We start from the raw sequence: 53,479 nt of genomic DNA, 5'->3' as shown, positions 1-53,479 counted from the left end.
CTATTGATTTTGTTTACCTTAAAGACCATATTATCACTGAGTATGTTGTATTACAGCCGAATCTGATATCACTTATTTAAAGGAGTAATTTCATTGAGCATTTTACTTCGTTGTTTGCAGTCCAGTATAACTGATCATGGTTTTTAGAATGATCTTCATAATGAAACTTAATCAAAATATAATCTAGTTCGATATTGCTGTTATAAGTTATATGAACATATGAATACATATGAATAACATACTAATTTACCAATATATTATAAAGAGAATGAAAAGGTTTCATATTTTCAAAATGACTAACTACAAATGTCAAACTAACTGACAGCTCTTATGAATTTAAAAATGTTGGATTAAATTCCAATGGAGAAATCTGCTATTGATAAATTGTTTATTTAGCTGGCGTACAGAATAAATAAACTTTCTATTGTGTTTCATTTTTTATACCAATTGCAACTTGTACTTAGTAAACCGTCGAAATATTTGTTCGATTTATGTTGGCTTGTGTTAATAGAGTTTGACGAGCCTGAGCCACCATGACAGCTGTCAAATGTTCAGCAGTTCGTTTATTTACATTCTCCCTTCCATTTTCCCGACCATTCTCGCGCAGAACAGAAGTTTCAGTGCGGTTGATTCAAACAGAAAGGGATTCAGTTATATGTTATCCTCTCCTTTACGCTAAATCGTCCTAAATAATCTCAGTTTCGTGACACGTGTCACGCCACCCCGACACCTTTTAGTAGTGCTCTTCGAGTAAATGGCGTTCTAAGTGGAAGACCATTAGCGCCGTGGCCGTGTTTTGGTTGTAATTTCGTCCCTGCAGTGGTTACTCTCGCGCAACAATCATTGGCGCATAAAAGCACCCTCGGAGGTATGGTGCAATTCCTACCGTCACTAATCTCGTGACTAACGTTTTGTGTACGTTGTAAAATTCCTCTGCCCGCCATGATGCGATAAAGTCCTATGTCGTCCGTTTAAAGTTCAAGTTTACCACAGTGTCCTAGTTCCCAAGAACCCGTATAAGTTTTTCATGGCGCTATCGTCAAATACGGAGCATGTTCTGCCCTAAAATGAGCGGTTGTGTTCTTGGCCGCGCATCTGGCGTGTAAATAGTGAGCATATTAAAAATAGATTCGTTTCCTCATCCCGTCTGCTACCAACGGCTATCATCACGTTATGAGCATTAATTGGCAGGAGATGTGTTCTCATCAAAAATGTGTGTTCGAAGCAACCGGAAATAACCAGAACATCACGTGTATGTGATACAACACTAAAAATACAGTTTGTGATCAATCTTACATTCAATGGAAGAGAAAAATCCTCCAAGCAATTGTGTTATTATGTTGCCATAGGGTATAAACTACCCCACTTAGGCACATCAACCCCATTGCCAAAGTGTCGAGTGTGTGCTCGTGCTTCTGAACATAGCTAATCATAGTATGGTGATAGGAAAAAAAAGCAACATCATCGGACGATAGCGACAAATCCGTTCAACGAAACCTGTATCAAGTATATAAAGCGCAAACACGCTCGTAAACCCCGCAGGAGCTTGTCTGTTGCTCTTTTTTCTTCTCCCACTCCTTTCATTCGCGTGTGATAAACCTTGGGACAGAGGGCGTAGTACTACGCTGAAGTTTTACTACGCTACCATCAAGTAACTGAGTAAAAGAAAAAAGGGCTCGATAAGAACAAAAAAAAATCCACCTAGTTAAATAAGCTCCAGGTTTGCACCGTGAGGCCATGTGGCTGCGGGTGCACCCAAGGTTACTTGCAGCAGCAAGAAACAGCAAACAGCCATTGATGTAATTAGTAGGCGCTGCTTTGTCAAACACGGCCCGCCGAATGCTATTAGGCAAAAACAACTCAATTTGAAAATGACGCAAATGCTCCCTAAATATGGCTCATTTAGCGTTTAGCAGCGTTAGCCTGGCCAAATGCAAAGGTCACTATCTTCCACACTTTATACTAATGAAAAATTTTGCCACCTTCCTGATGGTAGAGCATGGGATTGGAATTCAAAAAACGTCGGTAACGCAAAGTCCATCATGTTCGCCTTGAGTAGCAGGACACACAAGTTTCAGGCACCAGCGGCTTCTGTGGCCATCGTGGAGTTGCGTTCCGTAACAACGCCAAGTGACTCACCTTGACTGAGTTCACCCGCGGACGTCTAGCCGGGAGTTTTGAAAGCAAAACCCACCCCTTGTCTTGGGTGCAGAGAGACACGACCAGTTCGGATGTCCCCGTCGTACGAAAGGCCACGTGCGTGATGTGTTTTTCATCGTTTGGCCAGCGGACACGCAGCTGTTGAACCTGGCCGTGAGGGGAACCATAAATCCGATCGCAAGGGGTTTTAGGTTGTAGGTTCAATTTTACAAACGATCACGCGGGATAGGTATCGAGTGAGGTGGTTTAATTCGTCCCGTCCAGTGCCGCTATCAGGTTGATAACGAACGTACTTCCTGAGTGTGGTTCGGTCTCTCGATGTAGATAAGATAAGGCAGCTGAGGTTTATCCATCTATTGGCAAAAAGAGGCCACATCTTCGACAACTCAAACGTGAGCCGGCGTTGAGACAAATTTTACCACCGATCAGACATTTCCTTCGAAACGTTGATTACATTTGTGGTTTGTGGTTTTTTTCATGGTTTTCAGATAGTAAGAATCCGTTCTCGATCGAATGGTGCATACGACAGTTATCGTGTTCTCTGATTGTTCTCGCGTAGTGTTCGCATTGCGGTGGTGAAGTAAACGTGTCCGCTTCATGTAGGGGTCGTGCCAGGATCCAGCCACGTCGGAACTAACGGAATATCAGAGCCCAGAAAGTGGTTCCTCGTCGGCCTGCAGCAGCCAACGGCTTGCAACACAACGTTCGCAGGAACGGAAGGATACGACCAGGGCCACAATGAGCCACTGCGATAACGGCTGGAACGTAAAGTAAGTACCACAACTCCGGATTGCGATGCGTTTCAACTAACGAAAAATAAAACGGAAGGACGAACACCGATTCGACCTCTAGCTGTTCGAGCTCTCGAGCACGTGTCGCCATGGTTACCATGAATTCGAAGGCGTAACCCATCCGTCCGTCGACGGCAGTTCCTTCCCGTCCGGTTGGTCAATAATCGAAAACGAACATAAACATTGATCGGGTTTTATTTTTGGGGTCTCAGGTCGTTCGGTCGCCCGCTTTCGCGAGGTTCGACCTCCTGGACGACCTTTTTACCTCGCTGGCCAGGTCGCGAAGGCCCCCTTGCGATCGTAAAGTATGTGATATAACACTCCGGCGCTGGTCGTATGCTGCAAAGGTGCACGGACGGAGACGTTCGTCTTCAGTTCAAACAATAGAAATCATATTTATGAATTCCCTTCCCGGAGAGATCTGGACAGCGATTTCGCGTGACGGTTACATCGGCTTCGTGCCCTATCGATCGGCGCCATTGTATCATATCGGAAGGTCCATGGAACGATAACACCTCTTCACGATAAGCGTTGCTGTCTTATCTCGCGAAAACGGCGCAAAATTGATTCCGTCTAACATTTTTTCTCCATACCTCGAACGCTGACTTATCGCTTCATTCCGGGCTACATTCGCGATGGTGCAACATAAGCTTTGGAATAACAAAAAAAAAACACCTCAAATGCCTCCGGAGGGGATTCTTATCACAGCCCTCTAGCTCGCCGCTAATTAGTGGCTACCTGCATGATTAGACTCCATGTGTTCTAGCGCTTTGATCCTGCTGGAAGACTATTCCTTCGTGCATCGCTCTACAATCACGCTCCATCGTCGCCGTTTCGTTATCGGCCTTTTCCGTAGCGAGTTACATAAGCATGCCGCAGAGAATGCGCCTGCTTTCGGTCCGGTTCTAGACAACCCGCTGACGTCAATCGTGTTTCGCGCGCTTTAAGGCCTCAGATGCTGCTTCGTACCATGGCAACGTGTGATGCGAATCTACTGCATCGTGGGAAGCCTTGAGCTATCTGTTCTCTGAGCTCTTGTGAGTATTCCCTAGCCAGTCACGTGCCTTTGGGGATGCGATTGGTGTTTTTTTAATGTCGAGCGTCAATCAGAATGGATTAAAACGTACAAGGGACACGCTGTTGGGGATGTTTTACAACAACAAACTACCCACGATTGGACACGTTGGAAAGAGGTGTTTTACAACCTCAACCACTCACACTTACAAAATGATTTCTCGAGTTTAGGCGTAACGAATGCTTTGGAATCTGAAGCCGATTTCGTTCAGGTTATTGAGCGGTATCGATCTTGACCTCAACCGTGCCCGGGGTTGCCCCGTTGCTGTTAGCCCGCGATAAGCGTTCGGCTCACGCAATCCATCCGTAGCTGAATGAAAACCCGTAAAAAGGCACATAAACTAAAAACGACAAGAGCTGTCGATGCAGCACCGAGCAATCGGACCGAGTTTTCACGAAGTATGGCGCACTGCGAGGGTTTATGCACCCATTGCTGGTTTAGCTTTCGGGGAAGGGCGATATTGATTTTGCGAACCACAAACGAGGTGCCGATGCGCTTTAGCATATTTATCACCCATTTTTCACGTTGCGTTTATTGTTATGTGTAGACGTCCCGCACGAGTGCGGAGTCGGTCGCTCGCGAAAGCGTGCTGGCGGTAATGTAGAATTAATTCACCTGAGCAACAGGCCTCCTTAGTGGGACCGAGTCAACTGTTGGCGTCGACGTTGCTACTCTTCCCTGGACCTAATGGTGCCTATTTATACACCCTTACCGGCGACTGCACCGCATTAGGGACAGCTGGAACGGTCCGTGCGTGCTGGTGCTGGCGATGCCCTCGTTAGACGCGAGCGGTTTATGAGATTTTATTTATAAGTATATATGAATGCTTCATACCATACACAAACCCCTCCTCCCTCACTGCCTCACTGGGTGGATTTTTGCCGCCCGCTATGCGTTTTGTCGCGATGAAATTTGACGTCATGCTGCAGCACCTCGATGAACGGTTCTCACCCCAACATGCACCGTGCAGGGTGACATCATTCATCGCGTTATCATTGCATTTGATGGGGGAGATACTAGATTGGAATCTCCACCGTGCAGGCGGACAAAGATCATCGAGCCAGTAGGTCAAAGGGTTCGAATTCCAATTCTGCCATCTTCGGGTGTATATTTGTTGCGTCGCTGTGAACGCGCCTCCGTTTCCCATTGCCAATTAAATCGTGTGTTTTTTGCACACTTTAATTGCACGTTAAATAACAAACCGGCAACAGCAGCAGCCGCTTAATTTCCTTAATTGTGCTTGTGCAAGCGTTTTCGTGCCCGAAAATCAATTGCATTTAAATGACGCGTAAAGGCGCATAATGTTTTTGGGGTGGCGCTTAGGCTGATGTTTTTCTTTTCTGAATGGTGAAAACAAAAGCGCGATCGGGAAGAGCCCAAATGATCCGAAACACCATTCCTGCAACATAAAGAGAAGTGGTAATTTCAGCATGTAATACAAACCCGCCCGAATTACACTTCATCCAACGATGGTTTTGTATGCCGTCCTCCACGTGCCATTGTCCTTAGTGGGCGCGTTTCCAACTGGACTGCCGATGACGAAGTTTCCATCGCCGTCACGGGGCAGAGAGTTGACCTGACGACTTCCTCAACCGGAGCATCGGACCGGGGCGGATACAATGAGCTCACCGTGTCACGGACGCGTGTGGTAAAACATTTACCAATCCCTTCACGGGCTGTTAATCGAATATTTATACCGCAGAGACGATTGGTTCGATGATCTTGCGAAGTAAGCAGCTATAAATGGTTAACAATTTCTTCGTTTTTTGCTTGATGGGGAATTTTTTTGTTTTGATTCATTTTATGCTGATAATTTAAATCCATCTAGTGCTTTATTTATGTCTCGAATGGGGAAACGAGTTGCGTCCTGTTTAATGGCATGCTACTTCCTAAAACTAACGAAACACATACACATTCCTTGTGCTCTTTACAATGCATTTCCATTGGTTACATCAATTGCTCTTGCATTTGTGACTGTAACAGTGGCGCCGAAAGTGTAATGATAGTGTTCGGCGGCTTTCCACACCCATTTTCAGCCGGCTTAAACACGATGGAGCCTTTTGTCTTCGTTTCACCGCGCCGTGGGCAGGCGCCACGAAAAAGCATTGTAAAAAACACGAACCTCTCCAGTGGAGGCACATGCATCACTTACATGCCACACCACTTACCGGTCAGATCCGTTCGTGAGGCGCACAGAAAATAAAACCACACGCATAACCACCAAAGAAGGGCAATTTTTCCTCGGCCACACTCTTTCGCGCGCTCTCTCTCTCTCTTATTTTCTCTTTCTTTCTCCTGTGAATAAGGGTGGTTCCCCAATGGTGTGCCTGATAGCAGCTGACCGATCGTCTCCGAGGAGGCCACCGAGGCCACGGGCACCGTTAGGATCGGGTTTTCGACGCGAAACCACGGGAAAAGGTGGTGGAAAATCAGGCACGAGCGCGATCAGTCCGAGATCGGTATCGAGCGCGAGCAGACCACGGCGTTATCCATCGCGAAGAGCCGGCACCCGCGAGGGAAAGCATAGGAAAACTAGGCTTTCGCGGAAAATTTGCTCTCATTTGCGTTTCAAAATTTCAAACGATTAGCTATCCGTGTGATGAGACTTTGTGGACGTTAATGTCGGTGGAATCAATCCGTCCGCAAGTTTCTGTCTGTTCTTGTGCGGAAATCGTTCCCTCGAGGTGCTCAAGATGTTTGGACGGAAGTCTTCCAAAAGGCGCCGTAAGACGCACGCCGTGCGTCAGGATCAACGGCTGCAACACGTTTACAGGTAGTAGAAAAAGTTTCTTGAAAGTGAAACAAAAGTGGACAGCAATACCAAAGGGCCATAAGCCTATCTGAAAAGCTCGATTATGTGCGCTTCGGAAGCGTTGTATTGTGGCTTATTACTCAAAACGGCACCGAGGTATGATCGTTTGTGCAAAAGAGAACCATTGGTGTGATGTCGGAAGAGTTGCTACCAGTGAGGTATTTCTTTCATTGCTGCACGCAAGCACTCGGTGCAGTTGCCCGTGGCACGCCTTTATGCAATAGAATGCCGTATCGTCGAGTTCAAGTGGAAAGCGAATAGGATAATGATGACATATACTATTATGCATGGGGTAGTAAGCGAATCACGATTGCTGGACGATTGAAAATAACTGCCACAGTTCCTTTCCGCTGAATATATCCACCAAACTCAACTAACCAAAATTAGGCTAATTCTGTTCCGTTGACCTAAGCTACATCTTCATCCACCGCTAACCGTAGTGTCGTCCGTTTTCTTCCCCTCGTGCTCAGGTTCTACATCGTGACGTGGAACGTCAGCACCAAGTTCCCGGAAAACATCTCCCTCAATCGGTTGTTAGGACTTGAGAATCGTCCCGAGCAGGACACGCATTTGCCGGACTTTTTCGTGGTCGGGTACGTAACTTCCGCGGCATTCACGTGGTGAATCGTGTCACGAAAACTTACCGTCCGATTCTTTCTGCAGTCTCCAGGAGGTGAACGCGCAACCACAGAACACACTGTACAACCTATTCAAGGATGACCTGTGGACGCAAAAGTTCAAGGAGGTGCTTAAAGAACGGGACTATGTAGTAATCAAAACGGAGCAAATGCAGGGTCTGCTTTTGTCGGTGTTTGCGCGCCGGAAACACCTGCTGCATCTGCGACAAGTGGAGACGGAGTACACCAGAACAGGTCTCGGTGGAATTTGGGTAAGTCTGACAAGTACCTAGGCGTACGTAGTGACGCTAATCGTATTTTCATCTCAACTACAGGGCAACAAGGGCGCCGTTAGCATACGTTTGAACGTGTACGGCAGCTCAATATGCCTGGTGAATGCACATCTGGCCGCACACGATCACATGCTGGAGGAGCGTATCAACGATTACGAGCGGATTGTGCAGGAGCAAAAATTCCATGTGAAGACCAAGGAAACTATCTTCGAACACGAGTGAGTCATTCGGAAGCTAGTAGATATGGGAAAATTCTAGCCTTTTTGTTCATACCCTCCCCTAGCTACGTGTTCTGGTTCGGGGATCTGAACTTCCGGCTCACGGGAGAGGCGACAACGTCCGCCGATGAGATCCGCGCCATGGTGGCACGCGACGAGCTGAAGCAGCTGATCGAGAAGGATCAGCTGCTGCTAGTGCGTCGCGAAGGCCGTGCATTCAAGGAGCTGCAAGAACGGTTGCCCCAGTTCCCGCCAACGTTCAAATTTGAGCACGGTAGCAACGACTACGACATGAAGTAAGCCACTGAATATACCACTTCTGAATGGCCCAGTCAAATCTATCTTGCTCTCGTAGGCGACGACCTGCCTGGACCGATCGGATATTGTATGCGGTGAATGAAAGCAAGTATCGCAACGTCCACCTCACGGTGGAGCAAACGTCCTACAAGAGTCATCCGAGCTACAGTATTAGCGATCACAAGCCAGTGTCCAGTGAGTTCACGCTCAAGGTACGTGTGTTGATGAGGAAGAGCGCCATATGTGATCAGATATCGTTCCTTCAAAAACTTTCTTCCGGGCGTGATGTTCATTGTACATGGTTGCTTGCTTGGGACGATCGATTTTTCTGCGTCTTTTCATGTATTTGTACATATGTATACCATCCTTTTACGCCTGATGTACACATCCCCAAAGTCGTTCACCGGATGGTGCCAGTGGGTGGCAAACCATCAGAAAAATTCATTTTACTGAACGGCGGGAGTCTGCGTTTGAATGTTAACATGAAAATCTAATCAAAGCTCACTTTGCACGCCATGCGGTGTTTTTTATTGTTGTGCTTCTTCGTTTTTGTGTGTACGGTCGGCTTCTTTAACATCCTTTCCTGTTTCATCTGTACAATCTCCTCACGCACACTCACGTTACATTGAATAACCGGCAGTGTACGCTGGGGCTTAATCGAGATGAGAACGGCAATCTGTTCCCTGCGACTAACAAGAAGCACAAGGTGGTGCGCCGCAAAAAACGACGTCCCGTGGCGGTGCATAGCAGAGTTGGTGCACTGGCGGACGCTCCTAGGGAAGCTAGGGTGAGTTCAGTGCATCGCAGCGCAGAAATGATGGTCTCTGTTACGTACTATTGAGTAGCTAGCAACACTCCCACTCGCCTCTCTATCATTAACCAATTCGCAGCTAACATTTTTAGAGATCGGAACTTGATTGTGTAAAATTTTACTTGATACTTGAACAATTCAAAAACCTTAACTCTACATCTATTAACCAATGTTATGTATTGATTCTAATTGTTAAGTTTGATTGTCCTTTTTGTTAATTGTTTTTGTTGCTATTTTTTATTATTAATTCTAATATTTCCCTCTCAAATGTAGTTTAACTAGCACTGCTGCCCGTTATTTGCTTTGAGCTTTTTCGTTTGGTAAATGTTTCATTTTTTCTTTTCTTCTTTTATGCTTTCATCGCACTTCTAACCACCGTTGTGTTAATTACATAACCGCGCATGTGTACCTGAACACACTCTACATTAATTGCACCACTGCACTACCCGCTAAAAAACTAACGTCCTGCTCTATCATTGGTATCGGATTTGTTCCCTGTTATGGTCTGCCCGCGTGCAAATCATATCGTTTCTGTCATTTTGTATACGCTAATGCGGCTGATTCGCGGTTTTGGAAAATGTGTACCGCTTCTTATCATGCGGGTCGAGGATTCGCTCACGTGTGCAGGTCAATCGCAAGCCTCAGTACAATGATGAACACTTCCGGAAAGAATATAACAACCGTCTCAGCTACAAACGCGCAATAGCGAATAATCACGATGTGCATTCTTTCGACGATATCGCTGCGGATCTAATTGATGATGGACAGGTGTACGAGGATACGACCGAACGTACGATCAGCTTCAAGCCAATTGACCTCTGGTTGGTCGGGGAACCGAACACGATTGAGTACGTCATTCCGACCGGGTTTGAAGAAAGCAATGCCGACTGGATCGGAATCTACCGGGTAAGGCGAGTTTTATGAACCGTAAATGAGCAGCAATTAACAGTCAAACCTTTCCAGGAGAACTTTACTAGTCTAAGCGAGTACCTGGCCTACGAGTACACCGAAACGTACAAGGACAAGCAGCACCAGCTGAATGAGCAGCAGCTGCAGCATCTACAGAACACCCACACGGTTCAGTTGACGTTCTCCGAGAATGTTAGTCTGCCGCTCGGGTCGCGCTATCAACTGCTGTACTTCCAGAGCACGGGAACGCGAGGTGTTACGGGTCTAGTCGGCATCAGCAGCCCATTCGCAGTGGAGAAACGGTGTCCTTCTCCTACCTTCGACGATATCGATTGATCGCGGCCCAAACGGTACTAGGTGCTGAATCGTATATTTCGGCCCCAATACCCAGAACACATAATTCCTGCTCATTTTTCTCTCAACAACGAGCGAGCCAGAGGAGTATAACGCGGATGAAACTATCGGTTTCATCTTTGGTTCATTTTCGTCCGATTTTACCAATGGTTGGAAGAAACATGGTTAAATTCGTTTAACATTGAGAAGCTACTACACGTATGTCTTTTTGAAATGCAAAACATCCAACTGAAAACTCTCTTCCAACCATCAATCCAATTCAAAGTGTGATAAATCCTTAGTCACAAGCTAGAGATACACGGTGCATGTTATTCACTTATATAACAAACTCGTACGCAAGCCCTGTTCAACCTGCTTGCACCGTAATTTGTTCGCAAGCGAAGAGTGAGTAGATGATACCGCGTGCACTATTTTAGAAGAGGCCTTACTGCATTAGCTTAGCTAGAATAATACAACAAACACCGTCACGGACTATCGCAGGCTGCAGAAGGCAGTTAACTTGACCTTGGTCGTGAGAGCGGGTGCGTTGACAATGCTTCCAATCGCTGCTTCACACAAGTGATACCTCTTGAAGGTATCGATTTTTAGTCGTACGAATAAGTTCATCTAAGTCTATGCTACCAACGCAGATTTTCCGTTGATCAATTAATGGGAAATTTTATTTTAAATTTCGTGCAAACCCGTTGGTTTATGTGGAGTTGCTTTGTTGTTTATTTCATGGGAAAAATTCCCGTTTCATCTAGGAATTGTACAGAGGAATGACTAATTTCATACGTTTGGATTTTATTATCGTTATTTTAATACGTTACAAACTGGTTTTACACCCTTCTATGCACATATGAACGTTAGACATGAATCACGGGTACCGTTTGCCTTCGCAAGGATACATAATACATAATCTTAATATGGCGCCGTTGGCGTTTTCGGCAATATTTAGCAACCATCGCACCGGGTACTAGAGCCATGTATGCCAATTATGAAGATTACTAGACAAATAGGCCTTTACAGTCTACGTGTTGTTTTCTCGTTTGTGTTCTTGTTAAGCAGAAATCCGCCAACCTTAGCCTGGCCATAAGACCAATAAATGGAAATTGTAGAAAAAATATCGATTTTGTATTTCTCCTTATGTGTAGCTAGTAAACTGCAACGTTATATATTGTAAGTGTCAAGTTTAAAATTCTTATTGAGTCGTTACACATCGATATCATTATAAGCAATAAAGCATGTTAACATGTTTATCTCGCTGGCAGTGACCGCCGTACGTACGCTGGGTCTACTGAATGTCATGATATACAATACTTGAAACGCCTTGGCTTACTTTGTTTCATACTGGACCATTTTTTCTCGACAGTGTAGTGCAATAGAATATTCATAAGAACCAAAAGCAATTACCTTGGACGTGGGGCAATTACAAGGGAGCGTTAAGGGTGTTGAGCCTAAATTAGCTGTCGAAAATGAATCACTATGCCGCTTAATATAAATTTTGAATAGATTTCTTTATATTCGCAAAAATTAACTCTGTTAACACTCGACTGTGACGTTTTTCTTGGATTGCATGGCACGGCAAACAGTACTTTTTAAATGTTTATATTGCGGAATTAACTCGAGCATATTTCCCTGCCATTTGCAAACACCTCGTATAGACCCGTATTCACCAGTTTCAAGAGATGTTCTACTCCGGCAAATACTTAAATGGATTTGACAAAAATTTAGTTGGCTCTTTCGCTGGTGTCTCTGTCATTTGCGAAATACTACGGAATGTATGACGCGAAACAGGGTCGGGAGTAGTCGGTGGCATGTTGCAGAATTTGATACAGTGGTTGTTTTCAATGAACCAATTCTTGATTTTTACCATCGGTTTGGGCATACAGACAAAGATGATGAACATAAATATGCCCTGTACTCCGAACAAGATGTCGTAGTATATAGGAAGCTCGCGCTGCTTGTAGTACGTCACAGTCATCACTGTCCAAATGATCCCCATAACCAATAACAGCGTTCCTGTGTACCTCGTCCTAGAATCGAGAAATCGGTTTTAAATACAACCCGATGCCGAAAAATAACGTGTTAGCTTACATGTAGATGAGTTTATTAACTGTTGACCCCGAAATCCTGTAGCTTTCTATGTCGGACTCCTTGCCAACGTCCATTAAGCGCTGCCGTACTTCCGTGTAGTAGTAATACATCCGTGTCAACTTTCTGATGCCAATCAGAGTAATTACGTACAAAATCACCCCCAATGTGGCGCTCGTGATGATCGAAATGAACAAGTAATGCTTCTTAGCCGGATTTCCTGGTGCGCAAAATGAAGAACGAATCATGCACATCAATCAGACTCATCGCGAAAGCTTTCGGTCTTAACCCACCTTTTTTAGTTTTGGAGCAAAGCAAAATAATGAACAGCGGGATGATTTGTGCGATAATCATCCACACCACGAACAGGAAGTTTTCCCTGCGACTGCTCCGGTCCTTCTGCTTTGGTTCGTAGTACCTATAATAAAGAACATGCACTTGAAAGCCGTCCAAGCTGAGTGGGTTGGAGAGGTAAAAGTGCGCGGTGCTTACCAAATGAGAATACAATTGTTGGCGCAATTTGCCAATAGCCAGAAAAACGTGGCCAATAGGAAGTATTCGGCGTAATTTGCCAACAACATGTCATCTGTCAGCACTCGATTTTTCTGGTTGCGATACTGGAAGAAGCACTGTAAAAGCAGTGCTAAGGCGAAGTTGATGCAATTCATCGCGATCGCTTTGCCATGCAAATCGTGCAGCTCCGGGATGATGATATACAGGAGTGCCGTGGTGAGCAGTAGCGGTATGGCAACGATGAGACATAGTGTGAGCAACATCAGCTGCGCTTCGATGACGTCCGGAACTAGATTTAATTGCTGGGGGCAGACATACCCGATCAGTGTACCGTCGTTCCTATCGTAATCTAAGCAGTAAGCATCGTATATGTTGTAGAACACGTCCTGGCCGTAGATAACTAGCAGGGATCCGTTTTGGATGACGTATAGCGAATCATTGGTACGCGCACTAAAGCTAACCATTTCAGCACCTTCACTGCACGGGTTGCCGTAACGCACGCCTAGGATAACTGGTTCCTCGAGGTCTTCGATGCAGCCGTTATAGAACTTTGCCATGATAGCCTCAGGCAAGTTCTTGTTTGAATCACCTCCTCCCCATATATCATTCGGAAAACAAGAGACGTAGATGTAGTGTTCTTCCATGAGGCTTTCTCCTTGCGGGCAGCACATTTTGATAACATTCTTTAAGGTATTCTCGTACACTGGTTGGGTGGATAGGATCTGAAAACGAACATTATATCATTATTCCCTAACGGCAAACGACTAAATAAATACTATACTATACACGTAATGCCAGCTTGTAGATAACGAAACCTTTTTGGGATTTCTCGAAATCAATCAAATCAAATTATCAAATTGTAGCAACAGTGTTGACCATTGTTTATTGTTTTTGTTATTTATTTAAGAATGGCCTGACCATATTTAGAATTGCCCATTGATTCTTATCATTAAAATAAAATCAACGCAGCTGTTATCTAAATATCTTTACAGCATTTCACAATATTTTGACAGCATAATCAAGTTAAATCAATTATAGAAGATAATTAAGGAGAAGGAGTGACGTTACATTTAAGCATAAATCCTCGTGTGGTTATGTCACATCCTATGTTTGCGCCACATCGGCTATCGAACATTCCAATATACCATACTTTCCTAATCATCACCATCAACGATATTGTAATCTTGGTATAATATACTTCAACCTAGCCAAGATCAAACGAAGCGAATGGTTTTGTTCAATCACTATTTGCAATTTTATACTATTATTTTTGTTACATCAGAACTAGCATGAATGCTCTCAAAAAAACGGTAGAGGACATGTGTGCTTTCAGCATTCACTCTCTTCATACTTGATTTGCATAAACGCCAAACAGTAGAGAGTAGAGCCGGTCATGGTGACGTAACGCAAGCAAGTTGTAATATTTGTCACCTACCTCACGGTTGCTACAAGTCCTCTCTTCCTCCTGCGACGGCATTTCGACATCTGTCGAATAAGGCTTGATCGTTGTATGATCACCAATGGACGACGCACTATGCGTTTCATTTAACGACGTTTTTTCAACGTCAATTGCACTGCGCGTATCATTGTCGAGTGTGGTTTTAAGCACGGCACTGACGTACGTTGCATTTTCGTCCGCCCGTTCCAACTGTTCATCGTATTCGTATCCTGAATAAGAAATGTCATCGTCAGTGATCGGATCCAGCACTTCAAAGTGGTCGGCAAAGTCCTCCAGGACATCATCCGCTTCCGGATCGTACTTGCCCTGGTACGGACTATCGTCGTCGTACTCCTCGTACTCGAACTCACCTTGTCCACTAGAATCGAACGAGCCCACTACAACGGACGCCAAGGCACCACACAGAGCCAGGGCCAGCCACTGCCTCGCGGATGCACTAGCTATAGGTTTCATCATGTCGCCCGGAATGCACTGCACTGATTGTCGCTAATCCCGATCGACTGGATCAGATCCACGTGGACACTATCACTACAATCAACTGACGGCAAATATCTTCCAGTGAAAACGACCGGCCTGATGCGATGTTTGTGTATCAATGACTTGCCGAGGGATTTGCAAGGGATTCAAAACCAACTCCGATAGCCCTGCGTTCCTAAAGAAACACACTGCGATAAGAAACACCTAGTAAGCCACGGAAGATGTCGAACTCTGCCGTGGGCATGGTATTATTACATTCGTACTTTTCCTGCAACCGTAGTACAAGCGATGTACAAAGTTAAGGTCATGTAGTAATCTCGCGTAAGTAGCCATTAATCACCACTAACAATTGATCAAGCAAAACTCCTTCTACCTGATCACGGGCAGCTTTGCCGAAACGTCCATAACTGAACACCATCACATGCGAACTGATAAATGTACATCACGCTCTCCAAACGGCTTGCATTCGCTTACAAACTCGCACGCGAACAGACCGGACTCTGGCCCTACGTTGAGAAGGGCCTACACAGGCGGGCTTACTTGTACTATCCTTGCCAGTATAAGCACCGTGTACTTTATCACCTTATCTCCGGTCTCCAGATAGATAACGCTTATTGAGCAAACATTGGTGGGGCTTTCTTCACGTCCTATGTGCCCGGAAGAAGCCCCGAAAAGAACTGCGCTGTGAGTGGCAATGATGTTCGAGCACATTTGATGACTGTCCGAAGTGTTTTACGCAATGGTGCCGATAAAATTCCATTTACCAACCACGGTATGTTAAAAATGGTTGTTAAACGCGTTCTTGAACCACCCAGATACCGGCAAAGGCATGCTAAGCCGACACAGATTTATCGACATTACTGGATTAGAGCAAAGATCACCGGTGTGTCATCACTTTCATCGAAATCGTCTTTACGTGTTATTTTTGTTCTACTTGTCTCTAATCTGTATTTCAGGAATCTCGATCTTCGTAAACTTACCTTCTACCTTACATACAACGGACGCGTAAAGCTAATACTAGAAATACTGCTTCCCTAGCGATGCTCCGCCTAATTATCCATTACCCTGCATTTTGGATTGGCACACGCGCATACACGACCATGCGGAATACTCGTTTGGTTGCTTCTAAAACCAGCGATTTGGTAACTCTTCTCCTCGGACGTGACACGTTCAATTCATATTCGACATTTCCGCCCCACAACGCTTTGCTCGGAAGTGACGGCACGAGGGAGACAACGATCACAGATTATAGCATATGGCTTCGCTTGCTTTCGTTTGGTGCATGCTGGCGTTGCGTGTTGCAATCTCACCGTTTTCTACGTTCCCAGTGCATCTTCGTCTTTGCCTGGCGACGTCTTTGCCGGTCGTTGGAACGGTTTCATTTCGATACCGTTCTCGACCGCACGCAGATCAACGGAACCGGAGTTGTTCCAGCACTCCCGCATGATGATCCAGAGGTTCTGCCCTTTCACGAAGACTACGCTGATGAACAGCCCGTGCGCTACGATGCAATAGACGGCTAGGATACGGGCAATATCGACCGTGTTGAGCTGCAGGACCAACACCGTGAATAAGATCCACATGACGCATGCGAACACGGTTTCCAACAGGCAGTCAAATCTCCTAGGGAGCGGTCAAAATATGCAGAAACGTTATCGCCAGATAATGACAAACCATAAAAACCACACCTTTTGGGTGCAAGTGGGATATCTATCTACTTACTGCTTTATGATGTCATGCAATCGAGCCTGATTAATCTTCGTTTGGTCGCTGGACGACGCACTGATGTGCAAATAGATGCCAGAAGCGAGTCTCCTCTCGTAGTACCACGATAACCCTTGGACGATGACGATCGCACCAAAATACACAAATACGATGCTAATGAGTCCACCTAGTCCGAGATAACGAGATAACAAGTTGTTTAGGGGTTTTCCGGAAGAGATAGGACAAGCATTTCACAAATTACCCTTGGGAAACAGAAAGAGCGGTATCAGTGTGATGCTGTACATAACCGCCAAGAAGGCGTACATATCACGTTTGTTTTTGTTGTCGTACTCGAGCCCATTCGGTATGTAGTATGCCACGTACACCGCATTGTAGACGTTCATGAGAAAGAAGACGAATATCGAGCTTCCCAGCAGCGCGTTCGAGAACACTTCGGTGATGCCTGCGAAGATCGCGATCTCGTGAGCATTAGGTGAAACTTTCGGACGATGGTTATACCAACGGAAGGCTACATACCTACACTGGATGGGGCTATGCAGCGATCACCACACCGAGCTAGTCCGAGAAAAATCGTTCCGATGGCGAACGTGCCAGTATGTGCCGCAATAAGATACCCAAACATGTCGTTCAGCTTCGGTACAAACGAGTAACACAAGGCAGTGAGTAGCAGCGCCATCGCTGACAACACCACACCCAGCAGGATGAGAGGCTTCGTTGCGACCAGGTGTTGCTGTACGTGCTCGCATACTTTCGCCAGAAGCTGGGTGTCATTCGTCATCTCCACGCAGTAGCTATCGAACACCGACACAAGCGATCCGAGCTCCAGCACCAGCAGCGAACCATTCTGCAGGACGAACAGCTCGTCGCCTTGGTCCGCACTGTACATTAGCGCGTCCTCTACACCCTTGCACATGTCGTGTGATTCCACTGGCAGCGTAATCAGATCGTCACCCACCTCGATACATTCGTTATTACCGTAGAAATGCGCTTCAATCGTTTCGATCTGCAACTCCCTATTACCAGGCACGCACTCAAACTGAAAGTCATTGCGAGGTCGTATCATCTGGCCCGGTGGACAACACTTGTGAATGCGCGCCTTTTCGCTGTACTTGAGCTGAACGGGTGATGCCTGAAAATGTCCGATGAACTATTAGCACCCTTCGATACATATACCCTTCAGCAGCATTATCTTCTAGGCCTATCAATCGGGGAACTAACAAACAATGGTTTGGTGTTCAAGCCTCCTCTGTACGCTGTACTGACTATCAAGCTAATAAAACCCAACCAAGACTGCATCCCCAAAAACCTAAGAGCCCAAAAAAACTCCTACAACCGCGCGATGAAGCAAAAGAAAGGGTACTTCATAGAAACCCGTTGACGTTAATAGCTCGACGTAAAGGAATGACGACTTTAATCAAAACTTCGTTCACTCAGTCAGCTCGTCTCACCCGCGTGAGCAATACACTATCGTCTAGACGAGAAAATGGTCTTTTCGTCGTTAACTGGCGTCTATTCCCGAGTCCCGTGCGTAGGTTGTCTGTATCCAGATTTTCGCGCCTCATTTACTCCGGAAGCGCAACGGCGCAGAATGTAGCCCTCTAACATTTTACTATGCGCTTTGCATGTCGAATTATTTGCACGTCGGTACTACCGACCACCGGAACCTAAGCACGACGCCAAGCTACGGCTTTCGCGCTGGAAGGGAACATTCACATAGTATGGTGCGTGTACATCGATGTTCCGATCCATTGATATGTCGTGTGTCGCTCGTTAAATGGCAATTAGAGACGGGTCGAAAATCAGGCCCGCTTTTAGCGATGGGGTGACCCAAAGAGCTCGAGCCGTGCAATCTTCATTATCAACGCGTGCGTCGCTTATCATACTGCCGATTACGGTGAACGTGTGCGATTCCCATGGAGCGTGAACTGCACCAACGCCATGTTGGCGACGTACTTACGCTGAATTCAGAGCAGTTTGTTGGGAATTCGTCGCTAGTGGGTTCCAGCTGCTGATGAATCGGCTCAATCGAGCTGACCTCCACTGAGGATGTCGATGTTGTCGCGACCTCATTGCCAGTCGATATCGATGACGATGGCACGGTGGAGCTAGTTGTCGTCGTGCTGACGGCGCCAACCATGGTGGTTGTGGCGCCTGATGCAATCGAAATAGGCGACAGTGACGTCGCTGCAGGTGCTACGCTGTTCGATTGGTTAACATCGTTGGCAATCACCACCACCGGAGGTATTTCACTGAGAGGTAGCGAGTTATCGCGAACCGACCCCGTGGCGTTATCAATCGTGGCATGGCTTCCGCTTAATGCCAGCAGCGACAGCACTAGTAAAACGTGACACCCGATTGAAGTCCGCATGGCGCAATGGTGCCTGGTGTCTGTTTTTGCAACCCTCTTCTCACTAAACACTGCATACGATAGATAACCGGTGGCGAGCTATTGAACCCGATCAACGGAGCGTGTCACTGCACAACAATCAACCCACTGTACAGGGTTGCACTGAACCTAATGGTACGGCACCCTCCACTTCCCACTCAGCTGGTGCACCTCTGGTACCTGACTGCGCCAGCTCGTGGCCACTTCCACCCAATCAGCACCAACACTAAACCGACCGGCACTGCGAATTCACCGGTTCCGTTCCGCAGAACTCGATCATCGCTCTAAAACGTGCGATCGGACTTTGACTGGTTCGCTCTCCCACCCTCAAGGACGTCTGCCCACGAATAGGGGTTGTGTGGCTCCACCTCGAATCACCTATGGGTGACTCAAAAGCAATGCCACCAGGTAACAAAAGGTGTCGAAAAGGGGATGGCAACCCTTACGTAATACACGCACTTTCCTTTTTATGCACTTTGCAGAACACACACGCGCAATCACGGATCACGGACGTACAGGCATATCTGTGCCACGGGCGAAATTGCGAACTCGGGGCCACACCTTTCTGCGATCGAAGTTCAACGCAATGGCGGCGCGATTAACCCCAGGCAAGGCCTACCGCGATCGTCATGGAAGCACGCGATCGCCAGCTGTCAACAGTGGGAAGCTTGTGGGTGTCTCCATCGTCGCACACCGGACCGACACGCACACTGGAACCGCGCGAACTACTTAGCCACTAAGAAGAATCCACCCCTGCGAGCACGCGAAAAAAAGGGTTCGCTCCTCTCTCGCTCTCGCGATCTCTCGTTCTCTCGATGTTGTACCGGTATCGTCACCTTGCAGCCTTGCTGGAAAACCCTTGCCACACTGTCGACTTAAGGTTCCAGCTTCAACCACCCAAGGGCACGGACGTTTGGGCGTATGTGTGCCCCTCCGAATCGGTTTGGAATAAGGTACTCTCCCTTCTTCTCTCTGTTTCACTCGCAATCCTCACTCTCGGGTGCTCTTTTCCAGCTCGCACTACACGATCATGTTGAAACTCCCACTGCGCGCGATTCGGATTGTGACCGCAGGAATTCGATATATGTTGTCTCTGCACGGCTCACGATCGATCTGTTGTGAAGCGGAGGAATAACTGCCAGAACCGGTTGGCGCAAACGAGTCATTTGCGAAAGATCCCGCGGCGCGACCTACCTGAGCAGGGGTTCAGTTAACGCACGAGTGCTTTGGATGAATCGCCAAACGAAGGGGTTTCTCCGTGCTCCTGATAAGATTTATCTAATCTAGAGACGCTGAACGCGAACGGGGACTTCCACATATACGCCCTTGGCAAAGTGCTACTGCCAAATTCGACTGCCTGCTCGAACGACTCGAACCCAAAAAGACGCCAACCAGAAAAGGCATGAACGTTGCAACCTTAGCATTGACTTTTTTCTGCTTCCCCGGCTTTACTTCCCGGGTCGGACAGAGAATAATGCTTCGTCGCGGGAGCGTCTAGCTTCCTCTCGAATTGTGCGTGTGTATGCTTCCGGTGTGCTTTTCGTTTTGTTTTGAGCTTCACGGTAGAGTGGGTACTCTGCCGGCACCACACCGTGTTTAATGTTGGAAGCATGAGATGCATAAACAAGCTGCTCGCTTCCCGTTTGATCTATGGAGACGCAGTTCCGAAAGCATGACTCTTACGCATACAAAATCATCCCCTGCTGGAATGGGCCCGAGTTGTATTTCAACAATGTTTTATGATATAATGCTATATTTTTTCCTTCCCAGAATGATCGTTTGGAGTCTTTTGATCTATTGTTCCTTCTTTATACAGCGAAAGAAATAACAAATATTGCCTACATTCAGGGGTACATGAAATCTTTCAAAAATGTTTTTCATTAGAAACAATTCTTAACAGCTGTTTTCCTAATTAATTTAAAACAAATAAAAGTGACTAAAACAGGCCTGGATGCTTTTCGGTCCCTAACGGAAAGTCCGTTGAGATGAATCATGTGAAACATACAGCACTACTGCCAAGGCAGTGGGAGTTTTCTTGACCACTTGAAAGTTTCATCTTTTCGATTCGCTTAGCGTTAACAGTGGAAATCCCAACCGTTCGGTGGTCTCCCCCGAGGAAGGTATTTTACTGCCTTGGGATAATCACATTTTTTCACACAAACTGTGTAGCCTTTCACACATCGACGAGGGTTGCTTTTAATGTCCCTACAGGTCACTCCTTTTGTGTATGATTATTTGGCTCGTAATACTTTTTTGTTGAGTGTTTCTCCTCCGTTAACCGAATGCGTCGCGCTGCCATGTATGGGCATTTTCGACAGTTTGCCCTATAAATCACGAAGCATTCACCTGCCAGTGCTCGGCTGCAATCAAAAAGAACCTTCATCATGCCATGGGAGAAAGGACAATGTAAGGCAATATAAATTTATATTTTTCGCATTTTGTGATCCTTTTACCACATGCTGTGGTCGAGTCTGACGAAACATGCTGAACCTGCTCATCGACAAGTGAATCCTCACCAAACCACGCTTGAAGTATCTTGTATTGTGAAGAGAAGCAGCTCTTGAAGATGCAAAATGTCTTCTGGTCAGCTGCATGCATTACTTGAAAATCAAGGCCACCTGGAACGGTGTCCACGAAAACGATCCAACCGTTTCCACCTTTGCTGATGGCGACGATGATAAAAGAAGCCAATTGAAACCGGTTTTCGGGCTTGAACGGTGTGTGGATCTTCGACGTTCGAGTTCTGTTTGTTTTATTTATTCCGCGGTTTTCTTGCAGCAAAAATCCCAAACCCCTCGGTCCTGCTTGCTTAACCAGCCGCTGACTAATGTTCGGGTTTACGTTAAGCTAATATTTGTTGCGGCTAATCCGCGGTGAGTCTTAAGCGTAAGCGTCGAGCAGTTTCGCTATCGAAACGCAGCCGCGCTTCGTCTATGTACAGTCTCCTGGCGTTCTGGTAAGTACAACTAAAAATCCCTACACCACACGCAGTTCGTTCTCGGCATCCACGTCCTCGTCTGGTGGCAGGACGGTTTGCGTATCGTGAGGCATCTGGTGATCGGCGTACTGCTGCGTGATCGGAACCGCTCCTGGGCGGCTTAGCTTCACCCGCTGACCAACGTTGCACAGGCCGATCGAACGACGTCTCAGACCCACAAATACGACGAAGATGATGATCGCGTTCCAGGCGAGCACAGACAGCAGTGAGTACTTCCCCATCGAGAACGGGATCCACACGATGATCTGCGTGGCACAGGCAAATGTGGACACGATCGTGCTGGAAGCAAATCAAGGATAAATTATGAATCGACGATGCAGAATGCACTTCCACAACGCAATCAAAGGGATCACTTACAGTTCCTTGCGCTGGTCCATTCGCTTGGCCGTGCTGCCTTCATTGATCATCTCGAACGGGTTTTCGCTGCTGTTGAACCCGAGGTGATTGCGCCCAAATGAACTGTACACGTTGGCGGCACTGATCACCAGTGCCACCAACAGGCTTACGAGGACGGCGATCAGGAGCACACGCTCGGAGTAGAACGTCAGTGCGATGGCAATGAGTGAGCCTGAAGAAACCAAGAACACCGCCACCAGTAGCAGCCGGTAGTTGATATTGTTGGTGCCGGTGGCCGAAGAGAAGAACAGCATCACGCTGAACACCACGAAAAGGGCATACGAAATCTCAACCAGCATCTCCACCACCGGTCGAAAGTGCTCTGTGGGCAAGACAAGAAATAATTCGTCAGCTTCTGGAAGATCCTGAGTGTTTGTTTTCCTTTATAGAATGAGTTTTCCTACCTTGGTGTAGTGCGGTGAGTAGCAGCTCTAGCAGGATAGCTCCAGCAAGCAATCCGGCATGACTCGCGATCAGAGGACCGTACCGGTGCGGCAATGCTCGATCGAACGCATATGCCAGCACAGTGATGGCTGAGGCGACCAGCGCCAAAACGAGCATCACCGTACCCAACCACCCAGAGAATAGATCGTCGGACCGACTGGCCCCATCCTCGTCGCAAATGTGAGCCGCCAGCACCATGTTGCCCGTTTCCTCCACGCAGAAGTCATCGTAGAACTCGAGCTGGTCGCCACGTGTCACCAACAGCGAGCCATTCTGGATGAGCATCATCTGTGTGCCACGATCATTGAATATGAGCCTGTTCGGGTGAGACGGAGCGTTACAGAACGCTTGTAACCGGAAACGCCAGGAGAAGCCCAGGAGCAGAAAAATAAAAAAAATCCTCCTTACCGTTGGCCAACGCATTTCTTATCGATCGTCGTGTTATAGCGCAGGTATTTGTCGTACTCGTGGCACCCGGGGCCGTAATAGTTCAGTTGGCGCGCCAACAGCGTGAAGCGGCTTATGTGATCGTGCAGATCCATCGGGTGGCAGGTGGTTATGCTCAGCCGGTGGAACGACTGGCCCTTAGGGCAGCACTTTCGGACGGTCAGCGTGTCCAGCGTGTGGATTTGTAACTTCTGTGAAATCGAGAGTTCGGAAAGGTTGACAAGACAAATTAGCCGTCGTCAATTTGAGAGAGGTTTGAAGCCAACTCGTTCACGGTATTTGCTGGTTTTACAACGAAAGATTAGCATAACATTAATAAGAGACAGTCTCGTCATAAGTAGGTTCTGAAATAGTATTTTCCCCTTCAATGATTGATGTTTGCGTGTCACATTTTAAAAGTAATCCTTTAAACGTTTAATTTCAAAAGAATTGTACAATTTTTTTATTCTCAATATTCACGATGAAAAAATGCTACAAAGCTTAATTTTTCTAGGTGTAAAAGAAATCAAATTTGCATAATAGTAACCCAGCGAAGAGTAATTTTTTCCACTCTGTAAAGGGAGGCATCCAAAAATAGTCACCGATTATTGAGAATCCAATAAAGGGAAAGATATATTCATATTCTACATCACGATGTCATACATCGTGATGTCATTTTTGATGCAAATGCGAAATCTACACCAATTTTCCGCACGATTTGCATAACATTTCTTCGCCAAATCAGATCTAACGGAAAGCAAGAAAGGTTGCTTCTCTCTTGTACAGAAGAAAGTTTTTCGCAGCCAAACCTATGGCTTAGCCTCGACGATAGCACGAATTTTGGACATCATTCTGCAGTAGTGTCATGTGTTCAAGAGAGATGAAATCTTAAGAAAACCTCAATATTCCAGGGCCATGGTAAAAGCAACTGTGTTTGGCAAACCGATACCAATGAACCAGTTTCACCATAAATAAGATTCTTCTTGGGTATTATCATATTTCTCTCAAGCTTTCCTTTTGTTGACGACGTTTTCTTCTTCGGAATATTGAGGGTAAAACGCCTAAAAATCATTGGCTTGGGTCTGTTCGAAAAAAATTGCGAAGGAATCCGAATAAAACCTCCATAACCGGTCCTGTAGGAGAGCAAACGCGACCAACAGTGAGACGAGCAAAAAGAGTTTTATTCGGTCCCAATGTCGAATAAGATGCGTCTGCTACCACAGCGACGGTTCTCGGCTTGGAAGCTTCCGATCGCAAAAGACAAATAGCTACACATTAGATTGCATTTTGCCTTTTCAAACTACACCCTCCGCTTTGCGCTTCATCTTCACCATTGCTTCCTCGCTGCAGTCGCTCGATTACCACTGCAGGTTCCGGTGCATTCGCGATGCACCATACACGCAACCGCACCTCAAAGGCCAGTCGAACCAAAGAGGGAAAGTAAGGTCCTTCGGTAATATGGCTGCGTTAAGAAATACAGCGGCCAGCTATTGGAGGCCTAGTCATCACACAACAACAGAAACAACAGCAACGAAAAACCTTACTGTTCTTGGTGCTTTATTTTATTAACCTTCGGGCTTCCACCGGTTGTGAGATGTTGCAGGTTTGCTTATTTTATTCATGCAACCCATGCACCAACCGATTGCAAACGCACACGGCACCGGCGGGGCAGATTTATTTGCCAAGATTAGTGTGGAGGCTAGATCGATATTGCATTTTCAGATAGTTTCCTCATTCTTTATCACGTCAGGGCTACCCGCGGGATGAGGAAATAAAATGCTAGGCTTTTGATCTCCAGGCCAGGTGCGCTCGGTAGAATGAATAATTCAGCAGAATTGAGTGTCAGCATTCCACGGCAAGAGATCAAAACTTCACGTCCCGCATTTGCTTCGGAAAGCTTTCTAAACGTAGTCCGAAATAACAAATGGATTCGGAGTCATAAATGCAACATTAGCATTTTACAACTCGCATCTCGCCCGGGTGTACGCAAATTTTCGATTCCACTAACTAATAGCAGGGCAGTCGTTTGTGAAAATGGCGACAACCTGTAAAGCCGTATAAAGTAGGCCTTGATTTTGTAAACTCACCAGACGGCATCGTGTAACAGCTTTTGACAGTTGCCCCAACGCTATAAGAAAGGAGAACCTGGTCGGGTTCTAGTTTTCTAGTTCCTTTTCCAAGCAACTATTAAAACAATTATACAACCACCCATCACGCCGAGGCGGTGGACGGCCGTTGAAAAGCGGTAGCATTAATAAGCTCCTGCTCCACGCCGCCCATATCCTGCTCATTAGCAGACGAATGAACGAACCGACGCAAAGCGGCTCGAGCTAAACGTGGAAGGTGATAAAAATGCTGTGCCCAGAGAAAAGCACGCATACATACGTGGTCAACGCAACCGGTCAATGCAATTAGCAACCTGTTGTCATCCTGATTCGTGTTGATAAATGCTAACTGCATCCGCAACACTGTACGGACGAACGCGTAATTCGCCGAAGGTTTGATCAACTGTTTTCTCCAGCGTGTTTGTTTACCTCACTTTGCAGAGCGGTTTAAAAATTTTCATTCGTTGGATTAATGAGACATTTTTGTTTCAAGTACAACGCTTTTTGGGGCGTATTTCAGCGCAGATGCTCTGAGCGGAGTTTCAAGGTTAAGTTACAGTTCTGCCAAAATTATGATCACCGCTCGAGAGCTTCAGCCTTTCACCGATCTCGCCGTAATGGTCACTGTCGGCTCCAAACTCCAAGGTCACCGATTCCGGTCGATACCTGCTGAAAGTTTGCACCATCGCTCTGTTTGCTCACAATATTCGATGGTCCTCACCTGACGATTGCCAATGCAGACGACGCTCTGTTCCGCCGAGCTGGAGGCCAGCTCATCCGATACCGACTCGTTGCTGCTCGGACGAGCGGTTTGGTTCAGCGCATCCGCGATCAATCGATCGAGTGCGTCGTTGTAGTCCTGCGGGCGCACTTTTTTACGTTGATGGTGTCCATCCACCACGTAGTCCTCCGGGACGCTCTCACCGGAGTCATCCACGTACGTGATGAAGTTGGCTTCGGCCTGGTCAAACCCTGCCAGCAGCAACACCAGCACGGTCACACTCCACACCACGAGCACACAATGCGTACTACTTGGCACCATTTTGCTATCCTTACGCGCCCGAGTTCACCAAAAAGCTCGCAAAGATACACACGGAACAACTCACTCGGGTGACGCGTACGATCCACAGGACGATCACCGTTCACGTCCGCGAGTCGATTCAATTCTGGTCTAAACCAACGATCACCACGCCATGCCCGCCATGCGCGGCCACGTATGGTACTGGAAAATCCTTTCCTTGCGCCCCACGGTTCGCGGTTTCCTTGTTCGCGCGCGAGCGTCTCCACCTGAACTGATACCCGTCGCAAATGGCCTACTACGGCGCGTCGACTCGTCTCGAGGTCTCACACTTCACCGCAGCTACATGCAGATCATGGCTATGCGCCTTGCACACACCAACAAGCGGTTTCGATCGCGGTGGCCCGGTGTGCGTAGCTCAACGCAGCTGCCGCCGGGCTTGCGAGTGTGGTTTTTGGTTTGCTTTTGTTGTGCCTCTTACCCGCCCGAACCCGGGTGTCAGGTGAAATCAGGTTTTGTTTTCGGATGACTGAACTGACGCAACACCGAAAAACCCATCCGCGTGTCGGTAAGTCCACGCACACTATGGTGTGATCGGAAAAACAAGTTCTAGTCGTTGCACGCGTGTGTTGTGAGCGCAAGGGGGAGGAGAGCGACCTTGTGGGAGGGGAGAATGATGCTCGGAGGGTTTTGCAAAACTTGCCCTCGAAAACTGACCTGCAGGGGGAGCGGGTGGAAAATGGTGGTGGACGGGAAAATGACTCGTCCAGTAACAATTATTGAAGGAAATTCAAGCCTCCTCTTCAACTGAGGAATCCCCGTCTGAGATCTAACTCTAGGTGTAACAGAGGCACAAAGAAACATCTTAGACTCGCTATCACAGTGTCAAGAAAGCGGTCAAAAATCTATAAAATTTCAGATCTTTACCGACATCATTAAAGTTATTTTTGAAGTATGTCAGCACAAAAATGTACAAATAATAAGATGGGTTAGAAAGTTCAAGTGTAAGATCAGTTTAACGTCTACGCAGTGTATTAATTGAAATGGTGGGAAAACACGCATTCGGGAAACTCAACTTATACGCCTAAAAGTATGCAATTTGAAAATACATTTGTGTAGTCCATTGTAATTTAAAAGGCATAAGACTAGGCACTCTTTTTCAAATCTACGGAGCGCTATTAATACAAACTAAAGTGAAATTGCAACAAACTATTGCTTACATATGGTTATGTAGTTCTCTTAAGATTTGCATGATGTAGTGGCTCTAAAAGATTTTCTCAAGTACTGTCCATAACCGCAAGCATGGCTAGTTCACGTTACAACCATTCAATTTGAGCTGGGCTCGTGTTAAATGGCTGTGGTTTTATGGGCAACCTTGCACTAAATGTACCTACGAGTGGCTTTGAAACATGTGCAGAGAACCCAATCAAATCTACCGTGCGCAGCATCGAACGATTGACGAATGAAAGCAGAAATGATGACAAGGTCTCGCGCATACTATCCAAAAACCGTACTCGCAATACGATCCACCACACGGTGCCATTAAACACAGCAACTAAACGAACCGTACCGTTGCTGCTCCGCTTTCCATAAACCAAACACACGCCGCGACTGCCTCATAGTGGAGCAGGGTAATTGTACAAAAACATTCCACACACGGCACCGGGATACAAGCCCTGCGGCGCGGACACTCACGCCCGGGCGCGTAGGGCCCATGTTAAACACGGGTCCGTACATGCGAGCACAACATACCCTTTTCCCTACATTGCTGCTTGGTTGGTTCTGCCAGCACAAGTTCTGCTGCCGGGTTTTTGAGCCCACATACGTGGCGTCCCCAAAACCCTACCCACACTCACACCGAAGCACGCGAATGTCCTTTGCCCCACCCGGTGGCGGACTTATTTGATATCGTTTTAATGAGAGTCTCCAGCTTGCGCACACTTGCCACCCGTGGGTCTCATCCCTCGTATCCGCCCACGAGAAGCACTTCCTTTTCGCCCCAAGCCAGAGAGGCCTTCGTTCGGGATGCTCGTTTATTTTTATACCTCCTCCGCAATGGAAGGGGTAAGAGCGCTTCAGGGTGGAACGGAATTCGGAAGGCTTCCGAGTAGAGAACAATCTCCCGCATCCTCGTGCATCTTTCCGTTACCTGTCATCTTCCTCGAGGAAGCTGCCAACGAGCACATTCAGTTCGTGAGGATACTTTCGTAATGCATGAAGCAATCAGCCTCAAGAGAACGTGGGGATTAGTGCTTTTAGTTGATGATTGCCAGCTCCAGGGCAAAAATACTTGCGTCGGCTTTGGTGATTGTGGAGCTATAAACACGTCAATTGGGTGCTGGTTTTTTGGCGTAGAGATTGAAAATAGTAAAAGACTTGAATATGGTACTCAAACTTGCACTCACACGTTACGAGGGAGGATGATGATGGGAGCAAAGGTGCTCCTACACTCTTCATGCATCACCTAATGCGCAAATTGAAACATTAAAATTAATGTCTTTGAAATGAAAAGAAAGTTTACTTCATCCTTTATTATCGCCGCCTGTTAAATACCATGACGGGCATATTCTTTAACGGTTCCATTAATTTTTCACGTGGTCCCTTTCCCATGCCGGCACTAGCCAAGATCAATAAAAGCCTCCCACTCGGAGCGTCTTTTCCGGTGCCGGGGGCTTTCGACAAGAAAGCTTCAAAAGCTCGTGAAGCTTTGTGCGCTTCCATGGATGGAAGCATGGCAGGATGAAGATTTCGTTTAAACGCAGCCACACACGCTACCACACACATTCTAGCCGGCAAAAAGCGATACATCGCCCGTGGAAATCCTACGAGCCAGTTCCGGAAAATTCATCAACGAATCTACAGCGATGGAGGCGCGGACGCACTTAGCACCGGCAACCCCTTCACCTTCCTAGAAAGAATTATATTTTGTGAACTTTTCTCTCACACCCTTCTCTCCCTTCCACGACGAGTTTCGTTTGCCGCGTTCAATTACCTTCATTTCCGGCAGGGGTTCGTTTTCTTTTTCTTCCCTTTTCGATGCTCTAAGCGATGGCGCGGGAAAACCCCAGGAACCGGAGCGCATGAAGTTGAATGTTCTTTTTTTTTCCTTTGACCCTTCTTTACTTATCGAAAAAAAACCCTCGGAGATCTGATATGGGAGTACCTGCGTGCCGAGAGTTCTTCCAAAGGCAGTAGAGTGCTTATCGATCTTCACTCTCTGCCTTTATGTAGGGAAACGAAGAAAAAAGTGAAAACTTTGGAATTGAAATCCTCGACCCCACGGCGAAAAACAACCGGTGCCCGCTGGTGAGGAAAGTATCAGATCAACTCTTCATGATTCCTACACAGTTTCGAGCAGGAGGGACTCGTTTGTACTGTATTTTTTCTTGCTGAAAGCAAATTTTGTACTCGAAAACTTTACCTCAAACAGTTGCACATACCCACATTCACTGCCTTCTGCAAGGATAAGCCGATGGTGTCAGGAATAAAATCTCGCTCACAAGAAAAGTAAGAACGAACGAAGACTTCAATCTGCCAGAGTTATGACTAGCCGACAAGGAGTAACCAGGAGAAAAATATGCTCAGAGGTTGGGAGAGTAATTTGGCAAAAGGACGAAATTAATTATATTTCACTTGTGGTTGTGGTGTATACGGTCCGAAACGCAAAAACAGCGCCACATGCCGGTCTCACAAGTAGTGCGCAAACGCGTCAACATCTTCGCTGCACTTAGTCTGTTTCTGGGGGGGTCCTTTTCGAAAAAGGACCTTTTCGATCAAACCACCACTCACTAATCTCCTGCCGGCTCTCGAAACCGTTCGGATCAACCCAGTCGGATTGCAGAAATACGACATGCCTGCAACAAATCCGCATGGCGTGTCGATCGACCGATTTTCCCGACCAACCCGAAAAACAAGCATCAATTCTCCGCGCTCCGGTGCTCATTCCACTTCCACATGGCGTGACGCTAATGAGCGCCATTAATTCAATATAATTTCCCTTCCCGCGAGAACGGATGGAGAGGGTCCTGCAGTTCCGTTATCGTACTTGCTCGCTTTTCCGCCGAGTGGAGAGGCGGTCAATTTTTCCTTCCCTGCTTGCTTTTTTGTATCCGTGCAAGCCAGTCTAATTATGGGTACGGTTGATGGGATAAATTTATCCGAAAGCAATCGTAGCTACCTTCGACCGAGCCAGGGATTGGCTGAAGGTGTTGCTAATGCTCGGGATGCGTTGCTAGGAAGATTGTTTTTCCTAATGAGGTAAAAGTATCTATTTTTAATTCAATCGCTTCCCTAGAGGTCATTATTTTATATGAAAGTCTGGCTGCTTATAAGCATCATAAGAAATGTAAACCTACTCTTCTTTAACTTGTCGATGTCTAGAAATGATTGAACAAATCAACGTAATACGGGAAAATGACAGACAATTTCATACACACTCTAGCAGGAACTACACAAACGGGATGATGTAACTTCCTAAGCTCAAAGATTTTTTTGATATAGTTTGTCCTGCTAGTTGTCATCACATGCTAGTAGAGTATTATCTTCACTATACGACCACCGCAAAATACGACCACGCAAGACTTGCTACATGACGATAAATCATCCTAGAAAAAAACTCCCATAACTTTAGAAACCATTTATACGCTCGTCTTTTAAAGCTATTTAAAACGAATTACGTCGTCATTGTGAGTTGCCAAATGGTTTCCAAAGCCGTTGTCATTAACGCTTGACCTTTCCGGGACCGGTAGGCGGACGGAAATGAAGCGGAAGGGCAGATAAATTAGCATTAGATTGCAGCTTTAATGTGCGCCCTCGTACGGCTCATGCCCAAGTGACGCGGGTGTTGCTCGGTTTCCCGCCCGAAAGGCGCACTGTTTTGCATTCCACACCCAAAACCTTGAGAAACAATCGATCAATCAGTGCGCGCGCTCCGGTGGGAAAGTATACGCCCGCAAAATGTGTCCTCCCATATCCCTCACCCTACCAACGACAGCGCATGTGACAACAGCGTGACGTCATGAAACGTGTTTGCATCAACGCAAACGGCGTGGACCAGGAACTGGTGGAGTGTCGAGGCTCGACACCACAACCAACCCATCTCGGGTGCAGTGTCGCGTCCGGCTGCAAGTCGCTCGAAAACTTCGAGCGTCTGGTAAATGGCGCGTGAAGGAGTCCATAACTCACCCACCAAATGGCAAGATGGCGGCGCGCTCGACACTCGACAGATTCCATCGATTCATCGCCATCTTCGCTGTACGGCAGCCTCTGCCCTGTTCGTGGGAATGTTCCGGGCACGGTTGCGACGAAGAGTCTGCAAATTTAATTAACTGCCGACCAGGGCGACGGACGTTGGCGAGCGCGTCCGGAAGGGAGAGATTAGTTTCGCACACTTCGAGCAAACCCCTGTGTGCCAGCTAAAGTCGCCGTCACCTATCAGCACCGTGTGACCTATGGTGAAGGCTAGCGAAACAGCAAAGCGGCCTAATCACACGCGCGAAAACAGGAAGCAGCCTTAACGATGCACCTCTCCTAGCTGCTGTCGGGTGGCATCACGGTGTGATCTATACCCTACGTGGCGAGAAACAGGCACGGTGGTGTGACGCGTATTGGCGCGCGCAGCTGGCTTCCACTCGTCTTTCGCAATCCCTTCGGGCCCCATGTCCTTCTATTGCGGTTGGCGCGCAAAATGTGGATCAATGCCAAATAAGCGCATACGGACGGGCCCTGCTTGGCAACCGGGACGACATGAGACGCCTCTCGTGAGCCCGTCTTGAGGCCCGAAAGGTGTAATACTCCTTTCGGTAATTAGCGTGCGTTTTGTTTGGAGTGTTGTTAATTTTTCTGCAATAAAAAAAGCACAAACCATTCAGGAAAGACGTCGCATATAAGAGAGATGAGTCTGGTAGCAATCGAAGCACTGCTCACATACTCAAGGTCTCTCGAAGTTGTGACTCATTTGAAACGATCGATTTCTCTGCTACGAAACACCAAACCGCAAACATATGCAAAGGTTTACATCGAATGAATATTTGAAGTAAATTTCAAATTCAGAAGACATCTTGTGGGATAAAATGCAAAACACTAGCATGGTTGTATTGTGAACAATATTATTTACATTATGAAATTTATGCTGATATTACGAGTAACTGTTTGCATGCTTGTTTGGTACTTCACTTCGTCGATGGCTATTGTGCATAAAAGAGGCATTTTTAAGCTACCCATTCTATTTGTGGTGTTTACGATCGATAAACAATTATCATATGAGCCAGCGAGCCCGTGACGTCGATAGGGCTTGAGCCTACCTCCTGCAATCTAGCAGCCTTTTTTCACTTTTATTAACGGAATTTGCGCAAGTAGAAGTAGGTAGGCCAGCCAACATACCATCAGCATGGACCATTTGCTTTAATCGATTTAACTGATTTACGATTACACCCGTTGCTCAAACGCCCCCGTACACCGAAACATCCGAAACCTAGTGTATGACGTATAATTACATCAGCTTGCGAACGCGAGGTCGCACTAGCCCTTGGCATAGTTTTCACATTCCTCTGCCATTGGGGGGTGTAGGGATGTTAACTCACCTCCTCTCTTGATCTCGTTTTTTTTCCTCAACAGTTACTATGATTACGGATAATGCACGAACGAAAATCAAACGGTGTAGAGTTGCTGCTGATCAAATTATCGGAAGGTAAATATTAAATCAGCTTATTTTACATTCCACCCAGTCACGTGGACTATCTCTGCCTTTTTTCGCCTTTTAGCATGAGTAGCGGTGGAAAACAGCCTTCTGCTTTTGCTATGCTATCTTGTTTCAGTGCAAGCGAAATACCGCTTTCATCCTGCGTGCTGTAAACCTTAAACTAATTCAATATTTGCAATCCGATTCAGAGTAGATGAAAGCTTTCATTAGCACGAGAAGCTTCAACAATAAAACAGCAATTAAAATTGTGTTTAATCTTTTTTTTTACTTTGATTACTCACTTGCAATGCAGCGGTTATGCGTGCACTTCGTTATTATAACACAAACCTATTTAATCATCAATGAGCACGTTGAGACCTTCATCTGAAGCAACCAAAGGCATATATTCTGGTAAATATATGAATAAAATATAACATAGGAACATTTCGTCCCATGATAAGCAGCGTTGTTTTTAATTGCTCTCACAACCCTTGACATCGTTGTTTGCGTTAGCTCTATACCGATAGAGACACCCTTCGTACTTTCCGGTGGGATTTCTTCGATATTGCAGCGACCCTTATTTGACACACGGTACCCTCGGAATTATTTAATCGCCCTGCCCACGCCCAACGTCGTCCGAAGCCGCGACATAAGCCTCTGCTTGGCCGATGAATTGATAATTGATCTAATTGGATATCGATTTCCAAGGATTACGCCGGGTAGGCGATGAAAGGATGTGCAGGGCATCCGGTTGGCGGATGCGTGTCGAGGGTCCGCGGTGTCATTAAAAATGGTGTACAGAGAGAAGAAGGTGTCGTGGCCTCAATAGCACCGCAACACTTGTGTGATAGCGGCAGTGTGCGCGTTTCATTTATTTTCGTTCGTCATTGCGATGACATTGGTCGCGGTTCGCTCGGGTGTATTTGTGACGCGGTTCGTGCCGGGTTTGAGTTATTGACCTTCCTATCTGAACGTTTCTTTCGTTTTCCGTACTTCATTTTCTTCTTCTATCTGTTCCTGCTCGCGCTCTTTGTTGAACGCCATTTTTGGTAGATTCCCCCACGGGTCGCCTCAATTCACCCACGCTCAACCCCTTGGTCACTAGGACGCTTCGTGATTTTGCAGAATCGTACCGAAAATTAGCCAACCCTCGAGGCCGCTGCTCCATGTTCGGTAGGATTTTTCAGCACGACGAATCTAATTACATTTTGATGGTTCTAGACCCTACACGGTCCCTTATTCGGGACCCGGGGTTGTCACCGCACACATTTCAATTACTTCCATCAGTCAGATGGAAATTCCCCAGCCGGGTATCGAAGCCCCTTTTGCCGGTGCTAGAAACTCCTGTTTGCTTGATAACAAGGACCATCACACCACCGGGTTCGGTGCAGCCAAAATCAGCCTCCGTACATCCGGTTGGATGAGGAATCTGAGAATCCACCAGGCATGCTCGCTAGCTCACCGGAGCTGCGATCGAAAGTTTGCAATCTGATCCAGGATACATTAAAATTATCGATCGTATCTCGAGCAGTCACTCGTGGGAGATTGAGAAAGAGATAAGCAGCAGCTGCAGCAGCAGGGAAAATTGGTGGATTTCACTCGTTTAGCATAGGTTCCGTCTTGGCACAAAAACGGTCAGACGGTGCAATAATGACCCGCCAATCCTGCAGAGAAGTCGCCTCGTATCGGGTGAAATGATGGCCGACCAGACGCACGATTTTTATCGCGGTTTTATTCGAGTTCAGGGTAAGTTTCGTTTGCGAATGCCGAGTGCCATGACGGGAATGATAAAACTCCTCCGAACTCTGGTCGAGACGTTCGAATGGCGAGACATAACTTTTACGTTCGAACGCATTTAAAGTTCTGTTTTCGGACGAGTCGAGCAAAATTTTATTAAGTTTTCAGTTGAACACTTCCGCTGACATCTAAACTTTCTCTTTACCATTGCTTTTCTAAAGGGAGTTGATCCTGCGTTCAGTATATTTTTGATTGTATTTTTACGTCTTCGTTGATCCTGTCCAAAACAGAACTAATATACGTCATTCAGGACGTCAGTTGACAAGCGCTCCCTAAGCACAGAATTTGAAAACACATAGGTTTAGCGAACTCTTCGAGAAATGTGCTTAAAATTTCCCTGGAGAATAGCTGACAAAACACTAGCGAATGCGATTCGATCTAAAATTCGGCCACAACCCAACAGCTTGTCGCTGCTCGAGCCTCAATTATCGGAATAATTCCCTCGAAAAACTTCAACCCCACATTTTTGCCACGTTTCCAAGATGGCGTACCAGACATAAACGCGTAATCCGCAAGTGGTTCCTAAAACAGCCACGCGGATGACTAAATGCGTCCTACCTCCCTCTTACATGGCTCGCAAGTCCATTTCCAAGGTTTCCCTAACCTCAACTCTATCCACTCACACACACACATGAACGGTCCACAATAGAATTCCTCCACCAGCTCGCCTGCCACCCTCCCATCCAACCGCGCGAGTGTGCCCACTTCGCGACAAGAAAGGATGGGCCGGAAAAAGGAAAAATCGACTCGTTAATGCGTTTTCACTCGAGTGATTAGATTACGTAATCGCCGAGGATGACCAACAACAGCTACACGCGCACTCGGATGCGTGTGTGTGTGTGTATAACGAGGGTTGGAAAAGGAAGTGGAAACTCTACACATACACTCCTGCCCCACTCTACCCTGTTCTTCGCCTACACCACTCCTGAAAAGGACTACCATTCCGTGTTTAGTCAGCGGTCATCTTTTAATAGGCACGATTCAACGCGATGGCAGCCAGCGGGTGCGAGCCTTCCAGCAAACGCGCAAACTTAATCGATATCTCCCAGTTTGAATGCCGCTCCGACATTGCAAGGGCCGTTTTTACGGCTTTTTATCAAATTTATAGCTCCCCGTTCTGGGACCGTACCATCGAGGGGGCTCTCTGCCTGCCAGTTATTGATTCGACCCCTAACATTCACGCTCAATTGTTGTTTGAATAATATTTTCCATACCGGTCCAAATGTAACCTCCTGCGAGTAGCGATTGGTGTGTTTGTTAGTTTAAAGGAAATTTTTTACCCAAATCACCAAAAAGGGGCTGCCTTGGAGAAAAGTTTTTGGTCGCTGGCAGTAAAGAAACGTCTGGTGTGAAAGATATATTTAATGCTTTCATTAGAAGACGATGGAAAATGATGGGACTCGCGAAACATCTGGCCGGCGTTCATTATGGTCACATGGAACGAGGTCAAGCCTGGAAGCGGAACGAGTAGTTTATGATTCGCAACCAAGTGTCCTCATTCGTACGCGATCCGTATGCAATTCTCGTACGTTAAACGCACGAAATTAGCTCTTATATTTATGCGAATAACTAACGCTCGTCTGGCGTCGGATGCCATTTGGACCACGTCGCCAAAACTGATGCTCCGGCGCAGCCGTTTCGAATTCATCGTCAAACCGGAGGCGCAAAAGCAATAACTGAAAACTTTCATTAAACTCGTAGAGTGTTGCGCGCGAATGGCAACAAATAGCGTCAACAATCGGTCGATTGGAGGCTGTCAATTTTTAAACTAAACAATCCGGGAACGCTTGGGTGTTGAATCGGGCCTCGGTAAGGGGAGACCTTTGCCGGTGTTGGTTGGCAACGCGAAAGGAAGGAACCACGAAAGTAAACAACTGATTTTGCAAAACGTTAAAATGCTGCTCGCGAATTGGTGTGTTTGCAAAACAGAGCGGCGAACGGAAAGATAATTAATCTCGGCAAAACGCAACGAATAAAACGCGCCTCGACGGTTGGACTGATTGATTGGAATTGATAGGGCAATGGACGTCGTACAACGCATTAGTTAATCAACTATGAATAGTGGGGTTTTGATAATAATTGACCCAAACTAACTCCCTTGTATGTTTGTTGCTGAGATAATTTCACATTTCGATTACGATAAAAAGAGCAAATGGTCGTAATGAAACATAAATCAAAACGTCCAAACAGGTCTTGGTTGACGCTACGCCTTTCCTGTAAGCTACCCTTTAAGGATTAGTGGTGATTATTCACGACGAAACAACGCACATTCTGTTCCTAACCACGGGTCAACTCCGGTAAGCTTGTTTCTTGCTTCTTCGCTACCTTGTGTTGTTGTTTAAGGTGTTTGCAATTGTTGTCCTTATTTGCAGCTTCCGCTTCGTCGAAAAAGGAAAGAAGCTCCACAACATCTGGGAGTCGTGCATCCACAACTCGAAACAAACAGTACCTGATTCACTCCCAAATCTCACCCCTTTGCTGCCAATCGCTCACAGATGAAGTCACCGGATTCGACGTTAATTGGATTTATTGAAGGAGTTGAACCGTTTTGTGCGCACCCTCGCAGAATTCCCGCTTTAGCGCCCACTGTAGGCGAAGGCCAGCGAAAACATCTTCCCGGGGAATGGTGCGAGAGCGAAAAATAATACGACACCGGCCCAGCGCAATCGCCGCCTAAATCGGATGTTTGCCGGCAAAAATCGATCGATGACAGAACGAAATATGGGACCCTGGGAGCATCTGCCGGACGGTGGGATGGTGGCGCTAATGGCATTACCATTATGTCGTGCGAGGCAATCGCCTGTTTTGTAGGTTGAATTACGCCCATGGCCGCCCCAGGCGCGTTTTCAATCGACGCTTAACTTTTAGTGGTGAAATGGAGGCGCCATAAGAAAGCCTGAGAGTGGGAGTAAGTGAACAGTGAGTCCGGTAGTGTTAAATTAGTCCTTGCAAGATAGAACAAGACATAACAATAAAACAGGTGGTACTAAACCCGGTGGGATACATTTGCATCTCACCGTTCGCTCGAACGCCGCGGCTATCGATCGGCTATCGGGCTCTTGAAACTTTTCGATGGCGCTCTTCCGGCGCATTGAAACCGCCCGGAAAGCGGACTCGAGATTTATAGCCCTGCCAGACAACACTCGAAAACGTAGTAAAATGTTCAACCCTCATCCGCCGGTGAAGGATAAATCGCCACCCTCGTTCATCTTGGCATACTCCCGAGGTTTCGTTTTCCTGCAGTTTTGCGCGTACCGAATTTTACGGTGAAAACTCCGCCGCGGAAGTTTTGTAGAAACTTTCAGAAATATGTACTTCCCTGTTCTGCTGATTCCCACACTCCTCCAGCGGTGGGAGGTTTGCGATAACGGATTGCAAATCCCACCACGAATGTAACGTATCAATCAAAGCAATTGCAAATGTCTGCACTCAATATCCTGCTGAACTGCCGGGACGAATCCTTTATTCTCCGGGGAATTTAATAAAATCAAAAAAACCCCTCTGGTGTCAAAACTCACTGGACGAAATAAAAAACAATCAAAAACCCTCGAATCGTTCTGCTGCATTCGATATGATTTTCCCACGTCATGGGAATATAAATGAGTGGAAAATACTAGAACGAGCTAGCGGACATAGAGGGAAAATTGGTAATGGGATATTCTATCGACGAGCACGGATTGACAGCTGTCTTCTCGTCGCAACGAGTCAAACATATCAAGGCTTTATAATTGGCGTTTGTTTGCTGCAATTTTAATTCCTGCAATGTCTCACATTTGAAATGGATCCTTTTCCGGAAGCCACCACTTCGAAGATGACGCCAAAGGCTGCAACTACGGAATTATATTCTCCCCAATATATCGTTCTCGCGTCCAGAACTTGAGTCGAGAATTTTTTTACGAACGGTATGAAGTTCCCGCTTTCAATTAGTGGCATGGTAATCGGTACTGTTTTCTGGAATCATTAGCGAATGGGTCATTATTTTCCGCATATTGTGTTGGACGAGCATTAATTAATTTCAACGGTAGTGATAACGCTATCGATTTCCCTTTGTTCCACGTTTCTAGGGAATTGCAATTTGTACCATGAACGGACCAATATCTTTCCCCTGATATATTTCTGGACAATTGCAGTGATGAAACCATGGAAATTACTCGGACAACCAGCAAACGTACGGTATCATGATTGAAAGATGGAATTCATAGCAACGTATACACCCACCCTTTCTGATGAGTGCATCTAGTGTTCTAACGTTGGTTAGATGCACTGTTATAAGCTGATATTATTCACACACTGCGCAACGAGTTTTCATTGTTTGACTGTAATGCATTGCATGAAATTTGAGAACTGCTTTCGGAAATGGCTATCGCATTGAAGAGTGCCCGATACAAAAGCTCGCATTTCCAACCCGCGTCCATTTCTCATCCTGCATTAATAACGTGAAACCTAGAGTACAGTGGAATGCACTCCCCGAAGTCGCTTGGGCTGAGTGGACGCAGCACGTGGCCACGGCACATGACTCCGGGAAACGACATCGAACATCCCGCTGGTTCCGTGCAAAACGCGATGTTCCGATTTTAATTTCTAATCCCCAGTTTAGCGTCCGTACAGGCGGATTTGTGTGGTAGCGTTTTTTTTTCTATTCACAACGCACCCTCCATTCCTTCCGTGTGGTCGGGAATCTAAGCCACGGCGGCTCTTGACGCAAAACTGGCCTGCAAACGAACCGGAAACACGTGATCTCGAGTCGGTCGAGAGCAAACTGCTCGGCCGTTTGTGAGCATGTGCCATGAGGACGCTACGTAATACAGCCAAGCCATCGAAAATTACGCACCGATGTGCATCGCGTTGAAGGAAATGATGCTGAATATCAAATTGTTCTTGTTTCTTAGAGAAGATGGAAATAAGAAGGAATAAAAAAAAGAACACGCTAGTGGTACCCACTCTTTCGCAATGCACAATCCGAAAAGCGCAAATAAAACGCAGAGTAATTCATCAACCATAAAATAATCGGAAATTTTACGGCAGCACGAAGCGGACAACAATGGCAACATCGAAAAGAGAGAGAAAACAAAACACCCCCTGCAACACCAGATGAAACAGGTCATAAAATGTGCGCACGAACAACAGGACGGATGAAATACTTCATCCGATGCGCTCATAAAAAAATCATTAAATTTAATTTTAAAAAGACCCTTTGGAATCTCGGAATCGGAGCTAACGCACACAGCAAACCACGAACCAGCAAAAAAAAATGAACATCAAACACCACCCTCTCTCCCACTGACACGCATTGGGCGGGTGAAGGAGAAAATGGAAAATAATAATTGTGCATTTTATTGCTTATTCCTTTACAACCCCCGAAGCCGCTCCGGCCGATGCATCGCGAGGCCGTTTTGGTGTTGGCGTGTGCAGCCTTTATCTTGGTCGCTATCTGTGGCGCATACTAACAAGACCAGTCCGAGCCTCCGAGTTGGCAGGGCTTTAATGAGCGACTGGTGGCCCGCGAAGGAAGCTATCTTCGCACCGAAATCGCACCGATTGCGCTTTCTGCTTTCTGCGTCCCAGGAAAATGGCAAGCTACCGCCCAAATGAAACATTCATCAGTCATCAGCGACCTTCAGGGAAGGAAAGAGCAGCAAGGCATGGAAAGACCCAAAAATAACTGCGAATGGTGGTTTTCGAGCGAGGCGCTGTGGGCTTTTAAAGGCACGTATAGAAAACTGCTTCTGGGTGTCAGTTTATGCAAACGGCAGGCCTTGAGTTAGTCCGTCACGTGACGTGCAACCGTCCCACTGATTCCGACATAATCCTTTTCGTGCAAAAACAATCACCACCGAAACGACCGAACCGGAACGGGGGAACGCTGCGCCGAAAAGCTCCCCAACCGGACGCACGGAATCGAAATGGTGAAGGACGGGCGTGCAAAATGAGGGGAAAAGCACGCTCGAAAAGGACGGAACAAGCTGAAGAGGCTTGCGAGAGTGAGAGAGCAAGAACCAAAATTGCCCTATGAAAAAGAAAAGCTTCAACAATCCCCCGACTAATGTTCGACGAAAGAGGAAAAATGGCACGCTTTGACGAAGGTTTATTAATAAAGCTGAAACGGCCCGGCACAGCTCCTGGCGACGACGATGGCGATGTTGATGGAACCCGCTCCATCGACCAGTGAAGCTCCGGGTGGGTTTGTAATTGACATAAAAATATACGAGGAAAGTTGCGCGAATTCCACCCACAGCTTCAGCGATCCCTAAAAAAAACTCCCACCCCACACGGGCTTAGGATGGTTTGAAAAATCGCACGACGAAGCGACATGACAGGTGAAAAATTCGATTCCGATGAAACCGTTCCCCGGTGGAGGAGCTCGGGAAATGCGACAGAAAAATTGGACCATTTGGAAACATGTATACAAAAAACACAGATGCTGAAACCAACCGTTTGGCTGGATAATGCACTTTTGTTCCATTTTTCTCTCGCTGCTACTCACAGGATCGCTAGCATGCTTAGATACACAGACAAGTTTCTCCTGCTCTGTCAATTTTTACCATCCCGTATTGTATCGCAAACGTTCCCGACGAGAAGTGATGGATTGTCGTTGGGTAACCACAAGAGCAATTAAAACGAAAAGTTCGTTCGAAAAGCTTCACTAATTGAACGATCTACTATGCGTGAGAGAGAGAAAGAGATGGCACGTGTACCGATCGGTACGCGTAGAATAATTAAATCAGTCGATCAGTCCTGATAAGGGAGCCTTATCGCAAGCGCATTAGGACGTCGCCAAGAGTTGGTTGTAGTGTTGAAACGAACCACGAACACATGTTACCCACGTTATCTGCACAATTGTACAACGAAGACCATTTCTCCAACCATTCAGGCGAGGCGTTGCCAGGCGAGCTGGCGAGTGTTTAATTATTTTTAGAGAAAACCCGAATCGCTAATTAAAAACGCTTTGCCTGCCCGATTCCGCTCCCATCGTGTAATTCCGTGTGGTTGGAGTGTGAATAAAAGATAAATGAAACCATTTAAATATTTAGGTAGTACAGAAACGCAACCCTCAGAATGGGGAGGAAACGCCGTAAATGAAGCTTATCGAGCGCATTCAATCATACCGTTTGTTGGTTCGCATCCAAAGCCCACACCGAACGTTTAGCTCGTCGATCGTAAAGACTTTATTGAACTTTGAGCAATATACTGCGCAATCCGCGTGATATCATTCTATTATAACGGCTTTTTTCGTGTATTAAATTTTGCTCCCTTGCCCTTCGCGCGTAGCGTACGACCACGGGAGCAATAAATCCGCTGCATCATCTCGTTGCGTTCTCGTTCCGTAGAGTGGGAGTCGAACAAAAGGGCTGCCACACGTGCACTGGTGCGGGTTAAAGACGGGAAGGGCTTTTTTCTGCCTTGCATCAATAAACATAGCCGCGGAACGGAACGGAAACCGGCACGTTTCTTCGCCAAATACGCCCGAGCCGCTTGCAAGTGTTTCGCAGATAAATAAATAAATCCATTAGAGCAAACATGCAACATGCACCAACACTAGTGCGCGTGTAACCCAACGAGCGCATCTCATTAACACTCCAGGCCAGCCACCGTCACCTTGGAATTACTAGGAAGCTTAGTAAAGTAATACTTCATATAGATGTGGCTGCTAGAGGGAGAGATGGACATCCATTCGAGTGAAAATCAACCCCTTCCGATAAAGCATTTACTGTACGTGGTTGGAGGTGGTACTGGAAGTACGACGAGATCGGTCGGATGCCCAGTGTCACGTATCTTCGGCGTGGAAATTGATGGAAATGGAAGCGAATCTAATGATAACTTCATTTGCCCCGGGCTAGCCAGTATCTTGAACCTTTTTTTTCCCCTTTACTCCTTTCTCGAGGCATCGGTAAATCAGCGCCACGCTTGAGACGACTGCTTAAGAGTTTCTCAGTTCTTCTGAGACGTGCCTTCGCGAGGAAAAAAAAAATAACTAAAACAGGACACCCGTAGTCCGTAGAACGGTGCAACGAGAAACTCCAGCCGTCGCTCGTGGTGCTACTGAACGGATGGGACAGCAAAAAAAATACATACAAAATGGCTGCAGAGAGACCCCGTAGAACCTCACCCCAGCCGTGACCTAGTTGGGTGCTACAGTTTAATGCGTTTTAAAGGGCCAACGGTTGGGGCGGCCTTGGGTCACTGAACCTTCACCGCGCCAGTCCGATTTCGGACGACCCGGAACATTTACTGGTCGCCCTTTCGGGCTCGCTGTGTTCGATGGCATCCCTCGGTGGGTCACAGGGTTCCCATCGCGGTGTTAATGAGTTCGATGACGCAATCGATCCGACCCTCGCCTGCCTCGGGGTGTTAATTCAGCCCTGATGAGCTAATCCCGCTGCGAGTGGAATTACTTTCGGGCGTTTGAAATTAAAATGTCACAGGTCCCGCATGAAGAAGCCCTTGCAGATCCGTCAGACAGTAATTCGATCGGTTGTCGGACGATAATCTTGTCTTCGGGTCCGGTCAAAAGCAGATGGTCTTTGTCTAGTAATTTAGTGGTAAGTCCTGTTGGCATTGGTGAATCAATTTACACACTCGAATTGTATTTTTTGTAGCTCTTTGCCCTTTTATTGGAGTCGCTGTTCCCCCGCTGGTAAGTGAGAAGCAAGTTTTATTATTCCACTGGCATCACGATAGTTTCAATCTATCTCCCTCGTTCTCACTCTGCTTTGCTCTCTAGCTTTCTCACCGCAAAGCAGTATCTTTATGATCCTCACATCGCTGGAGTACTACTCGAGGGTCGCCTAGACGACAAAGAACACTACTCGAACGGCCATCAAAGACGCCATTGTCGGCAGTGCTGACTAATGGCAATTGTAAAACGCAACTTATTGCGCTCTCGCGCAAAGAAGGAAGCAACTTTTCATGCATAATATCGAGCGGCTAGCAAGGCGTCCGAAATGTCACCCGCCAGCCAATCGATGCTCGACCAGGCGCGACTCCTGAGTGGCCGTGGATGTGCTTTTCAGCGCCATAAAACTGCGCTTGAATTAATTCCATTCCTGCCAGCTTCTGCGAGAGGCATAAAACTTCGCGGAAATTAATTCACACTGCTGGAAGGATGCATCGAAAACCTGAAACCAAGAATGTCATCGAAGTTTAAACGCCACCCAGAATGCCGAAGATGGCATATTTTGCATCTTGGTCATATGACCCATGACCCCACGAAGCATGATTGCTCATCGTATGTGTTGGAACACACGTAACTGCATGCATGTACGTCTTGCACCCAAATCTCTTACATCTGTTCGCTTTCCCAGCCTTTAGCACGAACGTAGAACGTGCAACGTGGCGCGGCTTATTTATTAAACGCTATAAATCTCGCTTCTCGCCGAAAACCTCAGCGCGTACACCGAAAAAAAAGAGACGAAAACGAATGCTTAAGAAGGAAAACAAGACGCGAAAGCCACTTCAAGGCGGCAGGGTACAGATGCAATAAAACATTAAAAAAATAAACAACACCATCTCGCCGGAGCAGCGCCGTCAAATGTCATGATGCAACTGCAGCGTGATATTGCAACCGAACAGCCCTTCTTCGCCGTCTTCGTCGTCGTTGCCGTTGTTGTATGCCTTCGCTTGATCTTTCGCGTTCGCGCGTGCATTCCAAGGCGCAAGCGCAAGACGCAAGATCGCGCGATTCGAATCGAAATTACAATCACCATCGATCACCAGCCGGTGTGGAGGAGACCGTTGGCAGGCAGGATTGTGCAATTATCACACTCCAAAAGAGACAACGGTGGACTATCGGATAGGAGACTATGGGAACCGTGAGGTTCGCCGATTGGTAAAGATCACCGGAGCTCTAACAAGTGACCATTCTTAAAACGGCTCGCTCTCAGCACCATTTTGATGGACCATCAACGAATGGAAACGCGCTCCCCCTGCCACGTTGTGGTCAATGACCCCACCGTGGATGGGGACTGGTTCATTTAGAGTTCTCGAAATTTAGACTTCTCGCAAGATCGCATGAAGCTGAACGCTCCACTGACGGGTTTGCAGGAGAACTTATTTTTAATGAACACTTTATGGGGCTTTTTATACGAGCGTACCGTTCTGCAATAGACATTCACTGTGCAATGCTCTCTGAGGTGAATGTGAAAAGAGTTGCCAACAAGCACACGTACACACACACACACGCACGTACGACCGAAATGAGAACAATAAGAACAAGCGCGGGGCGAATGGGCAAAGTTCTACGGCACGTAAAAAAAGTGCATTTATTCTTTGCATAAATTAACTTATAATTACGTATTCATCCCATTTGCTCGTACTAGCACGCGGTGGTGAAAAAGATAGACCGAGACGGATAGAGAAAGTGAAAAGAGAAGCAAGAGAGAGAGAACATAAGAGAGACAAAGTGATGGCTTTCAAAGCCCACTACGATGGAAACTAATCCACCCGAGAGGGCATCGTGGCAGAATAGATTGTTTTCGTGCCTCCGTCCGCCATTGTTTAGGATCGTCAATCTAGCCGCCATTGCGTTTTCTTCCCGCGTAAGAAGATCCGCATAAATAGGTGACATTTTTCAAATATTCTGCACGCTTCCAGCAAGGCGCAAGCTCTCGCCCGAGCAGCGCAACGATTAAAGACTCATGCCAGGGGAATAAAAGGGAACAAAAGCACCTCACTGCAGTACGCTTGTTTACGGTCCACTTTAAAGCACAATCCTCCTCCCGGTGGATGTTAATTAATTTTGCAGCCGCAGCACTTTGCGTGCTGCCGCGTGGGGACACGGCCAGTGCCGCGAAGGGCGGGCCCTTTGCGTGTCTTCCTCGACCTCGGTACCCGTTCGCGTCCATTCCCGGGAAGCACATTTTATTGCCATTTCAAGTTTGAAGTTTGACGACTGTAAAACTTCGCATGGCAAGTAAAGTTCGAAACTGCTGACGCCTTTCGTGCAAGGCCAGCCATAACTCGGGCTTGGGCTGCTGCTGCTGCCGGATGCGTCCCACAATCTTATCGTGCTCCCGTATAACACTAGGCGAGTTGTCGCAGGAAACAAACAACAACAAAAAATGGCCGATAGAATGGCCTAACCCACCTTCGAGTTTGGGGTGAACATTCGCTCCATCTCAAGACCAAACGCACACCAGAACGCAGTTTCAAACACAACTCCACTATCCGCGGCACGCAAGTTTTCGGGCTTCTTGCGAGTATTTTTCCACCGGCCTCTGAAGGTCTCAGGGATATCTTTTCCACCGGGACTACGTGTTTGTTCGTTCTCACCCCACGAGGGCCATTAATCATCGTCACATCTTTGAACGATTGTCCAGTGGCCCGTGGCTCGTAGGCTCGAGGTCAAAGGACGCCTCAAGCGGTCTGCCACGTGGTACAAAATGGCCGCCAACCGGAAGTGGCCCTCCTTTGGTCGTCGGTAAGCACCATCGAAAACGGGGACGGTTTTGATAGCTTCACTAATTCCCGGCTCCATCCCGGAACGACCTCTTCGCTTCCACCTGGCCGGTTGACGTGAGGCGACATCATTTTTCTTACCTCGTGTACCCGCGTGTCAGTCCGCAAGATCGGAAATGGATGAATTTCCGGCGTTGAAAAGCGTGAGAGAGAGAGAGAGAGAGAGAAAAAGAGTGAGGTAGAAAAGAAACAGGGCTACGATCGATACGAGTGAATTATGTTCACTGGTTGGAACGATGTCCAGCAAGGGAACGACACTTGATGGACATGCCAAGAGACGCCGCTCGGAGTCGTGTTTGGATTGATTTTGTTTCTGTTTCTGCAAAGGCCTCCAGATGTGTAGCCGTGAGTGTATATGTGTACTTCTCTCCAATTTATTCTAATCCTACATCTGTACCAAAGGGAATACCAGAAACCCTGCGACACAAATCTAAACCACCTTCGCTGCGAAATGGCGTTGATAAATTGCGTTTAACCGAACCCCTTATCGGCCAGAAAGTACGAGAAGACATTTAATAGGTTTTCTCCACCCACGTTTGTATTTTTGCCGCCACACCGTGAGATCGTTATCGTTATCAATCCACCGCGTATATCATGCTGAATTCGGCGAACAAATTTGGAGCACACCGCGAAGGTGGAATTGAGAATTCAGGCTTATGTGAAAACCACACCCTCAGCCTTCTTCGAGTTGGACTTGGGCCGGAAGGACGAAGGATCCGCTCCCCCCAGCTCCTTTTAAGGGATCCCTGTCATGCTTGGTAATAACGCCGAAAATCGTCAGCGTAATAGATCTAACGAAAAAGTATTCGCTACCGGGTCGCTTTTGGAATTGTCGTGCTCATTTCGCCATCATCTTTCATGTCGAGAAATTCAAGCCTCCTGTCGCGGTCCGTTGCTTCCCAGGGTAGATCCTCATAAAAGGGAAATTTGTCCGATGGATGGAGCGATTTTCTGTGAGGTGTTGAGAGCAGAACTTTTGTTTCAACTCACCATAGGCTGGTAAAAGCACTTTTTCATTTGCTTTTTCTCCGCTGTCAGGTCCCACCGAAACTGTTGGACAGTGGTGTTAGAGGGATGCAAAAGAAACGTTTGGAAGAGAACACACGTCATAACGTGGTGCCACGGGTAGCTCCGGTATGCAAGCAAGGCGTCAAGGCAGATGGAGTTATGCAAATATTTTCCTTCCTCATCCATTCGATCTGCATCTCGCTGTGTGGTCTCACCTGAGTTCTCTCGGCAAGCGCGAAGAAAAAAATGAGGAAACCCGGTAGAAGAGAAAAGCGCCGAAACTGGGGTTGAAGCGAGTAAATGTGAAGCTGAGCTTCGAAATGGAAAATCAAAGAAAACCGAACCCTATCGAGCGTCGGGGCATGCTTTCGGTGGAGTTTTCAGTTCTGTTTTTCAATCAATAAAACGGTGGCAATTTCCGCGTATTGATCCATCTTGCTTAGGAGTGTATAAGAAGCATACGGAAGCAATCCTAAATTACAGTTGAAGCTGGATTAGAAATCAGTTTTCGATCGGAGTGATACTAATCAACTATTCGGAGTACTGGTAATAATCTTTTTCTCCTCATTTTCTAATAAACCGATGCTGTTGGATCTTATCCCGCCCGGAGGTATCTTACCACCTCGCTCTTTTGAACAGTAATCCAACGAGTCCTCGCTTATCACAAGTGGCCGTACAATCGAAATGAACAACACCTCTAAGCTACCTCTTGGCCAGAAAGACGCGCTGCATGAGGACGCCTTATTTGATTTGTTTGCTCGGCTTATTTGCCTTCCACCTGCGATCGAGTAAACAATCAAAAAGAAAGAAAAAACAACCGGCCGAGAACCAAGCCTGCCACTGAGCTACACAGCGAATGACGTGTATCTCAGGCTCTACAAACATAATATCGATCGCCCTTATCGAAGGGAAGGCACTCGCATCGCTTCGCAGTATAAATAGCAGCATCGGATACAGTGTACGGATGGGACGGAGCTGCGGTTGCTTAAAGCTTCGCTATTTTTGTGCCGACGACACGCGTTCTCGCCTGGTGACCGAGAAAGCCCTCAGATGGCGAGATTAAATTGTAATTTATTTTCGGTTCTGTTGCATTCCCGCCCTGTCAATTCAAAAACGGCCCTGCGTCCTCGACAGCGAAAGGCCTAATGCACTCCCCGACCGCCAGGGGGCTAAACGCCGGCTGCAGTTGTTGGGCGAGCACCCTCCACCCCCATCCCATGTTCGAGGGGTGTTTTCTCGCGATGACCTACATCTGAGCATCCACTGCAGTTTCTGTGCACCGGTGTCCCCCCTGGGGTGGGCATCCTTCTCCCCTTTTCTGAACTGGCCGGAGTTTTTCCTTTTATCTTCGTTGGAGGGTTGAATAAAAAAGAAGCCAGACCGGGCAAATTTGCCTTTCAATGCGGCCCGAAGCTAATGTGCCTCAATGCAAAAGTGGTGCATGCCGTGGTAATAAATCCGTCCAACCGAAGCCTCATGAGAGGCTCATAATTTTTGCTCCCCATTAGCCGTGGCGAAATCCGCACGGGATTTTAATGCTACATCCCCCTAGAGAACCGTTGTGGAAAATTCTGTGAATCACCGTTGTACACACACTCTCTCTCTCTCCCTCTCTCTCTGCCTGTTTCTCCAGGACATCGTCCAAACTAGTCTCAAATTGATGCTGCAACGATCGGTGATGGGAAAGCGAAAGCTACGAGAAGAAAATTGATCGCTTTAATCGGTGAACATCCGAAGAATGACCGAGTCAAGGTCACCAATGTGCCATCGGCCATAGGAGCTCGCTGAGGAGATGGGACCTGGGCGCAAAAGGCGGACATGGAGAAAGGTATGGTACGCACTAAATGCTCTCACGCACGGCGCCCTTCACACGCAATGGAACCGGCGAGATAGAGACAGACGGCCGAGAAAATCGACGGGCTGGACAGAGCTGGCGCGAACATGAGCTCTGAAAAACGAAAAGAAAACATAGCAAAATAACATCGCCCCAGCGATGAACGCGAAACTCGAAAAACAAAACCAATGGCGCAATTAAACATTAATGAAATTGAAATTACGAAGCACTAACAATAGGACGAACAATCGAAATGTGCATTTTATTACTTTGTATTTAGGTAGTGAAGATTGCGATCTATATAAAGCAACCTATTTGATAAATCTAGATAGAATGATTTATGTTGCTCGTTGGATGTTTTAAAATAAATATAGCAGCTCGAGAGCAAAGGGAAATGGTATATAATAACTCCATTTGATCTAGTCTTTGAATTGGAGTTTTATTGCGTTGGAATCTCATGCAACCGGAAGTAGTGCAGGGTTGACGACTTGTTTTTGTTTGTTCAAATTGTCTCTTAGTCAGATCCCAAAGGTTGTACTTTGATTGTTGTAATAAAATTGAGTGCAACATGGACGATGATTTAATTGCTTATTTTGTAAGGTTCGTAGGCATGGAACAAGGAATGGAGAATCATGATCACATGATAATGCATACAACGAAATCATGTCCTCTCGATAGGCTTACGAGCCATTTTTAAATTTAAATTGAGTTAAAACCCCTGTTAAGAGCATTAAAAAAATCATCGGTAATGAACTCTCTCTGTCTCTTTCGTTTTTAAACATGTCCTTCTCTTTAGCGTGTAAACGTTATGCGAAACGATCCTGCACACACACATTGTAGAAGCTCTATCGTTGACTCTCTTTCTCATGATTTGTTGTCTCATGTCTTTTTAGGGGTTGCGAGAGAGGATGCAGTTAGCTCTCCATTGCAGGGTTGGAAAATATCATCGTAATATGAGCGATTTCAAGGAATTTTCCAAGACGTTTTCAAGCTGAAGCTGGTGTGTTAGCCATATTTGTATCATAAATCTAGTGCACTCTTAATAGTAAGTTAATTTTGCAATAAGAGCAGACAATACGTAATATAACTCACCGTAATCTAAACAAACATCTCAAGCCAACAAAATAAAGTCCTTTACAAAACATGATAACATTTAAAAGCAAATTTCACGTATGACTTATGCCAGAGAATGATATCCCCGTCAGTATATAGCGATAAGAGCCACACGTTTGGCATCAGCATGTTTGTGCATGTGCATCTAGCAAATAACATGATGCCACGAACCCTGCAACGAGACGCAAAGCGGAAAACATGATCCGTGCATGGTTCTCAGAAAAACCATTTGAAATTTGAAATCCCGCGTGGTAGCATCGTATCAACCTGCGGCGGACGACAACCGAGAGCGAACCGAAGAAGAGTAGTGATACGGTGAGCGTTCGAGCCTCAGTGCATAGGAATGTTATGAAAAGAGGCAGAAAAGCATAATCCTCAACTGAGGGAACAGATAAAATTGGAAATACTAAGCTAGTACGCATCTGAGCGGTAATATTGCGACCGCAAACGATTTGTTTGGTGATATAGATCGTATGCTGCGATAGTACCGAGTGGTAGTGCCTACAATAAGGGTGGAAAAGAGAGTGAGAGGGTGGACGTGTGAGAGAGAGAGAGAGTGAGTGCATGTGGAAAGGGGGTTGTAAACGGCTGTGTGTTGCGTTCGTGTGCGTACGCAAGCGAGAGAGTGAGGGAGAGAGTGAGAATTATTGAGCGTTGAAAAAAACGGAACAACAAAACAACAAATACTACACAAAATAAAACTACCCCTACGCGTGGTCCAACCGCTAGCGAGGAAAGCAATGAGAGCGAGACATGATAATATGTGTGTAGCGTAGTAGTACGTAGTAGTACCACCATCAACCATGATACATGCTGCTTTCGTGAAAATACGTAGTACTACCATGTGTTGTTAGTAATCGACCGCTCTCAACCAGTGGCCCGGTGAAAAATAGTTACCAGTGTGATTATTTAAGCCCTGTTTTCCCGCTCCATCATCCTTTTTTTGCTGAGCAATCTGTGAATTGTTGTTGTTGTGTTTATCATTTATTTGCGAGTTTTGTGTTAAGTTTTAGTAAAACCGTTTGGTTTTTTTTTCTCAAAGTGTAGTGTCCCGTCAATGTTTTAGCAACGATGCAATGCAAAATATTCTAAATATTCACTTCTGATTCGTGTTGCCAGAGTGCACTTAATCCACGCAATGGAGTGAATCTGTGAATGCATGAAATGCATTTAAGAGAAGAAAAACTACGTCACTACATTCGGCTTATGGAATGCGCAAATTGTAGAAATCGTTTCACTCTGTTTCAACCGTTCTAACGTGGCTATATAATTCGTACGCCACGGTTCTTCTTTTTAATGACCCCTCGATTGCACGCGGGGAGAAAAGAAGTTTCGTGCCTATCCGTGCGGAGTGCGCAGTGAAACCGTGAAGTGTATTCATTTTCGTTTTAATATTTCAATCCCCCTTCGATTTTAGGATAGGAAAAAGGAAAAATTCACCCCAAGAAACACGGTGTAGCTGTGCGGCAAAGTGCCATCAAATCTCGTTTCGAACGTGCCCGTGACAAGCTGGCGATGGGATGCGATTTATTACCACCGTCGCCATCATAACGGGGATTAATGGTGCAGTTAAATGTGCAGTGCGTGGCCTTTTTCGGTAAATCCTTCGAAATCGAGGGCGAAGAAACAAACCCCGCAGTCCGTGGAGAGCATTCCGTCAAACGTCGTGTCGCCATCGCACCCGGTCTGACAGCTCGCGGGCGCACGTGTTGGTGTGCGTGAGATGAGCGTGTTTTGAAGGATCGTGAGCATCGGAGCAATGGCGAGAGCAAGAGCGCCAGCGAATAAAAAATCGAAATACGATTTTGACAGCTCGGGAGGCTTTTCATGATTTGTGCCGTGCTCGGTTTGTTTCCCAGTGACACACACGGAATTCGGGAAGCAGCAAACCAAAACATCCCTGTCGACGTTTCCCTGGTCCGCAAGCACACGGGCAAAGAAAAATGGCCCACCCCGGGTGCAGTGTGTGAGTGAGTGGAGTGGAACAACCCCTGCCTGGGGGGTGATTAGTCGTAATTAATAACAGCAGCCCCTCCGTCGAGTCAGGTGCTGAGCGCGGTGCACAACGCGCACTGTGTGAAGTACAAACGGACCCGAGAGCAGGGTTTCGATATCGATTTCGTGTCGTGCAACCGTGTAAAAGGTTTTCCCTCGGTGACGGGCGGTGAATCGGAAAAAGCATCGTCCTGTGCGCGTGTTCGATAATTGTGTCGTTTGTTGTTGACGGTTCGTGTTGCAAAAGTGGAAAACTCCAACCCCGCGGGAGCAAACGGTGGCGGCCAATTACCGACCGCCAGTGGGCAAATGTGCCGAATTCTCGAGAATATTCCCGCGAAGGATCGTGTGCCATTTTCGCACTGGGAAAGCGTGTGCCAGCGCGGTGCCATCCGCGTGGTGATGATGTGAAATTTTGGCATCACGCACCACCGAGGCAGCAGGAGGCAGAAGAGAGTGTGTGGCCGGAGGCATAGGCATCGGGAAATGATGGAAAAATCGGTGTGAAAATTGAATTGCGATGCTCTCTCCGCAAACGGGCATTTTTTTGACCACCGTGGCACGGTGTGCGTGTGCTCGCGGTAGCGGTGTGCGTGTGCGCTGGTGAAGTTGGTAGCAGCAGCAGCAACCCCCAACCCAAAACCCCACAACCCCCACAGGGTGGCAACAAGGGGTGGTTTAGTGGTGAGAAAAGCAAGATGACGAGAGCGGCGAGCGAATTTTGATTCTGATCGACGAATGAGCGAGAAAGTGAAATAAAAAGTGAGAGAGAAAAGGCAGAAAGGGATAAAGAGAGAAAGAGAGAGAGAGCGAGTGAGTGAGTGATAGAAAGTGTCAGTTTTGTTCCGCTGGTTGGCAGCGCGCGCGAAGAAAAGTCCTACGGTCGAGTGTACGTTCAGGCAGCAGGATAACTGCGAGGATTCGATTCTTTTCTCGATTCAATCGCTCGTTGAGGGCTTTTTTGCGGTGGTGAGCGGGGTTCTGTCGGGAGGGGGAAAAACCGGGAAATGGTCACCGGTCGCGGATATGAGTGCCGAGGTTAGTGCACCGCAATGGCGATCGCTCGGATTCAACGGCACATCCGACGGTTGCGGACCACCCCACGCCACATCACCCACCCTCGGCGGAACCGGCGGCTCGGGAACGGCACTTCCTGATGTGCTTCCGGCCGTGCCCAAGCCCGAACCGGGCACGGGCGGCGAGAAGCACATCAACCACAACAACAACATAATCAACGTCGGT

General features: G+C 46.9%; 5 protein-coding genes across 5 annotated transcripts in view; 2 read left to right on the top strand and 3 right to left on the bottom strand.

Moving 5' to 3' along the window:
- Nucleotides 1-2,898: 2,898 nt before the first annotated feature.
- Nucleotides 2,899-10,329, top strand: LOC128731509 (inositol polyphosphate 5-phosphatase K-like). Its single transcript, XM_053824635.1, has 9 exons — nucleotides 2,899-2,930; nucleotides 7,279-7,431; nucleotides 7,502-7,727; nucleotides 7,791-7,966; nucleotides 8,032-8,262; nucleotides 8,322-8,475; nucleotides 8,904-9,050; nucleotides 9,702-9,980; nucleotides 10,038-10,329. The coding sequence occupies exons 1-9, from the start codon at nucleotides 2,899-2,901 to the stop codon at nucleotides 10,317-10,319; spliced, it is 1,680 nt and encodes a 559-aa protein (XP_053680610.1). The 3' UTR covers nucleotides 10,320-10,329.
- An 844-nt stretch (nucleotides 10,330-11,173) lies between these two features.
- On the bottom strand, nucleotides 11,174-14,835 carry LOC128730173 (probable G-protein coupled receptor Mth-like 14). Its single transcript, XM_053823205.1, has 5 exons — nucleotides 14,359-14,835; nucleotides 12,903-13,645; nucleotides 12,704-12,828; nucleotides 12,414-12,630; nucleotides 11,174-12,352 (listed from the first exon to the last, which is right to left on the bottom strand). Exons 1-5 carry the CDS (start codon nucleotides 14,833-14,835, stop codon nucleotides 12,010-12,012), a joined length of 1,905 nt encoding a protein of 634 aa, XP_053679180.1. The 3' UTR covers nucleotides 11,174-12,009.
- A 990-nt stretch (nucleotides 14,836-15,825) lies between these two features.
- LOC128730172 (uncharacterized) lies at nucleotides 15,826-18,952 on the bottom strand. Its single transcript, XM_053823204.1, has 5 exons — nucleotides 18,542-18,952; nucleotides 17,101-17,713; nucleotides 16,826-17,026; nucleotides 16,582-16,750; nucleotides 15,826-16,482 (listed from the first exon to the last, which is right to left on the bottom strand). Exons 1-5 carry the CDS (start codon nucleotides 18,950-18,952, stop codon nucleotides 16,176-16,178), a joined length of 1,701 nt encoding a protein of 566 aa, XP_053679179.1. The 3' UTR covers nucleotides 15,826-16,175.
- A 2,746-nt stretch (nucleotides 18,953-21,698) lies between these two features.
- Nucleotides 21,699-26,381, bottom strand: LOC128720285 (uncharacterized). Its single transcript, XM_053813946.1, has 5 exons — nucleotides 26,061-26,381; nucleotides 23,217-23,446; nucleotides 22,769-23,124; nucleotides 22,326-22,686; nucleotides 21,699-22,247 (listed from the first exon to the last, which is right to left on the bottom strand). Exons 1-5 carry the CDS (start codon nucleotides 26,379-26,381, stop codon nucleotides 21,947-21,949), a joined length of 1,569 nt encoding a protein of 522 aa, XP_053669921.1. The 3' UTR covers nucleotides 21,699-21,946.
- A 25,600-nt stretch (nucleotides 26,382-51,981) lies between these two features.
- Nucleotides 51,982-53,479, top strand: part of LOC128730273 (mucin-19-like) — a 26,075-nt gene continuing 24,577 nt past the window's right edge. Inside the window, exon 1 of the mRNA XM_053823310.1 lies at nucleotides 51,982-53,479. This exon is cut by the window's right edge and continues 2,079 nt beyond it. Coding sequence (XP_053679285.1) covers nucleotides 53,264-53,479 — 216 coding nt within the window. The 5' untranslated portion in view covers nucleotides 51,982-53,263.

The sequence above is a fragment of the Anopheles nili genome, chromosome 2 (genome assembly GCF_943737925.1).
Source record: "Anopheles nili chromosome 2, idAnoNiliSN_F5_01, whole genome shotgun sequence".
Lineage (NCBI taxonomy): Eukaryota > Metazoa > Arthropoda > Insecta > Diptera > Culicidae > Anopheles > Anopheles nili.
Note: the sequence above shows the minus strand (reverse complement) of the source record. Positions and strands in the feature narration are given on the sequence as shown.

Coding starts and splice junctions, on each gene's coding strand:
- LOC128731509 (XM_053824635.1), top strand. CDS start 2,899: ATGAGCCACTGCGATAACGGCTGGAACGTAAA. Junction 8,263..8,321: donor AGCAACGACTACGACATGAA/GTAAGCCACTGA, acceptor TTGCTCTCGTAG/GCGACGACCTGCCTGGACCG. Junction 9,051..9,701: donor ACGCTCCTAGGGAAGCTAGG/GTGAGTTCAGTG, acceptor TCACGTGTGCAG/GTCAATCGCAAGCCTCAGTA.
- LOC128730173 (XM_053823205.1), bottom strand. CDS start 14,835: ATGAAACCTATAGCTAGTGCATCCGCGAGGCAGTGGCTGGCCCTGGCT. Junction 13,646..14,358: donor GGACTTGTAGCAACCGTGAG/GTAGGTGACAAA, acceptor GTTCGTTTTCAG/ATCCTATCCACCCAACCAGT. Junction 12,353..12,413: donor GTTAATAAACTCATCTACAT/GTAAGCTAACAC, acceptor TCTCGATTCTAG/GACGAGGTACACAGGAACGC.
- LOC128730172 (XM_053823204.1), bottom strand. CDS start 18,952: ATGCGGACTTCAATCGGGTGTCACGTTTTACTAGTGCTGTCGCTGCTG. Junction 17,027..17,100: donor CATAGCCCCATCCAGTGTAG/GTATGTAGCCTT, acceptor CGATCTTCGCAG/GCATCACCGAAGTGTTCTCG. Junction 16,751..16,825: donor GCTCTTTCTGTTTCCCAAGG/GTAATTTGTGAA, acceptor ATCTCGGACTAG/GTGGACTCATTAGCATCGTA.
- LOC128720285 (XM_053813946.1), bottom strand. CDS start 26,381: ATGGTGCCAAGTAGTACGCATTGTGTGCTCGTGGTGTGGAGTGTGACC. Junction 23,447..26,060: donor TCTGCATTGGCAATCGTCAG/GTGAGGACCATC, acceptor TCGATTTCACAG/AAGTTACAAATCCACACGCT. Junction 23,125..23,216: donor AAGAAATGCGTTGGCCAACG/GTAAGGAGGATT, acceptor TCACCCGAACAG/GCTCATATTCAATGATCGTG.